Here is a 72,089-nt window from a genome sequence, read left to right as displayed (position 1 = left end):
GGAGCGACAGGAATGTTTGCCTTAATGTTCATGCCGCTCAGCACTGCCCCAGTCTCGCTGCGTACATGACAGTCTGATGTGCGGAGCTGGGAAGAGGTAATTCCCGTAGCCCCCCCTCACACCCAGGCGCAGCAGGGCGCCGGTGCACAGTCATTAGTAAACCAAAAGCACAGCTGGGAGATCCGTCCGCAATGTCATTAAGAGACATTAGAAACATGTTTTATCAAGCTGACCGAGAACACAAAATATTTATTAAGAAATAGACGAATAATAAAAGAAAATGAAAAAAAAAAAACAGTTAGTGCCTTTTTTGTTTCTTTTCCTGGCGACGTGGAACCATTCAAGGTATACAGTGCTGTATAAAATAGAAATGAATGCTAAATAAAAGCAAACATTCTGCCATCAGATTACGCAAAGAAGTAAACTCAAAGAAATGCACAGAATTGTATTTGCATTTATATACCGCTTACCACCCCTGACTACACTGTGATGCGCTTAACGCACTCGATGTAGATCTGTATGAAGAAAGGTGTTTGCGATGGTAAAATGGCTTACTTGGTTATGTCATTCGAGAGCAAACAAATAAAAGTGCATCATTTGTAGATGAAATCGTTACCTCAGGAGGAACTGAGGCTTCTTCCATCACTTAGCATAACCCCAGTCTGTTGAAGATGGCAGCCTTTAAGGAACCTTGCACCAGGAAGCAGTAACAGTCCACTTCCGGTCTCAGACACAGCTACCTCAGCATCTATTCTATGACTTCATCTGTGCCCTTGGCCCTGTGCAGCGCCTGGCTGCTCGGTTCGCGCTATAGAAATACCTCATAGAAAGGTACTTGCATACACGAGGTCTTGTTCATTTCCCTAAAAGGATTTAAGCATCTCAAGGTTTTGAATTCCAGTGGCCAAGTGCTTAGCCCCTTTAAAAAGGAGTACAAATAGTGATTTCTGACATGAAGTTGAAGATACCTGGAGGCTCAGGGGCAAAGGAAGGAAGCTGGAGGGTAGGAAGAGGTGGGCAGAGTCAGTGGCGTAATGAAACTAGAAGGCCCCCCCCCCTGCAAAGTACCTTGAGGAGGCCCCCTCTCTCCTGGACCCAGTCAGGGGCCTGCCGCCTTTCAACAGTGTACTTTGCTGAGGGGACCTTGGGGAGCTTGGCCCCTCCACCACAGGGCTGTGGGGGCCTTTGTTACACCACTGGGCAGAGTACCATTCACACCGCAGTTATGGTGTGGGTGACAGCGGCCTAGCAATGTTTCAGTGGGCACTAATGAAAGCGAGGATATGTGCCCCTCGAATCCCTCAACTGCTATCGATATTCCTGGACCTCCTTCCTAACAGTGCATCCTGTTCCTCATCACCCTGGCCCTCTCCCATGCACACAGCTTACAGCAGCCACCCTGCCTGCACAGTTGTGTGAGTCAAAGCCCTTACCCTCATCAATCCTCAAAAGAGATGGGGCTGTGAAGAGGCAAAACATCTCTTAACAGTATGGTTGGTGGAATAGTAGATGAATGACCGGACTTTACTGCACAAAAAAAGTCTTCATGTTTGCCCGTGAAAGCTCTTGCTAACGGGTGCAGGACGGTAGTGAGACCAGTGGGCTAGTGAAGACACAAACATTGAACACCACAGACAAAGCAATATTCCACTAAATGATGCAATCGAAGCCACCATTCTTGTGTTAGAGAATATTAAAATTCCTTGGCTTTAATTATTACACTTCATAAACACACCATCAAAATTTGACTGTTATTTTCTTTGAAAGTCATATTTACAGATTATACAAAATTAGTATGTGATCTCAATTTTTGTCTAATACCCACAAATCTCCTAACAACATATTCTCACATTCCATTAAGATTCATGGTTGACCACCCCTCAGCTCCTTCTGGCATCACAAAATTCTATTTACTTAGGCATGGTCAAAGTTTCCCTGCCCTTCCACAAATTGATGTTTACAAGGCAAACTCTCCACTCTCTCAATATAGAGAAAAACAACTATGCCAGAGCAACCCAATGAAGGGAATCCCCCGGCACCCAAACTGGGAATGGGCCTGGGCAATAGGCCACAGCGTGGTTCCCTGGCACAGCCACCATCCCCACACATCCTAAGGGCTGTTTTTAATGGAGTATACTTTTAGGGCTATGGACAACAGTGGTAGTGGATTTCACCAGCCCTTCACTAGTGACCGTGGTACCCCGGCCCTGGTTTATTCTAAAAACTTAAAGAACCAAATAGTGTCTTAAATCTGCCTGCACTTATATCTGTGATGCCAACGCTGTCAACCTGTTGTGTGGTCAAACATGACTCCTCAACCGCCACAGGAACGGTTTGTTCCCCGACCAACCATTAATCTCCCCAAGTGCCATCACCAAACAATGTGAGAAATGCTGCATAGCTAAGACCACTACGTTCTCCATGAAAAGCTTGTTACCTTGTGCAGACAAATAGGCTCCATCCTTCCATGCCTCCCACAGAGGCAAACATGGGAAATTCTCTTTATTCTCCCTGTGTTGAGCAAATGTTTGAACCTGCTGTTCTAACGCCTGATTGATTAATTCAAGCCCTTTACAGACTGTTCAAGCTTCCAGGCTCTCCTTGGGATGATATGAGACCATGCTATGATTGCATCTGGCCATTGCTTAGCCAACCATGCGATTTCCACTAGCAGAGTCTTGAATAGGGTCCTTCGTAGCTAGGTCATGAAGAATGATGAGTGTCGGTAGCCCCCAGGTTACAATCTCCTCGACAAGATGGCAAAGACCATCCAAATGAAGACTGCCCCTACTGGCCCAGTGAAACTGAAGACCGCGTCCGCTGCACGTCTGCACAAACTACTCCAGTTGAAAGTTGACTTTGCGCCGCACACAAAGGAGTGACCAAGGAGCCACACATTGGCGGTAGCCATGTGCCGTAATGCAGACAAAACAGAGAATACAAATATTATTATGAATTAACCAGCCCTTGTGAGAGCACATGTGCCTCTATCATATTTAGCCGCACATAGCGTTTGTAGCAGTCCGTCTTCCACCTGCCATTCCTCTTGCCGTATCTGCGTTAAGCTCTGCTCCTATTGCAGTTGTTGTTTCACCTACCCTAAAGGAATGTGTACTGAAAGTACCCTGGATATCTGCTGCCAGAGTTTTGCCCCGAACATGAGCAAACTGGTACTTTGTCAGTGGGACACCGATATCATGGACCAATAATGAAGTGACTATGGATTTGGTAAGTCGTGGAAACTCCCATCATAACTTTTGTATCTGGATTGCAAGGTTAGTGCACCTCAACATGCATCTGGCAGTTGTTCCTCATCCTGTCAAATTGCATGAATCTGAATCACTGCTTCATTTTATCCGGTGGTTGCCAGTTGGGGAGGGGATCAGGGCACTTATTTTTCGGGGCCAGCACCCAATTCTCCAAAATAGACATTTTCTGGGACCAACAGGGGGAAAACAAACAAAACGAAAAGACAGAGGAAAAGAAATACAGAAAATCAGTCACCAAGGGAGAAAGCAGAAATCTAAAAGAATTAGATAACAAGGAAGGGAGTGCCTGGCAGTGAATTAAAGAGGCCTGAGGTAAAGTGGGGACTGCACCCCCCTGCTATTCACACTCTGAAGTTTTATAGCGCCAGCCGCAGGTGTCTGAGTAGCGCTTTGTGCACCAGCACTTATCATTTTACAAATAAAGCACTGATCTGTGTCCAGTGGTATCGCTCTCCACAGACAGCTAACTTCACGCTCATCCTTAGAGACATTGGTTGAGAGGTAAGTAGTAGACGTAGCCTACTATTCACCCCCATGAAAATGCTTCCACCTCACAAACACAACCCAATATTGTCATTACAAATGCAGGAGTTAACAAACCCCTCCCAAAACCATTCCATGTCTGATATAAAGTGCAGTGGGTAGGGAGCACTTTCACAATGTCGCCTTCAGCGTGCATGGAGAAGCAGAGAAAACGTATTAACACTTTTTACTTCTGAAAACTTATGAACTTCAGTATTTGGGATGTTGTTGTTGATGATGATGTCAAAAGAGAGAAATTAATCATTGAATCATTTCTACCAACAAGAGCTTCCACAAATAGTGGCATGAAGCACAGCCTTTATCACTTTCTTTCAATAACTTTTGACTCTCTCGACCACAGATAATAATTTGTAAAAAAAAATCATAATAGCATGTGCCCAGGGCTGTTTTTTCAAAAGTAAGGAAAATGCGACGCAAAACTTTTGAAAATCTGAGTCAGAGTCTCCAGACATTTGCAGCCTGCATCTGCCTGACTGTCTAACCAGCAAACCGAGCAACCTGTGCTGGAAGGGCTGCTACCAAGGCCTGGCACGTGTACCTGCCTTCCTGCTCCCTGCCCACAGCATGGTTGTTTGATCCAGAGACACAAGGAAGAGAGATCACCAGACCAGTCCCATAGACCTGAGTAAGAGTATCGTGGATGCTAATTCGAAGCACAGCAGAGCAGATGTTCAGTACCCTATGAACTACGATGACCCTCCTCCACCAAGACCAACTCTAAAAGCAACGGGGAGTTGTGACTCTGGCAGGCAAGAACACTGCCTGATATCACCTAAAACCTGACCGTGGCTAGTGCTCTGCCAGAAATGTCCTAAAACCTTACCATTCCTAGTGCTCTACCCAAGTGCACAGCCTGATATGCCCTAAATCCTTACCATGTCTAGTGCTCTGCGTGGGTGCACTGCTTGATATGTCCTAAATCCTTACTATGCCAATGGCTCTGGGAAGGTGCGCTGCCTGATATGACATGAAATCTTAACATGCCTAGTTTTTGTTACCTATTGATTTGGGGTCAGAACTTTGAAATAGCATTAGAACCTTCACTTTTCTTCAATGCAGTTATTTTGAGTCTATTTTCCTTTTGTGGTGGGATATCCCCTTTTTAAAGTAAATATCATTGGCACTCAAATTTATTGACTTTGGTAATATATGTATTTTACTATATCTGATACACTAGCCATTTTCTAGACACCTTAGGCCTTGACATCTGAGCCACAGCTATTTGCTCGACCCAGATAGTTAATGAATCATTATATAATTTCCTGCATTCATCGTACCCATCATCAGGGCCAAGAAGGTGCATTCGCTAGGCTGCAGTTGGGTTTTCTAATGTACTTACTTTCTGGATATGGTTAGATGTGAAAAAGACCCAGACCTTATGGGAAGAGATGATAGTCAGTTCTTCAAGATTAGGGGGAGGGGGTTGTCTCTCAAAAACAAGAATGATCTCTGAGGGAGTCATAACAAAATGGTTGCACTCATTTTAGCCGAAAGTGCATCACATCATGTCAGGGATTTCTAAATTTGGTAGGTGACCTTCCTCCGGGGTGTGTAGTGGTTGACAGTCGTGGCTCGCAGGGGTTACAGAGGGCGGGGCAGCGCAAGGGGGGAGGGAATATTAATAACATTTTAAAAGAAATAAAAAACTTACCTGCATGCCGCGCTGCCGCTCCTCTGTCTCCTCAGCAGCAGTCAGGCACAATCTCCCAGCCTGCCCTGCGGCCAATCCTGACACTGCTCAGAGCAGAGTTAGGATTGGCTGGGAGCGCCAATAGATTGGGTGCTGCTCTCTCCAGCCCAGCAAAACAGTGCCGGGCTGGAGAGAGCACAGTGCATATGTGTGTTTGGCCGGCCCGAGATCCCCGTCATCCCCAATGCCCCGCCCCTTTACCAATGAAAGGATAATAAACTTAGTTTAGTATCCTTTCGTTGTTAAAGGATTTGCAGGGGTTGCTGCTGGTGGGGGGGCGATGTGGCAGAGGAGCAGCCACTAGTGGTAGAGTCTCTGCTAACCTAGCACATCCGGTAGGACTGTAAGTGGCAAACTGCTTACATTATAAGGTAGTGGGAGATAAATGGTGACTGAGTGATTAAGCCAGCAACAGTGCACTACAAATAATGTCGCAGCTCCTAAATTTAAATATCAATGTTAAAATACAGACAAGTTAAATAAAAGCAAAGAAGAACTAGAAGGTTAGATCAAATGATCAAGTTCGAGAATAATAGGGCAACCCCTCTCCAAAATAAAATACTGAGGGCCTGATTTAAGGAAAGTGGTGCCGCACCCATTGGAGCGCCACTTTCCTTGTGCCCCCTTAGCGCCCCCCTAATGTCACCATGTGTGCGCCGTATTTAATACATGGTGCACCATGGCGGAAGTTAGGGAAACTAAGGCCAACATTTTTGATGGTGGGGAACGCACCCTTTACATGCATTATGCCTGGCACAGGCATAATGTATTGCAAATAGTTATAAAGTGGCCCAATGCATGCATTGCACCACTTTGTAAATCTGGCGCAGCAATTTTGGCCTCGTTGGGCCACATTAGCATTAAAAAAATGACGCTAATGTGAGGCATGGAGGTGCAAGGGGCTCTTAAATCTGCCCCTGAGGGGGGTTCCAATGGAAGGTTGCAAGCTTTCAACAGACATTGATATTAAATTGTCAGCTGCCCTGGTCACTGCTACTACCATAAACTTGTCTAACTCTGTGACAAGCTGTCTTAAAGATTCAGATTCAGAGGCCTCGCTATATCTGCATCATAGTCAGAAACACCAAAAAGGCTTAGCATCTTCTCATTAAGCTGGAAAGTGTAACTGCAGCAAGGCTGGCGTACACCTCACTTCGAGGCTGTAGCCAGAAGTATGGTTGTAGGGGGGCAAGGCCCTCAGCTATGACCAAACATCAAAACTGTGTTCTATAGATGCATTCTTTCCCTAATACTGGTTGTATTAAATATCGCCCCTCCCCCCCAAACTGGCTATAGAGGGCAGAATATTGAGAGTTAAGTGCATATAGGGAAGTATAGATTTACTATTCCTAACTCCATATCTACATACCTTGAAGGGATATATATATATATAAATATATTTCTATATCAAATGGTACATGTATGTGGAGTATGGTGTAGAAAAACAATACTTACCTGTCTATCCTGTCCTCGATATTCTGTGCCATCAGTATTCTAGTTTTGATATTCTGGTTCACACTGTCTGATTTTCTGTGAAGCAACACTTCGCTCTTTAAAAAAGTATATATTGAAGCATTCTCAATCAACTTTTCACAATCCAACTTTAAATCCAATCAGTTAGATGGGATTCAAAGTAGAAGGGCGTAAAGTGTAAAGTAGACTGACATGCAACTTTGTGTATTTTCTACACTGTTCAAGCTTTCTGCAATACCAAACTTATCAAGTTATTTTATTAGAAAGTAAAGAGGCTTCAGAGCCCTCCATCCACATCTCTTACCTCAGGTGGTGGTGGGTGGTCCAGCCTCCACACTCATTTTATTTTGCCGGACGATGCCCTACCTGGGATATTCTTTATGAGACAAAATCACATAAACGTTAGAAATGTAATCTGCTTCATAAAGTGTGGAATTTTCTAATTCCGAGGAACTTCATAGGAGAAGTTTTAATTTAACATGCCACTAATTTAAAATAACTGCACACAGAGTTTGCAGCCTATTCATTAAGAACATTTTGGATTATTAGTGGTGAACAGTGTGTTTGAACAATTTGGGGCTGGAACAATGATGAAAGCTAAATATAATTCAAATGTCATTTTACAGGGGAAGTTGGGAAGGTCCCAAAATTAATTTCCCCATAAGGTTGAGACAAAAGATGGATAGTTCAATTATATTTGATCAAAATCACTAGGCAAACTGCATAGACTTTAAGCAGGCTCCGACATTAGCATATGCCCCTCATAGTTAAAGTCAGTTTCTGTGAAAAATGTGGTACAAAAGGAGACCTTCATTAGACATCAACCAACAAGACAAGTAGGCATGGTAGCAGTTAGCTGATTGCATAAGCCTTTGATGGGTCCATTTGAGACCTATGGCCTGTCTGAGTACACTAGTTCCATCTCTAGTTAGAGGAGCCATAGATGGGCAGGCTACAGCACTGCCTCTAAGGCCATGAGTTGTGGTTTTATGGTTTGCATCTAGGATCCTGCTGTTTGATAGCATCTCTGTTTGGTACTGCTTGCATGGAGCCTCCCACTTGGATACTACATTGTTCTCCACTTCCAGATTTATAGATATTCTCCACTCCTTTACATGTAATAGACTTCTTGCATAGAATCCTCAAGAAGCCACCCTGGAGATGGCTAACATTTCTTAGACAAGCACACACTTTTCTGAGTGGTGAATGTACTAAGCATGGAAGCCTGCCTTATGTAGTAGAAATTGAAAATATTTACTTGTAGAATTATTGTTTGCCATTACTACAGGTGCAGATAAAAATCAAGCTTCATATTATGAAACAGTTAAGAGACTGCCTAATTAAAAGTACACTAGAAAGCCAAATCACCTCCTTAATTGAACTTGGACTTCTCAGCAAGTAGTCTGTACTTTCCAGGGACTATACCAGCAAATGTAGGCATGGCTGCTATGAATTAAAAGAGAAGGTGTTAGCATTTCCAGCCAAGCCCATCTAGAAACAAATAACAAGGGGGTGCCCTTGCATTATGCAAAAAGCAATGTGGATTATGTAACAATGGTTAGACCATATTAGGATTCTAAAGACCACCATGCAACGTGATTTTTGAATCTTACACTAAAATCCCTTTCAGAAAATAAAATACCAAATTGTGCTTTGAAATCACATGGGGCCAGGCATATTTGCCAATTCATGAGAAGCTATAAATTCCATTAAAAATCTCCAATAACCATTTGCTATGTGTACCTCGCTCTGATTTTGCTCCTTAAGGCTATCTCTTATTTTCTCTTATTCCTCTTACTTTCTCTATTCTCTCCCAGTCTTCTAAATTCTGTCCTCATCATCTCTCTCAAACTTTTTGCTGCTATCCATTTCTCTTTGCTGCTGCATCCATCTTCTCATTCCTCTCTCCCCTTCTCTCGTCTTGCTTTTCTATTTACTCTCCTTTCTTTCTCTCAGTCCCCTTTTCTAGACCCTCTCCTTTCTATCTTCTCTTCTATCTTTTTTGTACTTACCTTTATTTTGTATTCTCTATTTCCTCTCCCTTTTCTCCTTAGACCATGTATGACAACTAAAACTTTCTTTTGTCCCTCAAGCCTACTATCGCAGGGGCCCCCTGGAACTGGAGAAGTCCCTTACAATGAAACAAAGAAACTAGTGCAATGTGGCGATCATATCACTGCACCTTGATGTTAATTCTTGTTGGACTGAACATCAGGCTGCACAGGTTTGGTGAGTGTTAATTGCCTTAGGGCAGACGAAGGCATGTGGACGTCCATCACACTAACTTCACTGTGCAGTGGACTTCAATGGGTCATCCACAGTGTTGGAAAAGAAAATGTTTTTAGTAAAAACCGAGAAACATTTTATTTTCCAAACTCAAAGCCAGCATTCAAGGGAAATGCTTTCCATGAGTCATGGGTTTGATTTTTTGTTTTGCTGTATTGTGTAGCATGCTGTGTGCACTGACGTTACATAGGAAAATAAAAGTGAAAGCAGCCAGAAATTATGAAATCTATGGGGATCCACACATTTTCAACCACACAATGTTTCTACACTTCCACCCAATAACAATAGTACCCCACCTGTGTGAGTGAGCTATCACCCGTAAAAAGAAAGACGTCCTAAGGCCCATAAGTCACAGGGAAACCTCAAGATTTTGTTTTGCATATTGACCAATTCTGAGTATTGTGGGTAGCTGTGATATTTAGGCCATGGTTCGGTCCGAACCAAGGGAAACCTGTCAGGCCTAGACATTTCTGAAAACAAGGTATCTAGGGTAGTCTGAGCTGGTGAGGCCTGCATAGCTCCCAATACCTTTTCTCACATAGAATGCCCTACAAACACCATACTATGGTTAACTCTCAGATTTTCCTTATACTTCTATGAAGGAAAATTCCAGAAGCTGAGAGGATCCATATAATTCCTACCATCCAGCATTCCTTCACTTCGCCCAATAAAATTGCCATTCAAATGTTCACCACATATCATGCATTTAGTACATTAATTACATGAGATCTCATAACACCAACTATTTTGCTGTGACCATAAATTAGATAAAGATAAAGCAGAATTTCCAAGGAGTCAATGCATTTCAAAAAGTAGATTCATACTACACAGATCTTAAATTACAATATACAAAACCCAGAAAATGTTAGTAGATGTTTTGTGGAAACGTCTAGAGAGGTCAAGTATTATAAAACAAATGTTTTCAGCCTCAGATGCCTTGATTATGTTTTCAACAATATTTGGTTCAAGGAGATGAAACCTCACAGTATTGAGTCTGGCAGGATTATATAGATATTAAACCACTTTTGAAATATAGCTTGCTACGTTTCAGGCTATATTGGGTTTAATATTGCAAATTTGGGTATGTGACGCCCTCTGCAGTAGGCGCATTAACCTAACAAACTATCTGGCTCCAACAAACAAAATAGTGACATCTATTTTACCTCAACAGGGCATATTTCACAATAGGCCAGAGTAGGCTGGAGAAATGTCAGCCAAGTGTAAGTCGTACCTGATTTGTGATAACGCTTCCCCAGCAAAATAGGCTAATCAAAGCGCCATGCCATATTGGAATCTGGAGTTTTCTGATTTAATTTTAATTCTGAATGAGTGCTAGGTTTAGATCGTGACAGTCACTTATGTATTAGGAAAAGGAGTTGCCATGAAAGATGCTGGCTTAAAACCAACAAGACTCGGTGTCCTGTACAGTTGAGCAATCTCTTTACATAGCAAATCCTTATTTGACATACCGTATGTGAAAGGAGAGAAGGGCGTTCAGCTAATGCCCATTGAATTATTGGCCTCTCATCTGTGACAGTGAACATGTGCTGGTACCACTTTTCAAATCAGCTCCTCTCACACAACACAGTGGCACCCCACAGGGGTCCATTATAATTCTACCTAATACCCTTACCAAACCTGATTAAATCCTTTAACCTCACCTGTTACAGCTATGTAGAAGACACACAAATACTTTTTTAAACTGGATGGTCTGGCAGACCTCTACAACTTGATGCCTGCATTTGGGCTTTTATATACATGGATGATGAATAACCATCTAAAGTTAAATACTACAAAGATAGAGTTTATCACCTGTGGACAATAAAAAAATACCAGCGTACTGACATGTGGTTTAAGGAACATGAGGACCCCCAACAATATCAAGAGAAGTCAGAACCCTAGGGATAACAATGGATTCAGACCTATGTTTGAAACCACATTTTTGGTGCTGAGATAGAATATAAGAAACAGAAATATCGTGGAACAAAATATCATGTCAAGGAAATCAAGGACAAAAATATTGTGAAGGTAACTTTCTAAAGGTAAGTAAAGTTTTGACATATATATATCTCCAAATACATTTACCTTGACGATACATATATCTTAAAGGTAGGCAGATGTGGAATTAAGAATAGTAAACCTATACTTACCTATTTGCACTTACCTTCTCGATATTTTGGTGCTTAATATTTTTGATACATTAATATGCCCACACAATCTTTCTGTTTCCGATATGATTACAGTGATCCCACATTTTTACAACATAAAACAGAGTGTGTTCTAAACAATGAAAGCACTATGTTGCACCCTCTCATACATTGGATTCCAACAGAAATCGCAAACTACCCTCACACTCGTATTCTCCAAAATAGACTATTCTAAAAGTTCATACCTTGACACAACCGTATTATCATATGCAAAATGCAACTCATCCAAAATGCTCCTGCAAGACTTCTCTGCCTTCACCCAAGAGAACATATGACTCCAGTCTTGCAGTCACCCTGCTGGCTACCTATAGCAAGAAAAGTAATGTTCACCGCACTTTGAATTGTTCACAAAGCCTCCAATGAAAAGGACTGCTACATCTACTAGCTAAATTCATTCAATACCAATAAATCAGGTTATTACGCTCCTGGCTTGCCTCACTTTTTACCATACCACCTTACCTTAAGAAATCTGGAGGCGGTACTAATTTATCCGTACAAGCTCCCAAGCTCTGTAACACACTACCAGCTAACATTTGAAACACCCAGGTGCATGTACACTTCAGATAACAATTGAAAATGTGGCTATTTCCACCACACATCCTGGCAACAGAATCTGGAATATCAGTTGCAACTTCAAGCTCAATCTTTAGTTTACAATCTACAGATTGGTAAGAGCCCAACCAGCAAACTACTTTTGACAAGCAGGTAAGTTAAGAAGGGCTGACCTATGCTTTGCTAGGAATTATATAGATACGTTATTTCATGTATAACAATTCTGGCCCACACTAATACTAATATCATGGGTGGTCCCATGGATCCACTCATGGATGTTGGTGCATTCCCAGATTTACTCAAGCTAGTAAATCTGGGAATTCATCAAAATGCTACACCTTCCCCATTGAGGCGTTATGAGGAGAAATACCTTTACTTGTCCTTGTTATTTCCTCTTTTTATTTGTGCTGCTCAGTGCAGCACCCATAGAAAGAGGAATATGCCTCTAAGGATTGTATCCCTTCCTGCACAAAAACGATCCTGCCCTTAATGCAGGTCACCCTTGCACCATTGTGCAAAGGTGTCTGCATTGGTGCTAGGCAGCGCAGCAGAGTGGGTGACGGTAGAAATGTAGCATATTTGGGAACAGGGCCATGCCAGCGACGAAGATGGCTGCTTGGTAGTGGAGCTCCGTCAGAGTCAGATTACAGTACTCCTGCATCAACCATAAAGCAGAATCCAAATCCATACTAACTCTGATGGTATGCAATAACTCTGCTGCGGCCCCATCTGCAAGCCTTTCTGACCCCTGCGCTGGCTCAAATGGCTCCTTCATGGGGACAGGTCCTGCGCGCACAGGCATAGTCCCTGAGGCCCTGCAGTGATAGGGGTCTGCCAAGGTTGCCAGGCCTTACTGGGGCCACCTTCCTTCTCCCCACATCTTACACTGGCATGGTAACCAGATCCAAAGATTACCTCCGGGTCGTGAGCGTACGGCCTAGATCCATTCTATGCAACCTGTGTTCCTGGGCCTGCCCATGCTGATGACAGCTTGGATCCCCTGCACTACAAGGAAAGTGGAATACAGGCTGGGGATAGGACTGCCTCCACTGGATTGCTGGCTGCTCCAGAAGATGGAACCCCAATACAACACTCCTCACCACCTACTCATGGGCTGCAACCCAGAGTGGAGAGACTTCCAGCGCCACAGAGAGCCAAAACTTATGAGGAGTTCCTTCTGAGCAGTTGCTTGAGCCCCAACTCAGGCGCTGATCCTACATCCCTGCATATGTCTGTGCACATGTGCTGCGGGCCTCTGTGGGCCTGGAGAATCACGGCTGGGAGCGCCAGAGAAGGGCTGGTGGTGGAATCCAACAGGCAAGTGTGCCCATTCCTACATAGTATCAACTCAGCATTTCCTCTCACCTTCTACATTAAAATCCCATGCATTACATCAGCGCATACAGTTGGACCAGTTGACCACCCTACCTTGTCGTAGGCCACATAACGTAATATCCCCCTGCAGCCCACTTCATTCTAATAGACCTTCCGCTATAGATGATGGGTGCAGCTTTGTGACGGCACACTCCTTGGCATTAACTGAACACATACTGGTGGCTATTCCTCTCCTTTTAAGGAACAATCCTGGCACATGGATCCTGGGCCCTTTGCGGCATAATGGCCTTGAAGTAGTATTCTGCCCTCGGGCAGCTCTGACCCTCATCACCTGGCCCCCGATCTTCTTTGTTTAGAGGGGAGCTTCGGGGGGGGCAGGACCACTTCAATACTTAACCAGTGTGCCGGTGGACTTTTGACCACCCCCCTCACATAGATCCAATGAGCCCAGACCAGTTGGCGCAACAGCACTATCACATGATTTTTAGTTTCACAGCCTGGGAACCCAGAGGGCTCCTTTGGACCGGCACATCCTGACCACACGTTCGAGTTGTGAGAGGCACCAAGTCAAGTGGACCCCACCTCCTTGTTAAGAAATTCAAAATGTGCCGAAACTGCATAGATTACAGTTTGACCAGTCCCATCCTATGCAACCACAGTATCACCAGTCAGGCGCAGATGACCACCTCGATGGAAAATCTGATGCTGCCCCCCTCAGCAGCACCATGGCAATAATGGCTGAGCTTTGTGTCAGTTTCCGCTCAATAGATGCTCGCTTTGATACTCTGGCAAGCCATCTGGGTGAGCGCTTACACCTCCAAAACACCAGGCTCAACAGTACTAAGGAATGAATCTCTGGAATGGAGGATGATGCAAAGGATATGGTGAACCAATTGGAAAAAATGGAACGTATTCTTAAAACAGTTGCCATTAAAAATAAAGACATGGAGGCCTGCTCCCGCAGGAACAATATTCATATCCTGAGCATCGCTGCATGCACGGATATGGGGTGACTGGACTCCTTTGTGGAACAATTGCTCGGTGAATTATTTGGCCAGGACTGCTTCACTACCACATTTGCGTGGAGTGGACCCACTGCTCCTTGGACTCCCTCCCACTCGCGGGTGCCCCTCCGCTGCCAATCATCGGCCGTCTTCTGAATTTCAGGGACAGAGACATTGCTCTTCTGCTTGCCCGCGAAAAGGACCTACTCCAATATCAGGGTTCCACCATCTCTCAATTTCCTGATTTCACTGTCGCGCTCTAGAAGGCCCACCGCATATACTCTGATGTCAAGAACTCTTTACACAAACTGTGCATTAAATATGCTATGCTCTATCCTGCACAACTGCGTGTTGAGGTCGATGGGCCGACACGGATCTTTGACACTCCATCTGACGTGACGGATTTCTGCAGACATCAAAATGCAAGTGGGTACTTCTCTGAACGACTGACCTCGGACCGCTCTCGGTCCTTGAGGCCTACTCCATTTGTTCACTCCGATTGAGAAGCCTACTGCCAACTTCACCGATGGACTGCCACAGACACCCCCACAGACATCTCCATAGATGCGCTCACAGTATATACCATTTGTTGATATTATTCTGTTGCATACAAGGTGTATTTACTGCTATAGCAATCCTCTGTTGGCTATCTAAGTGGCAATCTTGTCCCATTCCAAAGATGATTCTTCAGTGTGTAATCTGCACCGTACGTGGCGCTGCCTCACGTCTGAGGTGTACACCGCCTTACTGTTTTTCTCTTCTGGGGATACACTCAGTTGGGTAATTTCTTATTGAGATTCACTGGATGTTTTTGATTCCGGTATGGGTGTGGGGAGGGAAATTGATGTTCTTGTTGTTTAATACTGTTTGTTTAACAATGCCCGCACAAATCTTGCCATGTTACTCTTTGCCCGCACACACAACATTATCTTCTCTAATCCCAGATGCCTATGTATGATGGTCATCAGAGGGCAATTGAGATCACGCTCCTCACATGGAACATCCATGGCTTTAACAATCCCCGCAAGGGGAAACAAGTTCTTTTCAACCTTTAAGACATGGAATCCAAATAGCCCTACTTCAGGAAACTCATTTGCCTCCTCAAGACTCCTACTCATTTGCGTCCGTATAGGGCCCTCACCCCTACTTTGCTTGCTACAGTTCCTATTCAAGGGGGGCATGTATCCTAAAACACCAAAGTGTCCCCTTTTCACCCAGGGTCAGCCAAATTGACCTTAATGGTTGCAATATATGCCTAGCTAAAACTGTTGCAGACCAAGTTTTGATAGTAAATGTTTATGCTCCTAATCTTGACATGCCTGAGTTTTTTCAGGAAATATATGCACACTTACGCCAGGTTGAAGCAGACATCATTATTAGGGGTGAAGACTTCAGCATGACACTGAATATTCAGGCTGATTCCACAAGCACATCAACGCATAGCAGGACGCATGCATGGAAAGCTGTACACCATGTTATTGACACATATGCCTTCACTGACACCCGCCATTCCTCCTCATTCAACTACACCTTCTATTCAGCGCCTCATAATATTTGGACCCAACTAGATTACTGACTCATTACTGCCAACACCGCGATTTAGGCTGTGGATACGGTATATTTACTGTGCACGCTATCGGGCCATTGTCCAGTACGTCTGCTTCTACGTATTCTACTGGGGACCTGTCAGAGCAGCGCTGGCATTTCACCACTGAAGCGCTCATGATGCTGCATTTTTTCGATCTGAAGTGCAGGACTCCATCATAGATCACTTCACTCTCAGTTCAGGCACAGTACCAAGCCAAGCTATTCTTTGGAAGGCCTTTAAGGCCTACATAAGGGGAATCTGTATATCCAAATGCACTGGTATACTATGCGACAAATGCTCCAAACTTGAAACCGAGCCAGGGGCCATAGACCAGAAAAGCTCTCATCCGAAAGGTGCCCCTTCCTTACACCGCAGATCGGTACTCCTGATTGAATTTCAAGACTTAGCCACAGCCAGATGCTATGGGGAGGGGGAATGACCCGGACGTACCCTGACGAAGCTACTCTGATCTAATTATCTCAATGGTAACAATACTTGTCTCAAATCTCCCTTAGGAGATAACATTTTTTGGGGCTCCATGCATCATTGCTGAACTGCGTTGTTATTATACACAACTATACTTCTTCCAAACCCTAGAAACTGATGTGGATTTGTGGGATTACAGGTCAACTGGACCAAGTCTGAACCATTCTTCCTATCTGACTGCACCTGGCCAACCCACTTGGAATACCTCTTGATGTGGTGTACTGACACTAATAAATATTTAGGTATCCACTTGCATAAGGAAAAAGATCAAGTCATCTACCTCAACTGGGGCCCCACAGTCAATCAGCTATCAACGCAAGTGGAACAATGGCAGACCACATTGCAATAATTAAGATGGCTGTACTCCCCCACTTCGTTTACCTCTTCCTGAACATCTCTATACCATTGACACAATGTTTCTTCTCACCATTTGAGATCTCCGGTTGTATGATGGAACAACGCATGCGGGAACCACGCATGCCTTGACAATGAGGTCGGAACAACGACCGCTTTGTTTCCACGCATGCCTTTACCAAGCATGTCTTTACAACAGTTTTTCATTGTAAAAGCATGCCTACTAAAAGGCATGTGTGGGAACATCATGCGTGGTTCTATCATGCCACCCCCCACCTGCCCTAAGGCCCAAAAGTACCCCACCCCAATACTTAAACTACCCTGACTCTCCACCCGCCCTAAAAACAAAACTACCCGACTCCTCCACCCCTGCCACTAAAAACAAAATTACCCCAACTCCCCCCACCCTCTCCCCTAGCATAAAAATAGCCCAACCGCTCTACCCCACCCCAAGCTCTTTATCCACCCCAACCCTAAAATCTCCCCCAACCCTGCGCGACCCCACCACCCTACCCTTGAAAACAAATCCCAAACACCCCCCAACCCACCCCTAAAAAAAATTGCCCAACCCCCCACCGTCACCCTAAGTCCTTTATCCGTCCCCCACCCCTGAAAACTACCCCCAGCCCTGCCCCAACCCCACTTACGTGACCGCGTCCTCTCCCATTCCATTCTGCCTTTTTATGTGCCTTAACCATGCAGCTGCGTAGTTCAGCACATGCGTGGTAAAGGCAGAGAAAAAAGAAGTCCTTGTTCCGGCAAGTGTGGTTACGCTTGCGTGGGAAATGTCTGCATTGTTCCCAACATGTTGTTCAGAACATTTCCCGAGATCTCCTATTACCCCCCATTTGGGCAGGGTGCACCCTCTCCGCATATGCTGGGCACGCTAATACCTTATGAGAGTGGCGGTGTTGGGGCCCCAGACCCAGAGCTATACCACCTTGTTGCCCAATGGCAGTATGCTTACCATTGTTACCACCCAGATGCACGGTCCCCTATCTCAAGCCTGAGAAGTACTTCCTTGGTGACCTCCGACTTAAAGGCATCCCCCTGGACCCATTGACATATAAGCACTGTCCACCACATATTGGACATGGTGTAAACTTTGCCATATGCTGGGAAGGCCCTGCTGTACTCGTTTTCCTTACCGTACTGGATAACCCCTAACTCCCTTTCATTAGAGAGGAACTAGTGCAACGCACACTACGCCATCACAATTTACATACTATAGGGGATCCATTCCCGGATGGCCATGACCCAGTGCATTTCGACAATACCTCACACATGGACTGCTTTGTTCTTCGGCGGCTTCATAATGCTTTGAGGGCTTATTTGCCATCATACCCTGTGGCCTCTGATGACTTCCTACCACTGACATTGATTGCCACGGGCGCAGACAAGGGACACTTAGTCTTCCAACTGTATCATGGTAGTCTATCCATGAAACCTGATTCGACTCAACATGTCCAAAACACCTGGAGAAACAACCTTGGATGCTCCCCTCGCATAAAGTTTGGACATATTGCTGCTCCCAAACGAAACTTGTCTCAAATAATCATAAGCACGAACTGCTCATTTTAATTTTCTGCAAGAAGCATACACTACCCCCAAGCTCTTAGCACATCTAGATCCCACCCGTTCACCACAATGTCCCATATGTAACAACCCAGAGCCCGACATCATACATTTAACTTGGACCTGTCCCCATTTGGGACAATAGTGTACTGATGTCTTTACCCCACTCTCCACGATGATTGGGTTTACACACCTGCTCTCCTCTTTAATTGCATTACTGGGGTATATGCTTGACATTCCCCAGTTAGTATACCAATTCACCTCCATTGCGTTGTTACTTGCAAAATGGGAACTCGCACCTCCGATGTGGCAGTGGTCATCGGCCTGCTAAACAGGCATGGTTGAGGATCACGACACAGTGTGACAAGATTATCACAAATTCCACGCAGCTCCAGCCACTAACTTCCAAATCTAAGGATGTCTGACTCCCCTGCATGATTATCTGCTCACCCTGGAAGAGGATGACCCGGACTGATATGCATTCTTCTCATCCGTCCCCCTACATGCTTGTCTCGCCCCTCACATGCTATACATGACCCAATATTATTGAGGCCACCATTTTGTACTTTACCACTCTCTTCAAACACTATATTGATCTTTCCTTTAAAGTGTATTATCTTGTGTGCTGTACATATCGGGCTATGTAACTTGTAACATGGTGTTACTTTTTGAACGTTCAATAAAAACAGTTAAAAAAATAAGCATGACATATCTTGTAAATATGGCTCATTTCTGCTGTCTCCCTTTCACACAACTCAGTTGCCTTGCTGTGTTGTGTGAATGTAAGTAAATCTGCCGCAAATGTTCTGATTAGAGAACTCAGTGCAGTAACCAGCTAGGCAAACAATAATCATGAGAAATACCATAAAGGGGCCTGCGGAGCTGTTCAAAGCTGCCAGCGCACTGAAGTACCGCAAACAGCACATCTGTGTCTCTCACACCTCATCATCCACCACACTGCTATGAGCTGCATCCCATAACATGATAACCGCTCCTTGGTGGTCATCACGCATGACATGGAAACACTTCTCACATGGTATTGCAAAACAGAGAAAACACATTTCCAACCACACACCATCGCTTGCTGCACTTGTAGGTAAACGCTTTAGCGTCACACATAGGGGTAGTAAGCGCTATACAGATGTGCAATACAATACAATAGTCCTCATTTGTGCATCACCGATATTTGTTTGAGCCTATTAAAATGTTGTTTACATCACACTTCAGAATGATAAAACAAAAGTAGTGCTTTCAGAACTGCTGGTATATAGTGAAAATGTATACAATTCATTCACAGGTATTTAACTTGTTTGTGAGTTAGATACAAAGTGACATCCTACAGTATTTCTTTTTGCACTCCCTGCATGAAAGACAACTGAAATTATTCAATGCTCTGGCGTTTTCAACATAATTGTCAATGTCCTGTATTTGACACATAATCCATCATCTGCTGCATAATCTGCAGATTTTATCAAAAAATAAATTTTCTTTCTAGCTCTAACAGATGAAAAGTACTAAAAACAATGCAACACTTGCTTCCTCGCAGCGAAAGGTCCTTTGCAAAGGACTGGTCATCTTTCAGTTACTTATGGCTGTATTTGGGTGTTGAACTGGCACTAATGGGGTGAAACCTCTGCCCAGGCAGTGCTAAAATGCCTAAAAATTATAAACTAATCAAGCAATACTAAGCCGCCTAATTTGTGTTTTCTTGCCACATAATTTAGTCAACAGTACTGCCTATTTTAGGCCTTCCTGCGTATTTACAGTGGCCCTGTCGGAAACCCAGTGAGATTGTCACATAGGTCATTTTACCAAATCATCACATATTGCAGTCAAAGAAAGAAAAGTAACATACCATCATCTCCACTTTAAAAGAATAAGCAGCAATTTGTCAGAAGACAGTCAGCCTGTCTTTTTTTAAAGTTGTTTTTATTTTATATACACCTGTTTTTACTGTTGCTTACAGGTATGAGACAAGCGCAATTCTGCATTTGTAGCCAATATTTATCTGCACCTCCAAACGTGTCTATTCTATGCAACATGTATACTACGGAGTGCCATCAGGCCCACTGGTCATCGATGTATCCCAAGTACCACTTAATATCGTGCAAAAAGCAACAACTGTACAGCATTTGTCAAAAAACAAAAGCAGGGCAGAAGGTCATGGGCGCTTCAGTTAATCCCTATTGTCTATGATCCCCATGAATGTGTATCTGGTCAAATGAGGGATATGTGCAACTGGCTCCTGTGTAGTGGTGCACAGAACGTGTATCTGGTCAAATGAGGGATATGTGCAACTGGCTCCTGTGTAGTGGTGCACAGAACGTGTATCTGGTCAAATGAGGGATATGTGCAACTGGCTCCTGTGTAGTGGTGCACAGAACGTGTATCTGGTCAAATGAGGGATATGTGCAACTGGCTCCTGTGTAGTGGTGCACATCTGCAGACATAGGTGAACTAACTCTCCAATTAAGATTTATAAACTATCTGTCACAGCAGTCCAATAGTATTATGCAGAGTAGGTCATATTTGTAACACAAGCCAACTTGAAACTACAGCCTCTAGGGTGGAATGCTGCGATTCTATGACCCTACCCATGGAGGGGGGGTTATGGGGGTTGGCGAGGGATTGCCGTAAAGGAGGGAGGGAGGGCGGCATCTACCCAGTTAGCGGGAACCTCCAGTCCAGCTCCAGTGAGGGAGAAGACCAAGGCACCGCCAGGGTCAGCAGGCCCACTAGGAGTGGGTAGGGCCGACGCTCCCACCCAAGGCTTCCCGGTGTGCCACACTGGTATCTTAACGAAGGGGATGGTTTTCTGCTCCTTTTCTTCTTGGGGGCCACTGTGAGAAATCATTGCACCCCAGGGGTTTTCCGATTCTGGCATTTAACCTGTCTTTGAGCTCGGAGCAAATGTTACAAGATAACAGCACAATGTAAAGGCTCTTTTATAGCTCCTTCACATTCTAAACTCACCCACCTCTATACTGTGCCAGCTTCCTCGTTCATTAGGAGGTGGGCAAAGATTAATATGGGCTGGCCCGGTCCCCAAGTGCACCCCAGTCCTCCTGTGGCTACGACTCTGACTCTCTTGCCAACATAGGGACACAGCCTCAGTCCCAAGCCAATCTCTAGTGCTTTCTGACCAGTGGCTTTCTGTACTCCCTGAAGATTACACAGCTCTGCAGGGTTTCATGCATATCCCTAGGGGATATGCACAATCCAAGGTTACATGCACACCCCTCCTGGACACATACCAACAACGGAATGTGCACACACATCAAACGATGGGTTTGCATAAATTTCACGGGAGAGACGATATTGTATTTTCAGTCTCTTACAGACACGGCCTCAGTGCGTCCACGAGCCCTGGGCTGTATGGGGTCCAGTTTGCACACCCCAGTGTCAGGAATGCCCGCTGCATCCTTTCCCACGCTTGTGGTGGCGACAGGCACGTTGCAAGATGTCCGTGTGTGCTGAAGAGGAGACCTCTCTTGCACCCCTGGGTCAGAATGCAGCAGCGTGACCCCAGCTAGACTGACACCTTGGTGAGGAAGGACAACGCCTTGGTTCCCAGGAACCAGGGCCTGAAACTACAACCACACATTCATGTCTGGTGTAAACCTGCACGAGGAATGAGAATTGCAAGGAAGCCACAGAGGAACCTTTTGAGAGGGGAAGGAACGATAGGGCTTCATACTCAGAACTAGGGATCTGAAAGCATCCCTCAAGGGACAAAAGCAGCAGAGGGGCCCATGTATAACCCAGAGTGTATAACACAAGACTTTATGCGCACCGCTTAAGATTTAACAGTCCCAGATGGGTCAATGCACAATCCGAAGAAATGGTGGTTCCTAGGGGATTATCTGCATTTTTAAGACTAAAAAGCTATAGGGTGGTCTATGAATTTCTGGGCATCAAATAATATATAACAGAACCAAAGGGGTCCTTGGGTAATCCAGAGAGATAGCGGTCCTGAGGGCTTTATGTGCAGCACTTAAGATCAAGCAGTAACAGAGGGATCCAAGCGTTTTTTTCCGTATCACTTTCTAAAACTTCCTATGGGAAATTGCATGAAAAAAACAAGTTTTAGGACCCCCATTTTCTTAGCCCCTGCTTGACAGTTCACCCCGAATCTTTCCAGGAGGTGCTGAGCTGGATGAACTTTTTTTTTTTTTGGAAAGCTTTGTGAAGATTTCGTTTTATAGATTGCACCAGCAAGAAAAAAAGTCACTCCTGAGCCTCTCCTGAGTTTCATGTGCATCACTTGAGATGTGCGTCCCCGGGAAAAGTTGCCATCTAGGGTTCATCTTTTTCCTTTAAAATGAATGGACACCGTAGGTCATACTGTAAGTCACATGAGAAAAGAGTGTTCCCAGGGCTTCATGTGCACCCCAGGAGGGAAGTGGGCATTTAGGTTTTCATGCCCTTCCCAGGGGAAGCGACGACAACTTATCTTCATGTGTATCCTTCAATCGGGAAGAGCAAACTAAGGCCCAGATTTACAAACAATGCATGTAATACAGCGCAACAGGCAAAAAGGCTGAGCTGCATTGCGTGACAGGGAGGGAGCAGGACAGTTTCATATCTACAGAGATATGGCACTCTCCTTCCCTCGCACTAGCGCCCTACTTTGTATGAGTGCTGCACGCCTGTAAAGTCAGAAAAGAAAGGAGAAATAAAAAATGTCTCCTTTTAATGCCTGCTTTCAAATGCCGTTAACTTTTGGATCAAAACCCTGTCTACTATTGTTTGTAGATATGGTCTTGTGCCAAAAGGCATGGATGGTTGCACGGGAATGCCCATATACCACCCATGTAATGCCCCCTTGGTGCTAAGTAAGGCAAAGCAGTGCTTTGCACTGCTTTTAGAGTATTTTCTAGCACAAAATAAGTTTGCGCTGGAAAGTAAATGAGGAAAAAAATATTTTGTGCTGTTAGCGTCAGCTTTGTGGCACTAACCCAGCGCAAAATGTTTGTAATTCTCCCCCCAGAATGTCACATGCATCCTGTGAAATAAGAGAGCACCTAGATCTTTGTGCCTATCCCTCTCGACTGGAGAGTGCACAGAGCTTCATGTGCATCCTGTGAGATGAGAGAGCACCTAGGGCTTTGTGTCCGCACAGAGCTTGATGTGCATCCTGTGAGATGAGGGAGCACCTAGGGCTTTGTGCCCATCCATCTTGAGAGGGGAGCACACAGAGATTGATGTGCATCCTATGAGAATAGAGAGCACCTAGGGTTTTGTACCCATCCCTCTCGAGTAGCGAGCACACAGAGCTTTATGTGCATCCTGCGAGACGAGAGAGCACCTAGGGCTATGTGCCCTTCCCCCTGAAGTGGAGAGCACACAGAGCTTCATGCGCATCCTGTGAGACGAGAGAGCACCTAGGGCTTTGTGCACATCCATCTCGAGTAGAGAGGACACAGAGCTTCACGTGCATCCTGTGAGACGAGAGAGCGCCTAGGGCTTTGTGCCCATCCATCTTGACTGGAGAGTGCACAGAGCTTCATGTGCATCTTGTGAGATGAGAGAGCACCTAGGGCTTTGCACCCATCCCTCTCGAGTGGAGAGCGCACAGAGCTTCGTGTGCATCTTGTGAGATGAGAGAACACCTAGGGCTTTGTGTCCACACAGAGCTTCATGTGCATCCTGTGAGACGAGAGAGCATCTAGGGCTTTGTGCCCATCCATATCGAGTGGAGAGCACACAGAGCTTCATGTTCATCCTGTGAAACGAGAGAGCATCTAGGGCTTTGTGCCCATCCATACCGAGTGGAGAGCACACAGAGCTTCATGTTCATCCTGTGAGACGAGAGAGCACCTAGGGCTTTGTACCCATCCCTCTCGAGTAGAGAGCACACAGAGCTTCATGTGCATCCTGTGAAACGAGAGAGCACCTAGGGCTTTGTACCCATCCCTCTCGAGTAGAGAGCACACAGAGCTTCATGTTCATCCTGTGAGACGAGAGAGCACCAAGGGCTTTGTGCCCTTCCCCCTGGAGTGGAGAGCACACAGAGCTTCATGTGCATCCTTTGAGACGAGAGAGCATCTAGGGCTTTGCGCCCATCCATACAGAGTGGAGAGCACACAGAGCTTCATGTTCATCCTGTGAGACGAGAGAGCACCTAGGGCTTTGTACCCATCTCTCTCGAGTAGAGAGCACACAGAGCTTCATGTGCATCCTGTGAAACGAGAGAGCGCCTAGGGCTTTGTGCCCATCCATATCAAGTGGAGAGCACACAGAGCTTCATGTGCATCCTTTGAGACGAGAGAGCATCTAGGGCTTTGCGCCCATCCATACAGAGTGGAGAGCACACAGAGCTTCATGTTCATCCTGTGAGACGAGAGAGCACCTAGGGCTTTGTACCCATCTCTCTCGAGTAGAGAGCACACAGAGCTTCATGTGCATCCTGTGAAACGAGAGAGCGCCTAGGGCTTTGTGCCCATCCATATCAAGTGGAGAGCACACAGAGCTTCATGTGCATCGTTTGAGACGAGAGAGCACCTAGGGCTTTGTGCACATCCATCTCGAGTAGAGAGTACACAGAGCTTCATGTGCAGAACTTTGTGCCCATCCCTCCCGAGTAGAGAGCACACAGAGCTTTATGTGCATCCTGTGAGACGGGAGATCACCTAGGGCTTTGTGCCCATCCATCTCGAGTGGAGAGCACACCGAGCTTCATGTGCATCGTGTGAGACGAGAGGGCACCTAGGGCTTTGTGCCCATCCATCTCGAGTGGAGAGAACACAGAGCTTCATGTGCATCGTGTGAGACGAGAGAGCACCTAGGGCATTGTAAGCATACCTCTCGAGTAGAGAGCACACAGAGCTTTATGTGCATCCTGTGAGAGTATAGAGCACCTAGGGCTTTGTGCCCTTCCCCCTGGAGTGAAGAGCACACAGAGCTTTATGTGCATCCTGTGAAACGAGAGAGCACCTAGGGCTTTGTGTCCATCCCTCTCGAGTGGAGAGCGCACAGAGCTTCATGTGCATCTTGTGAGAGTATAGAGCACATAGGGCTTTGTGGCTTTCCCTCTAGAGTGGAGAGCACACCGAGGTTTAAGTGCATCCCAATGAGCCTCCTTGCACGTCTGTATTCCTCGAGAATAGGACACGCCCTAAGATTTCATATGCAGTGTTTGAAAGTAAATGGCTCCTCCGAGCCTTCATATGCGCCCTCCATGAACTGCACCCTATAGTATCATGTGCTTCTCACAAGGGTAAAGACATGTATCCTTTGGCTCCCTACGGGTTCATGTCAAAGATTTTATGCCTTACCACTGAGAGGGGCAAATTCACCGGAGGCCTTCATATGTATCAGTAGAGCGCAAAAGGGATCAAGTGGCCTCATGTGCACTCCCAGACACGAAATTGCAACCTTCTATCTATTGCTGCACTCACCTTGTGCAATTCCCATCCTGTGGCTCGGCCACCAACTTGGCCACGTTATTTCTCAATCACATTATATTCACCCATTCTGTGGCTAGCCCATTGTGGAGTGCTCTCATTCTGGGCCTTGCCCTCCTATGTGATTTGCACCCTTATGTCTGGACGCCTCTGAACTTGTCCACCCTATATCTTACACATATTAATTCTTTTCTATCCTTGGCCTTTAATTAGCCTGTAATTTTACCACCCGGTGTCACGCCCCTAATTGATGTGCCCCCTTGGGCCTCGATAAACAGCAGCCTGTGGCCTGTGCCACGGTATGCTTTGTTTCACTCAGCCTATACCTCAACTACTCTGTGCCTCATCCTACCTGTACCTCGCCCTCCCTATGCTTCGACCGCACGGAGACTTCATTTGTGAAAGCAAAATGAGACCTTTGACCAAATAGAGCCAGTGCTGCCCCTAGCCGGGGGGGGCTGCCTAACTAGTCACCTAAATGCAGCCCCCTCAGTGGCAAGGGGATGAAAAAGTACCACAATAGTGAATGAACATCACATCTGACACAGCTCTAGGCTGGCGTTACTTCTACTGTGTACAGGCCAGGGGTCTACTGTCATCCCTAGCGCCTACGACCGAGTAAGCACAGCAGTTAGTATTCTAACATGGGCGCCAGGCCCAGGCACATTTAGTCAGGACTTCTCTGCTTTAGTGAGATGGAGACGGTACTTCAGATCACGAAAGCTGTACTTTAATTAGAAAGTACTGGAACTTCTAAGCACTACAAGAATGTTGTACTGGGACACTACCAGCCTTTCCCAGCAATGTCCTGTACTTTAGAGGGAGGGCACTGCCACCTCGGCTTAAGGTGGGCCAATATTAGTGCTGGTAGTTGGAAGAAGAGCTCCATGAGTGTCAGACATGGGTCCGGGATAAACACACATGTTTACCGACGTGCAGTATTAACACAGCTCTTATTATGGGTGAAGTCTTGACTTCAGTTTAGAAATAAACTCAGGACCGGGACCTTGCCAGCTCCCTTCCCGCCCCTGGGCAGAAGCTGCACTATAAGGCGCTTGTTCAGGAATCCAGCTGTTACACTTTAGAATTTCTCACTGATTAAATGTTTGTCTAACACCGAAGAGAGTCTGGCCCTGCCTTGCATAACCCACTGTGCTTCTGCCAGTGAGTATGAGAATAAGCAGGGCCGCTGAAATTATGCGGCAGGGGAGGGTCAAATTATGTGACAGGGTTGAGTAAATTATGCACAAAGAAAAGGCTAGTAATGTGGCATAATGCAGCACATTTAGTGATGGTATTACTTCATTATTTCGTCAGTTTTGCACTTGGTAACATTGGCGGGGCATTGGTTGTTCTTCCTGAGTATCAGTTTAACACCCAAATATAGCAATAAGCAACAGAAAGGTCGCCAGTCAACCTTTGCAAAGAGCCTTACACTACACAGCAACACGTGTTGCTGTGTTTTTCGTAACTTTTGAACTGTTTGAGCTAGAATTTTTTGGGGGGTAAAATCTGCAGATTATACAGCAGATGAGGGATTATGGAGCAAATGCGCAAATCTATAATCCTGCAAAAAACTCCATGGCTGTACAATTGCATAATTCCAGTGGCCCGGAGTATGAGGTACTGTCAACAATAGACAGAAAGAAATGTGTTAAAAAAGAATAGTGCCTTCTGTGCAAGGGACAAAGTGCTCCATGATGTTTCCACCATCAATACACAATAGCCACTGATAAACCCCAGTATGAACTGCACTGGTGCAATGATCATTGATAACATGACCTCCATCACAAATTCCCTGTAATCTCTGTGGGGTGGGTTCCTAGGCCGGAATTATCGATTCCAGGGATCACAAGTTGAAGTCCCGGAAAGCAGACTAACCTCCTGTACCTGGAATTACCGGTCTCTTTTGCATAGGTTTCTCCAACTCTTGGGAGTTTAACCCAGGCATTTATCGCCTACTCTAGAGCAAGTGATACATTTCTGTGGTGCCAATAGGGGACAGGGGTTGTGGGGGTGGATAGTGGGGAGAGATTCTGTGGGATGGCAGGCTGTAGGCTCTCAGGGAGGAGCATTATCTGCACCCTCCTTAGTTCTCAAAAGGGCAGCATAAACCCCTACTCTTCAGCTCTTGCTTTATTTTTGCTGGGTCTGGATGAGCACCCAGTAAAACCTGTCCAGTGTTTTTGGACCTGAAAATTTCAGGTCTGGACTCAGGAAACACTGGACTACTTGGAGTTGCTCGGAGTGATAACCCCCTGGGGATAACTTTTAAAGAAACTCTCATTGGAGGTGTAAGAGGCCAAACAGACTGATGGCCAGAGATGTTGATTCAGGGAGCTTTCTGCCCTGCTAGGCTATAGGTGATTTTAGAAAAAGAGAAAAGGATTACCGTATTACAATTACAATATATTCTATGGAGATCGTAATACAGCAGACAGAATATCTGTCGCGTTTGGACAGAGTATTCCATCCCCCAAGGTCACAATCAAGCCCTTAGTCTCAAATATGCTGCAAATCAATAGAAAAATGGGCAGCATCCTGTCTAGGCTCCTAAATGTCTCTGTCTCTCATTCAAATTAAGAGGTTTAACTAAGTAAATTCTGCATTGAAAATGATGGAAACTGCAAAGTCAGCTTCGGTGAGCAAAAATCCTTATAATTTCAACATATCATACAATATTATTCTTATATGTCATAAAACCACTAAATGAATATTAATTCGCCCCTTCTGACCTAATGCCACCCACAGGTATTAGAAAAACGACCTAAACTACATAAGTGACAGGAAATAATCCCGAATTAAGATAATACAGTGTGCTAGCAGAAAGAGTCTAGGAAACTAGCATAAAAACATCCTTCAGCGAGTTCTGGGAAAACAGCATGTCATACAAATTAACCAGTGCTCATCTTACTGTGTGCAGTGTCAAGCCAGAAATCTAAACACACAATGAACATCATGATATGGGAGCCGTTTTTAACAAAGATGGAGTTGAGCCTAACTGTGGCCTAGTTTAGTTTAAATCAGAAGGACACATTAAAACACATCACAACAATTTTGTTTCAATTGCAATAGCTCTGCGTTAAATCCACATATTAATTCAAATGTGGAATGACTAATGCACATATTCTTAGAATGTGGAATAACTTCCACACCCATATCTCACAAATATTAAAATACCTCAGGTTGGATACAGCCCCCTAAATGGTGGGGACCCACTGCGCTGTAGGCGCTGCAAGGGTCTGCATTAAGCTTGTCACAAAGGGATCTCTGCCATCACAGGGGATCTCTGTCCATCTGTGACGAAGAAATTCAAACTGGATATTGTCCAGCAGGTGTATTGACTCAAAAAAATACACTTAGATCTGCTTGGAACCATTATCTAGCAGACCTTAATGGGGCCGTCTGACAAATTATGTCAATATATCTCTCTCAGCCAAAGCAGAGATTATTAAACAATGCACATTCTAGAAAGTCTATTGTTGGTGATTGTTAGTGATGCAGGACTGGCTATAGAGAACAGTTTTTTTTCTTTTCACTGGATGGTCATTTTGAGATGATGTAAATTTCATGTCTGAGCTAATGAAAATCTGTGAAATATTTGGTATCTCGTCTCCATAATATGAGACACTGACAGCCACTCTAAACCACTAATCATGTGCTGTTGACAATTGTAATGTTTTCTTTGAACCTTTAAAAACCCATCAAAGTTAACAGATCATAGTGCTCTAGTTACACTAGGCCTGACTCACAAAACATTTTTCTGTGAGGTGTGCCTGACTCCACGTTTAACTGTGAGTTAAACTAAATATCCAGGCTTAAGTCACAAAGCATTGTATACAAGTAGGTAGGTCTTACTACTGGCATATGACTGAGCTGCACCTGAATATTTAGTCTTGAGTCACAGAGCATTTCTGCAAGTAGTTTCTAGGAGCATGACGTGCCGACTTGTGGCACCCTGCAGCCAATTCTAATGCTGCTCTCATGCTGCTGTCAGGATTGGCCTGAGCGCCCTCCATTTGTGCTCCCAGGCAGACTGGGAGCCTGTGCTTGTTGTCTCTAAACCAGCAACGCAGCTCGGGTTGGAGACAGCTCAGTGCGCATGTCGGTTTGGCTGCCCTAAAAATATTTCTCCTGGTTATGCCTTCCCTTGGAAGGCATGCCATTTTGATGCATTCTCAGGTTTACTAGCTTAGTAAATCTGGGAATTCTTCACAAAACATGGGTAGATGCGTGGGAACATCCATTTTCCTCCCATTGAACAACCTTCCAAAGGAAGAGTAAAGCAAAGCAGTGACTTGTGCGTCCTTGAGTTACTCCTAATTTGCTATGCCATGCAGTGTTGCACAGTGCCTCTGCATGACATAGTAAATACCCCTTAACGGCTTGTGTTGCCTTTGCATCACCTTATGTGATGCCAGGGCAACACAAGCCCTTGATAAATCTGCCCATTAGTGACATGACCCAACCCTAGATCACATATGCAGAATTCACAAACATGTTACATAGACACATACAAGAGGTGCTGGTGAAGGTTACCCTGGCCCACTCATCTCATCTTGCAACCTTACAAGAGAAAATGCTGGATATCATGAAAAAGGAAAGCCTAAAAAGAAGTGAAAGGGCTGGCGTAGACATGGATAAGAAAATGTGCACACATATGGCATAGTAGCGTATTTACTGCATGCCACATTATGCATCCATGAACATCACACAGACACAAACATGTGGATCTTACAGTGGACAGTGGGTTTAAAAGGGAACAAAACGCATTCAGTGTAGATGGGTGAAAAGAGAGCCAACCACACAAGCATGTGTTGAATCTGCAATAAATCCTTGCAACAACAAACCTAAAATATGGCAGCTTGAACATACAAATGCACAATGAAAATCAAATTCCAACCACCATTCTGATCCAAGAACATAACCATCCAGCACACATGACTTAGAAACATACCCTATCCTCCTGCTCATTGTAAATGCCATGAACACCACAACTACTATAGACGGACATATGCAAATGTAACATGCACATCTAAAAAAATGTAAAGTCGGAGATAAATCTTCAAGAATACCCACAATCACAGCAACCAAGCGCTATTATAATTAACAAGGATATCACACACCATACAAAATTATTGCTTATTTGACCCATCAACCAGTGAGGCCAACAGAACACAGGATGGTGAACAAGCAAGAGTCAGGAAGGTTTCCACAAATAATGCAACACCTCAGCTACCACCGAGAAGTGGTAAGTGGTGTTTCAACACACATTATCAGAAAGAAAATCAAGAAACCAGTCATCCTGATGCTATATGATGACATCAACCAACATGCTCATCAGTGGGCACCTGGATACAATGGAGACAACAGGTGAAGAGGCAAAGAGGCAGGTCACACATGATGATATTCTATAACATGAGGGAAAACCCACGAATGAAGGAATTTGGCATGCCACACCAACTTCACAACAGACACCAGAGGCCTCGCAGCAGTCAGTCTCTTTCCTGCTTATCCTATACCACATGACTGCCAATAGGAAGATGCAACAAGACTTATTGTCAAGTGCAAAAGAAAAGGTTAGTGGTGCACAGCTAGACCCAATATTACCAGTCTAGGTCAGCAATGAAGAAGACTGGTAGATACCAGACAAAGTTGACAAATGCGGCACTGCGGATGACACTAACCATAGGTGGGGTTTAATCAACCAGAGGTATAGGAACTATAGGGGTAAGTAACTTGTGTAATTGCCTCTAGCATAATTATGTGTAAATAGAGCAAAAGTATTTATGATTATGCAAGGAGCATAACCCAGCATTTAGCACTAACTGCAACAGGACACGAACAGTAGCAGCAGTTCGTGCACTCTAAGTTTGTTATTCATGTCCTCCTTAAGTAGGATTTTTGGCCCAAATTACTTTTAATACGTCGAGTGGGCCTATTCACATCATTTTGGTAATTGTGCATGACAAGAGTAATGCAGGATAGAAACAGATTGGAAATAGTGCAGGTGGTGATTGTTACAGAAGGATATGATTAGGGACTGCAGCATATTTTCATGTAGTTGCATGGAAATCAAAGCTTCAGTCTGGGGTCCTTGATGACCACAAAGTGTTTCATTGAGACAACCCAAACTTGCATGCCTCACAGTTGAAGATCTGCAATGAAAGACACAGATGTCACAGTAACTGGCAAATGTGTGAATCTATGTGCCAGTATTCTCAATGCAAATTATGTAACTGGGCATACTTGGCTATGCAAGTGCAGATGAAGCAAAACTTGGATTGACACTACATCTGCACCTTTAAGGCTGTATCTGTGCACAATGAGGTTGTACTGATATAGGGGACTACCTCTACACATATGAGGTCACACTGAGCATTTGAAACCCTGCATGGCCATCTAATGGCTGTGCCTGGGTGTATGGATGTGGTACTTGACCGTTTGAGACAGTGCTTGGGTATTTGAGGCAGTGTTTGTGAATTTGATGATGTAATTTGCCATGTGAGCCAAACAATTTTACGGTTCTGGTCACTTGATACTACTTTCACTATGAGTGACATTTCTGTTGATTGGCGTTGTTTATACCTGCATATACGGCTGCGTCACCTTGCTAGCAGAGCCCTATAATGATGGAACAGCCCTGTTTGCAATCAGTGGCCATCGTTATTTTTGTATAATTAAGAATTTGCTGCATTTGCAACATAATCCATCTTTGATGCATAATCTGCAGATTTTAACAAAAAAATATGTCTAGCTCAAACAGATAAAAAGTTACAAAAAATTGCCAACATTGTGTTTGTGCGCAGTGGATAGCCCTCAGCAACGCTTAACTGGTCATCTTTCATTTGCATATTCCTGTATTTAGTCGTTAAATTGCTACTATCGATTTGAAATATTTGCCCGACAGTACTACCATGTATAAAACTGGCAAAATAATAAAGTAATACTACCAAAAATGTACTACATTATGCAGCATAATCTGCCCTTTCTTTCAGCATAATTTATTCAACCTTGCCACATAATTTGGTGCTCCCCTACCCCTTAATTCCAATGACCCTACTTATACTCAATAACATAACCTTGTACTCTGTCAAAGGGCCATGCACATAATAACAAAACACTATGGTCCAGAGTTATGAAAAAGTGGTGCATCAGCTCCCCCCACCGGCACCTAACGACACCATGGTTGTGCTGTATTTAACATAAGACGCACCATGGCGGTAGTTAGAACAATAGCATCAACATTTTTACACTATTGTGGCGCTTTGCTACACTAGCGTCAAACATTTTGACACCAGTGTAGCAAAGTGCAAGGTGGCCTATTGGTTTAAATGGGTGCGCCATCAGAGCAGGCATTAAAAAAAACTGACAGAAAAAATGGCGCAGTGAAATCTGTTAAATTTCACTGCGTCATTTTTTCAGGCCTCCTAGCGCTAAAACGTCCCCTTGCATACATTATGCCTGGCGCACGGGGTTACAAAGTGGGGCAATGCATGCATTGCGCCACTTTGTAAATATGGCGGGGGAAATACCACCTTAACACCACATTTACGTTAAAAAAAAAGACGCAAATGTGGCACATGATGGCGCTGGAGACTTCTTAAATCTGGCACTACATTTGATGACCCAGCCATCTTCTGGGTAACAAATCACCACCCTTGCAAACAGAGCCCAACAATAGGCAGTAATGCCCTGGCTCAATGACAGAACCATATAGTATGCGAAAGAACCCTACAATCTCTGAGCAAGCCTGAGAGTAAACTTTTCCCATTAGCTGCAAGAAAGCCTTAATACATTTTTCTTCCCCCCAATTGCACTTAACATTCCAAAGCAGTGTATTAAAGACCGAGCGCCGAAGACATGTTATTAACAGCAGTGCAGCACACAGGCACTATTTAAGCTGTCAGCGAGCCCGTTGATTTATTCACGGGGTCCCAGAATGGAGAGATCGCTCTCAAAGAAAGGCGAAGAAAAGGCGCTCGCTGAGATATGACAAAACTTCACGCTAATGACTTCTTAAAATGCTCTAATTTGCTAAATTGACCGGCTTGTTCGGTGATAAATGCTGGCATGTGACAGGCAACTGACGTGAAGAAGGAAAAAAAAACAGAAAAGCGCTGGACAGGGAGAGAACCGGTGCAGAACATCCGCTGGTGAAGGAGAGGAGTGGGCTGAGAACAGGCGGATCCCCAGCAACGCCCGGCTGTGCCCAGGGCAGCCCTCGCCTCTTCTGACTTGGCAGGGCCAACAGATCAGCATAAAGTGGGTGTGCAGAGGCCACGCCCCCTGCTTCAAAGGGTCAGGGACAAAACATGGGGCTGAAGTGGGGAGGCTTCAGAATGCCATCTACTCTCGAGGGACCACAGGGGGGCAAAGAAAACCCGTTGAACTGGAACCCCAATGTCGTCCTGAACTTTTCCACATGAAAAATAGTACATATTATCACAACACAGTCCTTTGTATATGTTTATTTTTTAACAATTCATTTGGACAAATTGCTTTATTCGTTGCTTGATCTTGCAGTGTTGATTAGTTCTATGCGCACATACCCCTTTGGACACGGCACAATTTTAGGTAGCGCCAGACGAGCTCCGAATATCCGGGTTCACATGTTTGGCAACACAAAAGGATGATAGACGGAGTGCTGACAATGCAAACACTCACCCCCAGTCACAGATCTGGGTTTAATCCATGTTCTTTAGCTCACCATGCCACCCCAGTTTGGACCCAGCCATATGCAAATCAGTCTTGACCCTGTTCCTCATGGGAACAGTCCAGCCCGAACTGCCAGGCCAGGTCCTCCCTGGACCGGAAACAAGCATCCTGGGACCGGTTTCGGGGTTTCACCCCTCATCAGCCAGGCTAGCTTGATTCCAGTGGCACAGTGAGCAAGGGACCCACGTCTGGGCATACCCTTCCCACTTAGGGCAACTTTGGCAACACAAAAGGATGATGGACGGAGTGCTGACAATGCAAACACTCACCCCCAGTCACAGATCTGGGTTTAATCCATCGACAATGCAAACACTCACCCCCAGTCACAGATCTGGGTTTAATCCATCGTTCTTTAGCTCACCATGCCACCCCAGTTTGGACCCAGCCATATGCAAATCAGTCTTGACCCTGTTCCTCATGGGAACAGTCCAGCCCGAACTGCCAGGCCAGGTCCTCCCTGGACCGGAAACAAGCATCCTGGGACCGGTTTCGGGGTTTCACCCCTCATCAGCCAGGCTAGCTTGATTCCAGTGGCACAGTGAGCAAGGGACCCACGTCTGGGCATACCCTTCCCACTTATGGCAACTTTGGCAACACAAAAGGATGATGGACGGAGTGCTGACAATGCAAACACTCACCCCCAGTCACAGATCTGGGTTTAATCCATCGTTCTTTAGCTCACCATGCCACCCCAGTTTGGACCCAGCCATGTGCAAATCAGTCTTGACCCTGTTCCTCATGGGAACAGTCCAGCCCGAACTGCCAGGCCAGGTCCTCCCTGGACCGGAAACAAGCATCCTGGGACCGGTTTCGGGGTTTCACCCCTCATCAGCCAGGCTAGCTTGATTCCAGTGGCACAGTGAGCAAGGGACCCACGTGACAGAGGGTTGACCTGTTTTGCTACAGACCTTGGCAATGCCAGTCACCAGCACAACTTGGCAGGGCCACTAGATGGATGAAGGGCCATGGATGTGCCAGTTTTCAGTACAAACGTGCCGCAGGGATTTAATTCACCACCACCTGTTCCTGGCTCTGGTGGGCCATCTGAGGGCACCTCCAAGCACCTATCTATGTAGGATCTTTAGAGAAGTGTGGCAGTGCCACTCATCTGCACCACCTGTGTAGGATCTTTAGAGAGGTCAGGCAGTGCCACTTATTTGCACCAACTTTGTAGAGTCCTTAGAGGCGTCATGGCAGTGCAACTCACCAGCACCACCTGTGCAGGGTTGGTAGATAGGCCACGAGAGTGCACTTTCAAGCACCACCTTTTCAGGATCCACACTGAAGCTGGGCTGACAGGAGTTCCACTGACCAGGGCAATAATGCAGGACAAATTGATAGGCCATGGTTGTACCAATCCCAGCTCCATCTATGCTTAGATGGGACATGGGGGTGCTGCTTCTGGCACTGCTTGTGCAAGATGTTTAAAAAGGGCAATAGCAGTACTACTCACCAGCATTGTTGGTGAAGTACCTGTAGAGGAGCAGTAGCTATAATGCATATGGCTGGGTTAAAACTGGAATGGCATGGCAAGCAAAAAAAAATTATGGATTAAACCCAGGTCTTTGACTAGGGGTGAATGTTTGATTTGTTCTGCATTCCGTCCATCGTCTGTTGTTTTAGCATTTGTCGCTCCAATCCAGAACAATCTGCCCACTCTGATCCAAAATAATATGCCCCACTCCAATCTGCCCCACTCCAATTAAAAACAATCTGCCCCACACCAATCTAAAATAATTAGCCCATTGCAATTTAAAACAATCTACCCCACTCCAATATGCCCTGTTTCAATCCCAAAAAAATCTGCCCCACTCCAATCCAAAACAATCCTCGCCACTCAAATCCAAAACAATCTGCCCCACTCCAATCTGTCTCACACCAATCTGCCCCACTTCAACCCAAAACATTCTGTCCCACTCCAATCCAAAAAATCTTTCCCACTACAATCCGAAAAAAAATCCTCGCCACTCAAATCCAAAACAATCTGCCCCACTCCAATCTGTCTCACACCAATCTGCCCCACTTCAACCCAAAGCATTCTGTCCCACTCCAGTCCAAACAATTCTTCCCCAATTCTTCCCCACTACAATCCAAAACTGTCTGACCCACTCCAATAAAAACATTCTGCACCACACCCATTTAAAGCAACCTGACCTGCTCCAATTCAAGACAATCGGTCCCACTCCAATCTGCCCCACTCCAATCCATAATAATCTGCCCCACTCTAATCTAAAACAATCTACCCCACTCAAATCCAAAACAATTGGCCCCACTCCTATCCGCCCCACTCCAATCCAAAACAATCTGCCCCATTCCAGTCTGTCCCATTCCAATCTGCCCCACTCCAATCCAAAACAATCTTCCCTACTCTTGTCGGCCCCACTCCAATCCAAAACACTCTGCCCGATCCACTCTGCCTCACTCCAATCCAAAACTTTCCACCTCACTCCAATACATCCTAGTCCAGTCTGCCCCAGTCCAATCCAAACCAGTCTGCCCAACTCCAATCTGCTCAAGTATGTGCCTGGTGGAAAAATATTCATGGCGGATTGCTTGTCTTGTATGCCACTGGAAAATGATCATTGTGATGCTGCATTGGAGGATACCGCCTTTAAGCTGTGAGTGAATGTAAAGGTAAATTGACTGAACAACAATGGAAGTCCACTTATGCAGAAGATGCAAACTTGTGTGAGGCTATGAAGTACATTAAGAATGGGTGGCCCAAAGAGCACTGTTTGAGGGTGTGAGCTGAAAACCTTTGCACGAGGTTCAAGTTAACTTTCAACTATCAATGATATAGTCAACAGACATTATCTTTTTATTCCCCAGAATCTTTAAAAAATACATGATTATATCAGCTTATGAAGAACATCTGGGCATAACGAAAACTTGTACATTTTTAGACATTATTGGTGGCCTTGTGTAGAAGCACAGGTTGCAAAAGTTATTAATAATAGCAGAGACTGTTTGTTATCGGAAAAGCTTTGGAAAACTTCAGAAAAACCATTACGTCAAGTGCCACTTCTTGGTTCCCCTTGGGAAAAAATTACAGCAGACATTTCTTGTTCTTACAATATTTTGTCATCTAAGATGACGGACCTAATTTTACTAAGAGATAACCACTCCAGATGGGCATACTATTCCTTTGTTTAGTCAGCTAACATGGATTCACCTGTAGCATTTTGAACAAAACATTCTGTTTTGAAGGGTCTCCAAAAGAAATTGTGACTGACAACGGGACACACTTTGTGGTGGAACACATTTGTGAATTGTTGTCATCACATGATATACGGCAGTTGCAAGTCACTTTGTGTAGCTGAGAGAGTGAGAACCCATCTCAAATAATAATCACAATCATTGTCAACGTGAACCACAAAAGTAACTAAATAAACCTGTGTTTAACCCTCTATTAGGTTGGCACAAAAAGGTCAGACTTAATTTAGAGGCAATGTGTAAAGTATTTATGCAGTACTTCAACAGTGAAAATGTGAAAACTCAAAACAAGAAAAATCTAAAACAATATTGAAAAATAGAGTAACTTTTAATAAATAAAATTACACTAAAGCAACAAAAATCAAATAAGTAGAACCTGAGGTATACATTTTTATAATTTAAGGCTCAAAATAGAGCCAAAGCATGTTAAGCTCCAACCTCAGTCATCTAGTCATGCTAGATGGGATGGATAAAGGGACCTGGTTCGTCCCGGTGAAAAATTCTCTCTTAGGTATGGAAGTTCAAAAATCCTCAGCAGGGCAAGCCAGGAGGCTGTGGCCAAAGAGAACTCCAAGTCATCGGATAGCTGCTGGCAAGGTCACAGTGAAGCCATAGACAGTTGGCGGGAAAGCTTTGAGCAGAAGAAATATTAATTTCACACCCAGAGAAGGTCCTTCACTGGCCAGATAGTTTTGTGTCTTTACCTGTGAAGATTTCAACCACCGGACATACTCAGGTTTTTATAGGCTTCACGAGGTTGGACATCTTTCTGCAAAGTTCCCTTGGTTTGAATTTGCTCCTGTGGAGAAAAATGTAGCAGAAGCAACCTGAATATTTGTCCCAGCCGTGATGTTCGTTTATCAGCTTGTCTTAGCAGGTTTGTCCAGGTCCCCTGTGGATTCTCAGAGCAAAAATTGGTAACAAGTTTCTGAGTCCCTGTTAACAGGAAACTTTAGGAGAAGCACACTTTGACATCAGCCAAGCTTCCAGGACCTTGAGGACAGCACTTGGAAGTCATGCCTAATTCCAGCAGAAGTCAGCAGCAAGGGCCAGAGCAGTTAGCACTGGTCAGCTGGGAAGTTGTAGACAGGGAAACTAGAAGATTGTTGTGTCACTGTAGCTCAAATAAGAAGTAGGCTAACTGGCCTGTGGAGACCCTTCTTGGGTCCTGTATTCAACTCAAGCAGGTCTATTCTTCCTTCAGGGTCTTCAGACAGCATGGGGAAACACCCGGAAGAACAAGTCCGGAACCACGAGGTTGTGAAAAACGAAAGCGAAACAACGCTTTAGTTTTCCACGACTCCCTGGTTTCAGTACCTTAACCACGCATGTCTGAACAACGTACATGCGTGGTTAAGGTACAGAAGGGAGTCGGAGTGGACGTGGTGAAGGAGGAGGTAAGTTGGGCTGGGACTGGGGCTGATTTGGGGGTGGAGGGGTAGGGGGGTGGGGAGGCTGGGGGTGATTAGGGTTTGGGGGGCAGGGTTTAGGTTTTAGTGCCGGGGGTGGGGACTCAGGGTATTTTTAGTTTTTGGGGTGGGGCGGGGGGGCTGGGGGTGATTAGAGTTTAGGGGGGGTCAGGGTTTAAGTCAAAGGGGTGGGGTGGGGGGCTGGGGTGGAAGCATGCTGGGTCATGCATGCTGATTGGTAATGCCTTTACCAGGAATGCGTTTACAATGGTAAAATCGTTGTAAACGCATTCGCTCTAAAGGCATTAGTGTTTAGAACGAGGTCGTTGTTCCGACCTCATTGTTGAGCCACGGGTGGTTTAGGCACCCGTGGTTCCGACATCTAACCGACAGCATGGCCGTCCTTCTTCTAATTCTTCACAAGTACAGGAGTGTCCTGAGGAAGGTACTAAGGGTGCCATATTTATGCTCACTTCCAGCTTGTGGGTGGGGGGAACTACTGGCCACTCCCTAATAGTTGGGATAAAAGTTCATAGGGATGACCTTACCCACTTTTTCAGCTCTTACTGTGTGCTTTACTGTAAGCTATTTCATAGTACCCTGCACATCCCAAATCCAACATGGCAGAACCCTCTTATTCCTGGTCAGAGCTCCCTATGCCTACAAAGAGGTGTGGCTATGATAATGGGCAAACCATCCCTTGTGGCCACTCAGAACCCCTTCTGGGGCATCTTCTACCACCTATGGGATTTGGAGCCAAGCTGATTAGGAAGACAAAGAGAGGCAGGGCTATGTGTGAGATAGATCTGCCAGTGACTAGGTAGGCACCCTTTGAAGCTCAGAAAGGGGCTGGGCACAAACACCCATGCCACCCGACTCAAAGAAGAAAAACACCTCTCCACACCCAAGCCTTTTATCCACTGTCTGGGAGAAATCCACATCTCACCACATGCAAGCCATCACCAGTCAGGCGAAACTGGACACTGGCAGAAAGGCATACTTGACTTAAGCAGGAAAATGACAACTTTCTAAATAGCACTATCAAATCTGACTTTACCTTTAATTAGAATTTTAAATTACTATCAAAGTAAGACCTTGAATAATTTTTCTAGTTTCTCACAAACAGACATTAAGGGGGTTATTCCAACTTTGGAGGAGGTGGTAATCCGTCCCAAATGTGACGGATTTACCACCAGCCGTATTACGAGTTCCATAGGATATAATGGACTCGTAATACGGCTGGTGGTATATCCGTCACTTTAGCGTCACTTTTGGGACGGATTACCACTTCCTCCAAAGTTGGAATAACCCCCTAAATATTATAAGGTGATATAATGTAACCGAATGTTTCCCTACGGCAAAGCCAGCCTTGCTACAGTGAAAAAAAACTTCTGAGGTATTTCACTATGAGGGCATGTCCTACTTTTTAAATACCATGCAATCTGCCCTCTCGCCATTTAGAGTCTACCTTAGAGGCGACATATAAGTAGAAGAAAGCAAGGTTTAGGCCTGGCAAAAGTTTATTTAGCCAGGCCGAAATCGCAGTTCAAAACTGTCCACCAAGTCTGCAACAGCAGGACAGTAGACATGTTTCACAGTGCTACTTTAGTTTTTGGCACAATGAGTGTTGCAGTTCACTAGTTGCATTTAATTTACAGGATCTGGGTACATTGTGTGCCACATGCTAGGGACTTACAAGTAATTTGAATGTGCTAGTCAAGGATATGACAATTGTATCATGTTTAAAACTGAGAGCACAATCAATTTACCGCTGGTTGACAGGAGTAATGTGTGCAGAGTACTATGGCCAAACAAAACAGGTTCAGCTACAGAAGGTGGACATCTGGGATAATACCACACAAAGGATGGTAATTTCCAACATCTAGTGTAGTCCAAGATTCAGTGGTTTAGAGAGAGGCAATAGATTAATTAAGAAAGTCTCCCTGCAAGCTCTTGCATATGATTCAAATGTAGAACTATTCTGATGAAAAAAGTCTTGAGTAATAACACATCACTACACAGTACCACTGGACTTTCATCATTCAAACTAATCAGATGTCATGAACCAAGAAATAAACTATGTCCAGAATGGTTGAAATTAAACACTACTGGACATATAGGTAAGGAAGTAAGAAGGGAAGAATGCTACATGACAAAGTTGTTGGGAGACAAAGTTAAAAAAATACTTTGAAAAGAAAAACAATGTTAAAAAATTAATTTCACAGCAGTTGAATGTGTTCTAATAAAAACAACTTTTAGAGTAGTTAAAAAGGATTTTAAAGTTTTGAAAATTGTTATTGTTATAATTGTGATGGCTTCTAAAGGTTCTCAAAGGCTGCAATTCTGCTTGAAGGCAAGGTGGATGATGGAATAGAAGAACTCTTGTTTGTCTCACTGAAAAGCAAGCAGGGGTTATTAATGATGCTAACAAGTCATCTTCACTGCAATCAGGGTTTGATTAGTCTACAGCTTTTGATATAACATACCAATGATGTGGTGGAGACTTGTATGCTTAACAGAGAATCAATAGATTAATCTTATGCTTTTCATGCTGACCAAAATGAGCAAGGTGGTTCTAACACAAGTTCTCCAACTCTAATTCTTCATTGGGCTGTGTTTCTGAGGGGAGTATCTCAAATGCCACTTTTGGTCATGAGTCTATAGTCATGCTCCTTCTCAAAACATTTTAAAGAGAGCAGGTGGTCGTATTTGTGTAACCCCAAATAAATATTATGAATACTACAAGTATTGATGTTATTATTTGTTATTTGTTTTACATTTTAATAGATCTTAATGCATTGATATTATTTGTCATGTTTTAATTTTAAGGTTTTAACAAAAAGAGAAATGAATGTTGCCCATGATGTTTCACATCCTGATGTTTATTTAATTTACCACTTTTCTATTGTTTGTATTGCTTTAAAACGCATCCACATTCTTCGGATGTAAATGCCTTACCCCTATTATGGAGTGAGAAGTGCTCTCCTCTGGAGGTTCTTTGTTCCTGCTGAGGCATTTTCTGGGACTTTCAAATGTGGGTGATTGTCTCTGGCGGTAGACTTAATTTTTTGGAATAATTCCACACTAAAAAACCTACTTGACCTCTTGTTGTCAATACCACTGCATTGCAGTTTTAAGCGTTTTAGCACTACTTCAAACTCACTATATTGACCCTATAACTACTTTGACTATTTTGTTTAATTCATTGTTAATTATTGTACATTATATGTTTTTTAATTGATTTACTATCCTCACTTTAACATTATGACCTTAGTCTTACTCTGACATGTTTTAATTATTTTTTTGCAACTATATATCCTTACCTAGCCACAAATCTAACTCTTACACTTACAACATGACCCTTAAATATTTAATTTAAAATGTATTTGAATTAAATTATTTTTTAGAAAAACTATATTTATAATTTTTAAGAATATACAGCAATGAAAACAGCTAATGGAGTGTCATTTGGAGAGGAGTGAGCACTGTAATGGAGCTAGGATACAATGTACAAAAAAAAATGAAAACACAACGGGCATATTCCTCGTGAAGGTATTTTAATAAAGAGACGGACAACAGATAACAACCTAGAATGCAGGCACAATAGAGAATACATAATCTCGATAATACATCAGATGAGTATGATGGGTGGAGAAGTCGGACCAGCGTTCCGCTTGGATGTTTGCCCTCACCATATCTACGGGCCACAGCATATTTCCCCAAATGAAATGTCTCTCTTTCCACCAGATCATGGAACTCATCTAACAGTAATTTACATTGGTGGAGGTGGAAGTCAACATCCGACTCCAAGGGCACGCCATCAATCACCGTGAGCTGCAGTTCCACCTGCGCAAGACCGCACCTGATGTCACGCCGCACCCCTGAATGCTTAGAGATGCAAATTCTCCTAGTATATGCTTTGAATGCATCCCATAAGGTCGCATGTGTATCCACAGAGCCATCATTGAGCTGAAAATATTTTACCATGGACTCTCTCAGCTCAGATCAGAAAATCGCGTTGTGCAACGCCATGCCTGGGAAATGCCATGATCTCATGGCACCCCCTTTAACAGGAATGCTAAGGGTGAGCAACACCAGGGAATGATCAGATTACATTCAGGGAAGGTGCTTAATGGAGGTGACCAATTGGGTAGTCGGGCTCGTTAGGAGCTAGCAATCTATGCGCGTCCAGGTGCCGTGGGTGCCGAATGAAACGTGTAGAGCCTTGTGTCAGTGTTGTAAAGGCGCCACGCATCATGCAATTAATATGTTTCACAGATAGTTTGCAAGATCTGGAGAGAGCGAGGTTTAGTGGTTGGGACTTTGGCAGTGGTGTCCAACAATGGGTTTAATACCATATTAAAGTCGCCCCCCAAGATTAAGTAATCAGCCTCAAAGTGGTCCCTGTGGGCTTGTAAAGCCTGAAGGAATTTAGGTGAGTCAATATTAGGTGCATAAACATTAATGAGCAGTACCCTGAGACCCGCAAATGTACCTGCGATTATAAGAAATCTGCCCTCCCAATCCGGTTGGGAGGAGGAGCACACAAAGGGAATGCTCTTGTGTATCAGGATGCATACACCCGAGAGTATGTACCATCATTGGCAAAGTAGCGATGCAGTCCCCATGTGGATGCAAAGGAGTGTGTGGTGCCTGCAGGTAAATGATTTCTTGTATTTTGTGCCTAGTCAGATATTGCATCACTTGCTTACCCTTACGAGGGTTATTGAGGCAGCATATGTTCCAAGACATGAAGGTCACCTCTGCCGCCCATTGTCTCGCACATGCGGTGCCCTTCATTGATATAGTATTGTGTAACATGTTAGCTGGCACGTCAATGATAATAGTAAACAGTGCAGTAATATGTATTCATTCGAGTTATCAATCCCATGAAAAGAAAAAAAACTCCCACCACTCAAGGTGAATCCCATAACCTCCAACAGAAGAACATCCCCAACAGAGTAGTAATAATTTTGGTATCAACCATGTGGAAATGACAGCACAAGGGTGACGTATCCCCGCAAAACAAGAAGAATTTGTTTGACAGGATAGTGGAATGGAAATGAGCGAACAACAGTATTAGGCGGCCCAGATATAAATAGCCCAGTCAGCAGTCAAAGATAGGACTTTTGTGATTCAGTGGGACCATATTAAAAAACCATAGAATGCAGTCCTGCAGGCAGAGGCAGTAATGCCAGTCTGGAGGGAAGAGGTCCATACTGGTAGAAGGGTCTGTGTTAGAAGCTTTGCTTCCCGGGGTAGTGATTTGGGACTGTAGGAGGCTGGCCTGGCTTGTAGTGGGTACCAGAGGTACTTACACCTTGTGCCAGGTCCACTTATCCCTTATTAGTGTAGAAGAGGTGTTTCTAGCAGCTTAGACTGATAGAAGGTAGCTATGGCAAAGCAGCTTAGGCTGAACTACGAGACATGTAAAGCTCCTACTATACCGCTTATATCATATGCACAATATCATAAAAAAACACAATACACAGAGTTACTAAAAATAAAGGTACTTTATTTTTATGACAATATGCCAAAAGTATGTCAGTGAGTACCCTCAGTAAGAAGGTAATATATATATATATATATATATATACACAAGTTATATGTACACAAACCAAAATTAGGTAAGTAATAGCAAGAAAAGTGATGCAAACAGTGTAGAATCACAATAGGTTGCAATGGGAGCACATAGGTATAGGGGAAACACAAACCATATACTCCAAAAGTGGATTGCAAACCACGAATGGACCCCAGACCTATGTGAGCTTGTAGAGGGTCGCTGGGACTGTAAGAAAACAGTGAGGGTTAGAAAAATACCCCACCCCAAGACCCTGAAAAGTAGGAGTAAAGTTCACCTACTACCCCCAGAGAGCACAGAAGTCATGATAGGGGGATTCTGCAGGAAGAACACACACCAGCAGTGCACTGACAATGGATTTCCGGACTTGAGTACCTGTAAGACAAGGGGACCAAGTCCAATAGTCGCAACAGTGTCGAGAGGGGGCAGGAGCCCAGGAAATGCCACCTGAAGGTACAGGGAAGCTGCCACTGGTTGGAAGTAGCTTGGAGTTCTGCAAGAAAAAAGAGGACTAGGAACCTCTCCTTTGGAAGACGGATGTTCCACGTCGTGATGAAGCTTGCAGAGGTGTTCTGACGCAGAAAGACCGCAAACAAGCCTTGCTAGCTTCAAGGGTCGCAGTTGAGGTTTTTGGGTGCTGCAGGGGCCCAGGAGGGACCAGGATGTCACCACTTGGAGGAGGAGACAGAGGGGGCACTCAGCAACTCAGAGAGCCCTCACAGACTCAGGAAGCACCTGCAGAAGTACCCCAACAGGCACTTAAAAGTAAAGTGAACCGGAGTCCACACAAAGTCACAAAAGGGAGTCCCACAAAGCCGGAGGACAACTCAGAAGGTTGTGCACTGCAGGACAGAGTGCTGGGGACCCAGGCTTGGCTGTGCATGAAGGAAATCCTGGAAGAGTGCACAGGAGCCGGAGCAGCTGCAAATCACGAGGTACACAGCTTTGCAGTCCAGCGTGGAGAGGCAAGGACTTACCTCACACCAAACTTGGACTGAAGAGTCACTGGACTACGGGAGTCACTTGGACAGAGTTGCTGTGTTCCAGGGACCACGCTTGTCAGGATGAGAGGGGACCCAGAGGACCAGTGTTGCAGTCTTTTGGTGCCTGCGTTAGCAGGGGGAAGATTCCGTCGACCCACTGGAGATTTCTTTGGTGTTTCTGGTGCAGGGTGAAGGCAGGCTACCCCCAGAGCATGCACCACCTGGAAACACTTGAGAAAGACGGCAGGATTAGGTGCTACAATGTTGCTAGTAGTTGTCTTGCTACTTTGTTGTGGTTTTGCAGGCATCCTGGAGCAGTCAGTGGTAGATCTTTTGGTAGAAGGTGAAGAGGGAGATGCAGAGGAACTCTGGTGAGCTCTTGCATTCGTTATCTAAAGAATTCTCCAAAGCAGAGACCCTAAATAGCCAGAAAAGGAGGTTTGGCTACCAAGGAAGGAGGATTGGCTACCAAGAGAGGTAAGAGCCTATCAGAAGGAGCCTCTGACGTCACCTGCTGGCACTGACCACTCAGAGCAGTCCAGTGTGCCCCCAACACCTCTGTTTCCAAGATGGCAGAGGTCTGGGACACACTGGAGGAGCTCTGGGCACCTCCCCTGGGAGGTACTGGTCAGGGGAGTGGTCACTCCCCTTTCCTTTGTCCAGTTTTGCGCCAGAGCAGGGCTGGGGGATCCCTGAACCGGTGTAGACAGGCTTATGCAGAGATGGGCACCATGTGTGCCCATCAAAGCATTTCCAGAGGCTGGGGGAGGCTACTCCTCCCCAGCCCTTCACACCTATTTCCAAAGGGAGAGGGTGTAACACCATCTCTCAGAGGAAATCCTTTGTTCTGCCTTCCTGGGCCAGGGCTGTCTGGACCCCAGGAGGGCAGAAACCTGTCTGAGGGGTTGGCAGCAGCAGCAGCTGCAGTGGAGAACCCGGAAAGGCAGTTTGGCAGTACCCGGGTTCAGTGCTAGAGAATGGTATTGGGGTGACAATTCCATGATCTTAGACATGTTACATGGCCATGTTCGGAGTTACCATTGTGACGCTGTACATAGGTAGTGACCTATGTATAGTGCACGCGTGTAATGGTGTCCCCGCACTCACAAAGTCCGGGGAATTTGCCCTGAACGATGTGGGGGCACCTTGGCTACTGCCAGGGTGCCCACACACTAAGTAACTTTGCACCCAACCTTCACCAGGTGAAGGTTAAACATATAGGTGACTTATAAGTTACTTAAGTGCAGTGGTAAATGGCTGTGAAATAACGTGGACGTTATTTCACGCAGGCTGCAGTGGCAGGCCTGTGTAAGAATTGTCAGAGCTCCCTATGGGTGGCAAAAGAAATGCTGCACCCCATAGGGATCGCCTGGAACCCCAATACCCTGGGTACCTCAGTACCATATATAAGGGAATTATATGGGTGTACCAGTATGCCAATGTGAATTGGTAAATTTAGTCACTAGCCTGTTAGTGACAAATTTGGAAAGCAGAGAGAGCATAACCACTGAGGTTCTGGTTAGCAGAACACAGGGAACACATACAGGGCACATACTTATGAGCACTGGGGCCCTGCCTGGCAGGGTCCCAGTGACACATAGACTAAAACAACATATATATCCAATGAAATATGGGGGGTCACATGATAGGCAAGATGGTACTTTCCTACAGGGACACTGTTAGACTTTTCATCCTTGGCATGGTCTCCCTTAACTTTTTGCCTCTGTTCCCCAGGTTGTTGATGTGTGCTGGACTCTGATTTTACTGTTTTTGTTACTCTGGGCACTTTACCACTGCTAACCAGTGCTAAAGTGCAAGAACTCCTTTACAAAATGTGTATGTAATTGGCTTATCCATGATTGGCATATTTGATTTATTAGTATGTCCCTAGTACAGTGCACTAAAGGTGCCCAGGGCCTGTAAATCAAATGCTACTAGTGGGCCTGCAGCACTGGCTGTGCCACCCACATAAGTAGCTCTGTAATCATGTCTCAGACCTGCCACTGCAGTGTCTGTGGGTGCAGTTTTGACTGTAAATTCGACTTGGCAAGTGTACCCACTTGCCAGGCCTAAACCTTCCCTTTTCTTACATGTCAGACACCCCTAAGGTAGGCCCTAGGTAGCCCCAAGGGCAGGGTGCAGTGTATGGTTAAGGTAGGACATATAGTAATGTGTTTTATATGTCCTGACATTGAAATATTGCTAAATTTGTTTTTCACTGTTGCAAGGCCTGTCCCTCTCATAGGTTAACATGGGGGTAGTGTAGATTCCCTTTGGGAGCGGATGGACATGTGGAGTTTGGGGTCTCTGAGCTCACAATTTAAAAATACATATTTTAGTAAAGTTGATTTTAAGATTGTATGTTTGAAAATGCCACTTTTAGAAAGTGAGCATTTTCTTGCTTATACCATTTCTGTGACTCTGCCTGTTTGTGGATTCCCTGTCTGGGTCAGTTTGACAGTTGGGCTGGTTGCACCTCACACTAGACAGTGACACAAAGGGAGCCTGGGTGTAGCCTGCATATCTTGATGAGCCATCTGTGCTAGGAGGGAGGGGAGGAGTGGTCATTCACACCTGAAAGGGCTGTGCTGCCCTCACAGAATGCAGTCTCCAACCCCCTGGTGAGTGTCTGGGGCCTGGCCTGGGCAAGGCAGGATTTCACATTCCAAAGAGACTTTACTTTGAAGTAGGCCTACTTCAAAGGAGAAATTGGGTATAAGAAGGGCACCCAAAACCACAGACTTTAAGAACACTTCTGGAAACAAGAAGGAACCTCTGCCTGGAGAAGAGCTGAAGAGCTGAGAAGTGCTGCCCTGCCTGTGACTGTGTTTTGTGAAGCTACCCTGCAGTTGCTGCTTCTGCCAGAGTAAGAGGGCAAAGACTGGACTTTGTGTGCCTTCCATCTTGTGAAGAAATCTCCAAGGGCTTGATTTAGAGCTTGCCTCCTGTTGTTTGAAGTCTCAGGGACAGCAAAGACTTCTCTCTGCCAGCACCTGGAGTATCTGGAGAGGCTCCTGCTCTGACAAGTGGTGCCCTATCCAGTCCCTGGGCCCTTGAAAGGAAAGCTGGTGGAAATCCAAGGAAACCGACTTCGGACGACTCCGGACCAACCCCGCTGCTGAATCCGGGGACGCCGCCTGCATCTGATGCCGTGACCTTCACTGGAACGCAACACTCTTTGCAGGCCCGACGCCGCTGCAGCCCCGCTGAAGTCCGCGACTCCGTGGAAGTTGCCGCACCACGTCGTGACCGACGCCGCTCGAAGTGCACGGATTCAACACTTCGCACAGACGCTGCGATCCCCGACTTCACGCATCGGCTTGTTTTCACTCTTCACCAAAGGTACTGTACTTGGGGGTCTACGCGACTCCATGTCTGGCGACGCTGGTGTCGGCTTGTTGGGAACAACTCCGTCACGACGCTGTGTTAACACTTCATCGAAGCATTTTTGTTTCTAAGCGCTATTTTTGAGTCTAATCTTTAAAAATTCATAACTTGACTTGTGTATGTTGGGATTTTGTCATTTCGGTCTTGTTTTGTTTAGATAAATATTTCCTATTTTTCTAAACTTGTGTCATTTTGTAGTGTTTTCATTAAGTTACTGTGTGTGTTGGTACCAATACTTTACACCTAGCACTCTGAAGTTAAGCCTACTGCTCTGCCAAGCTACCAAGAGGGTAAGCAGGGGTTAGCTGAGGGTGATTCTCTTTTACCCTGACTAGAGTGAGGGTCCTTGCTTGAACAGGGGGTAACCTGACTGTCAACCAAAGACCCCATTTCTAACATTGGTGATCAGCGGTTGGGATTTGGACTTGTATTTGTACTTGACATACAGTGATTAAGTGTACACTACTGTTTGAGTTCAGACGACTACGTGACCACATACTACTTGTTTGGTGATCTTTTGATTTTTTTTCTCTTTGGGACTGTTTTTGTTCTACTTCCATTTTTTTCGCTGATTCCTTGATTGACTTTCTTTGGAACTTCATTTGGGAACTTGTGTTTCTGCCTTTGGAACTTTGAACTTGTTTTTGAATTCTCATCATGTCCCATGCTGGAGATGCATCAGTTGGAGCTGACTTTGACCTTGAGAAATTAGAGAGTTATACCAAAGCTCAGTTGAAGCAGTTCTGTAAAAGTTTTGACTGTCCCATTAGGAGCTCATCCAGGAAGGAGGAGCTGCAAAAGGCGCTGAGGGCCTGGGTGACTGCCAAGAGCACTGAAGGGCACACAGAGGATGAGGGAGATGAGGAGGATGAGGAAGAGTGTTCAGTACACAATGGTATTGTGGGTGGGCCTGTTATGTCCAGGGAGTAGGTCTCCAGGGCAGGTAGCAGTGTCTCATCGAAGGGTCTGACACCTGAGGATTTACAGGACAGACAGGCAGAAAGGGAGTTTCAATTGGAGCAGAGGAGGCTAGCCTTTGAGGTGAGGAAGTTAGCAATGGCTCATGAGCTTAGCTTGAAAGAGATGGATCATAGAAGCCAGTCCAGTGAGATGGTGGAAGCAACCCTACAGTGCAGCCTGAGAGGAGGGTGCACATTCCTAAAGACCTTGTGAAAGATTACAAGAGGGAGGATGACATATACTTGTGGTTCAAGGGGTATGAGTCTGCTCTCCACGTGAATCTGGTCCCTGAAGCTCATTGGGGGGCAGGTCTGTGGAACCACTTTGAGGTAGAAGGGATGGATACACTGACTGCCTTAGGGGATGTTCAGAGTCTCACCTACTCTAACATGAAGGATGCCTTGCGTACAAGGTATGGTCTTACCCCTGAGCAGTACAAGGATATGTTTAGGTCCTACAAGAAGAAGGAATCACAAACATGGTTGGAATGTGTTGATTCTTATTGCAGGTCACTGGATGGTTGGGTGAAGGGCAGTAAAGTAACTACGTATGAGGGGCTTTACAATCTGATTGTTTGGGAGCACTTGTACAGTTTATGTTTTCCAGGGCTGCGCCAACACCTGATTGACAGCAAGCTGACTGACCCCAGGAAGCTTGCGCAGAAAGCGGACCGCTGGGAGAGCACCAGGGTCCAAAAGAGGTATGGGGGAGACCACGCCAAGGGTGGGCAGGGTCTCTCGCAGAAGAAAGGGGGGGTAAGGGAAAACAGAGGGAGTTCTCTAAAGGGCCCCAAACTGATTCCCAGGATAAGGATTCCCAACCCCCCAGTGAAAAGAAGCCATGGTTCTCCAAAGGAAAGCCAGCAGTGGTTCCCCACGTAAGTGTTATGCATGTGACCAAGTGGGTCATGTGAGGGGGGACCCCAAATGCCCCAAAAGTACACCAGCACCCACTGGTGCACCATCCCAGGGTTTGGCCAGTGTAGCGCTTGGGTAGGAGCTGGTTTCAGGTGGGTGGGAACCAGCTGAGATGACCCTTGTCTCACCAGGGGACAGTGAGATGGTCCAGAGAACCCTAGTGCCTGAAAACACTAAGAAGTACAGGCAGTGGGTGACCATTATTGGACAGAGGTTGGGTGCTCTGAGAGACACAGGAGCCAGTGTGACTACAGTGAGGAGTTAGCTGGTGTCCGAAGAGCAGATTGATCCCCGGGTACTTAACCAAGTAGTTGCAGTGGACAACTCAGAGCGCCTGTGCAGAGTGGTGCAGGTTCCCTTTGAATGGGGGGGGTCTCAGGTTCCTTGAAGGTAGCTGTGAGTCCAACCATGCCTGTTGATTGTTTGCTAGGCAATGACCTGGTGGATTCCCCTTGGAAGGAGGTGGAACACAGGTCTCACTTGGAGATGTTGGGTCTGCCTGGGTGGGTGTGCATATCCACCCGGTCAATGGCAGCCCGTCAGGGTAATCAAGAGCCCCTGGAGCCTGAAACAGTGGCCCAGGGGACCGCCAAGAAGAGGAAGGGCAGGGGGCGTGGGAAACCAGCCCCAGAAGTTCCCACGGTCCGGGAGGAGGCGGAGCCTGAGGGTGACGTCCCAGAGCCTGCAGGGGAACAGGTGGCTGAACTGGGGGAGGTCCCTGAGCTGTCGCAGTGGCAGCAGGAAGGGGGGCCCACCAGGGAAGCATTCTGTGCAGCACAGAAGACATGCCCTACTTTGGAGGGTTTGCGGCAGCAGGCTGCAGACCAGGCGGCTGGCAAGGAGCCAGGATCACACCTGATTTATTGGGAGGATGACCTCCTGTATTGCGGGCCTAAGGTTCCTGAGCCTGGGTCAGCCCGTGTGCTGGTGGTACCCCAGTGCTCCAGGGCCTTCCTACTGGGGTTGGCTCATGATGTGCCTTTAGCTGGACATCTGGGGCAGGACAAGACCTTTGAGAGGCTTGTCACCCACTTTTACTGGCCCCTAATGCGCAGGCACTCAGATGCACATTGCAGGTCTTGTCAGACTTGTCAAGCAAGTGGCAAGAGTGGGAGGAAACGTAAGGCTCCCCTCCAACCTTTGCCTGTTGTCAGTACTCCCTCTGAGAGGGTTGGCATTGACATTGTGGGGCCTCTGGATCCCAAGACAGCCATGGGCAACAGGTTTATCCTGGTCTTGGTGGACCATGCCACCCGGTACCCAGAAGCCATTCCTTTGAGATCAATCACTTCCCCTGTGGTGGGTTGTGCTTTGATGGGGGTTTTTACCCGCATGGGGTTCCCTAAGGAAGCGGTATCTGATAGGGGTACCAACTTCCTATCCACGTATATGAAGTCTCTGTGGAAGGAGTTTGGGGTAACCTACAAGTTCACCACCCCTTACCACCCCCAAAGTGATGGGCTGGTTGAGAGATTCAACTGCACCTTAAAAGGCATGATCATGGGCCTGTCAGAGCCCTTGAGGCGGAAGGGGGACGCCCTCTTGCCATGCCTTCTGTTTGCCTACAGGGAGGTGTCTCAAAAGGGACTTGGGTTTAGCCCCTTTGAGCTGATTTATAGCCACCCTGTGAGGGGACCTTTGAGTCTGGTTAAGGAAGCTTTGGAGAAAGCTCCTAGTAAACCCCTCCAGGATGTATTCAGTTACACGCTGGCTTTGAGAAACCAGACTGCCAGCCTCAGGAGTCTCGCTCAGGAGAACCTGGAAGCAAGCCTGGAGGATATGAAACGGTGGTATGATCAGAATGCCACTCTGGTCGAGTTTCAACCTGGTCAAAAAGTGTGGGTGATGGCACCAGTGGAGCCTAGGGCGCTCCAGGATAAGTGGAGTGGGCCATTTGAGGTGGTGGAGCGCAAGAGTGAAGTCACCTACCTGGTGGACTTGCGGTCTCCAAGGAACCCTTTAAGGGTCCTGCATGTCAACCGCCTCAAACCTCACTTTGAGCGGACTGAATTGGCCATGCTCCTTGCGACAGATGATGGGGTAGAGGAGGAGAGTGAGCCTCTTCCTACCCTCCTGTCTGCAGGAGAAAAAGATGGCTCAGTGGAGGGAGTGATCCTCTCCCCCTCCCGGACTGAGGAGCAGCAAGGTGACTATCGCCACGTGTTGGGACAGTTTTCCTCAGTGTTTTCCCTAATCCCAGGAGTCACACACTTGTGCACACATGATGTGGACACTGGGGACAGTACACCTATTAAACAGAAGGTTTACAGGGTGACTGACAGGGTCAGGGCATGCATTAAGGATGATGTATCCAAAATGCTTACCCTAGGGGTTATTGAGCACTCCAGCCGTCCTTGGGGAAGCCCAGTGGTATTGGTCCCAAAGGCTGCTGCACCTGGTGCCGCCCCAGAACTCAGGTTCTGTGTGGACTACTGGGGACTCAATGTGGTCAGCAAGACTGACGCACACCCCATCCCCTGAGCTGATGAGCTCATTGACCGGTTGGGAGCTGCCAAGTACCTCAGTGCGTTTGATTTAACATCTGGGTACTGGCAGATTGCCTTAACTGAGGGAGCCAAGGAGAGGTCAGCATTCTCTACACCAGATGAAGACTTTCAATTTAAAGTGATGCCATTTGGGATGAAGAATGCCCCTGCCACCTTTCAGAGGTTGGTCAACCAGGTGTTGGCAGGACTGGATGAGTTCAGTGCCGCCTACCTGGATGGCATTGCTGTGTTTAGTTCCACATGGGAGGAACACTTGCAACACCTCTGGAGAGTGTTAGAGGCCTCGCAGAAGGCAGGCCTCATTATTAAGGCGAGCAGGTGCCAAATAGGGCAGGGTTCTGTGGTGTACTCAGGACACCAGGTGGGGAGTGGCCAGGTGGCACCCCTACAGCCTAAGATGGACACGATTCTGGCTTGGGAGCCTCCCAAGACCCAGACTGAAGTGAGAGCCTTTTTAGGTCTCACAGGATATTACAGGAGGTTTGTTAAGGGATATGGTACCATTGTTACCCCCTTAACCGAGGTGAGTTCTAAGAAGCAACCCTGGAAAGTGATCTGGACAGAGGCTTGCCAGAACGCTTTTGATGCCCTGAAGGCTGCCATGTGCACAGCACCTGTGCTGTAGGCACCTGACTACTCCAAGGAGTTTGTTGTGCAAACAGACGCCTCAGAGCATGGTATTGGAGCAGTACTCTCACAGCTTAATGAAGAGGGCCTAGATCAACCCCTAGCCTTCATTAGCAGGAGGTTACTACCCAGGGAACGTAGGTGGAGTGCCATAGAACGTGAAGCGTTTGCTGTGGTCTGGGCACTGAAGAAGCTGAGTTCAGACCGACCACAGGCCCCTCAGATGGTTAATGCAGATGAGGGGTGAGAATCCAAAACTGTTGAGGTGGTCCATTTCCCTACAGGGGATGGACTTTACGGCGGAACACTGTCCTGGTACAGAGCATGCCAATACTGATGGTCTGTCCAGGTTCTTCCGCCTTAGTGATGAGAACTCCCATGAGGTTGGGTAGTTGCTCCCCACTTTCAGCTGGGGGGGACACGTGTTAGACTTTTCATCCTTGGCATGGTCTCCCTTAACTTTTTGCCTCTGTTCCCCAGGTTGTTGATGTGTGCTGGACTCTGATGTTACTGTTTTTGTTACTCTGGGCACTTTACCACTGCTAACCAGTGCTAAAGTGCAAGTGCTCTTTTACAAAATGTGTATGTAATTGGCTTATCCATGATTGGCATATTTGATTTATTAGTAAGTCCCTAGTACAGTGCACTAGAGGTGCCCAGAGCCTGTAAATCAAATGCTACTAGTGGGCCTGCAACACTGGTTGTGCCACCCACATAAGTAGCTCTGTAATCATGTCTCAGACCTGCCACTGCAGTGTCTGTGGGTGCAGTTTTAATTGTAAATTCGACTTGGCAAGTGTACCCACTTGCCAGGCCTAAACCTTCCCTTTTCTTACATGTCAGACACCCCTAAGGTAGGCCCTAGGTAGCCCCAAGGGCAGGGTGCAGTGTATGGTTAAGGTAGGACATATAGTAATGTGTTTTATATGTCCTGACAGTGAAATATTGCTAAATTCGTTTTCACTGTTGCAAGGCCTGTCCCTCTCATAGGTTAACATGGGGGTAGTGTAGATTCCCTTTGGGAGCGGATGGACATGTGGAGTTTGGGGTCTCTGAGCTCACAATTTAAAAATACATCTTTTAGTAAAGTTGATTTTAAGATTGTGTGTTTGAAAATGGCACTATTAGAAAGTGAGCATTTTCTTGCTTATACCATTTCTGTGACTCTGCCTGTTTGTGGATTCCCTGTCTGGGTCAGTTTGACAGTTGGGCTGGTTGCACCTCACACTAGACAGTGACACAAAGGGAGCTGGGGTGTAGCCTGCATATCCCGATGAGCCAGCTGTGCTAGGATGGAGGGGAGGAGTGGTCATTCACACCTGAAAGGGCTGTGCCTGCCCTCACAGAATGCAGTCTCCAACCCCCTGGTGAGTGTCTGGGGCCTGGCCTGGGCAAGGCAGGATTTCACATTCCAAAGAGACTTTACTTTGAAGTAGGCCTACTTCAAAGGAGAAATTGGGTATAAGAAGGGCACCCAAAACCACAGACTTTAAGAACACTTCTAGAAACAAGAAGGAACCTCTGCCTGGAGAAGAGCTGAAGAGCTGAGGAGAAGTGCTGCCCTGCCTGTGACTGTGCTTTGTGGAGCTACCCTGCAGTTGCTGCTTCTGCCAGAGTAAGAGGGCAAAGACTGCACTTTGTGTGCCTTCAATCTTGTGAAGAAATCTCCATGGGCTTGATTTAGAGCTTGCCTCCTGTTGTTTGAAGTCTCAGGGACAGCAAAGACTTCTCTCTGCCAGCACCTGGAGTCTCTGGAGAGACTCCTGCTCTGATAAGCGGTGCCCTATCCAGTCCCTGGGTCCCTGAAAGGAAAGCTGGTGGAAATCGAAGGAAACCGACTTCGGACGACTCCGGACCAGCGCCGCTGCTGAATCCGGGGACGTCGCCTGCACCCGACGCCGTGACCTTCACTGGAACGTGACGCTCTTAGCAGGCCCGACGCTGCACCAGCCCCGCTGAAGCCCGCGACTCTGTGGAAGTTGCCGCACCACGTCGTGACCGACGCCGCTCGAAGTGCACGGATTCAACGTTTCGCACAGACGCTGCGATCCCCGACTTCGTGCATCGGCTTGTTTTCACTCTTCACCAAAGCTACTGTACTTGGGGGTCTATGCGACTCCGTGTCCAGCGATGCTGGTGTCAGCTTGTTCGGAACAACTCCGTCACGACGCCGTGTTAACACCTCATCGAAGCATTTTTGTTTCTAAGCGCTATTTTTGATTCTAATCTTTAAAAATTCATAACTTGACTTGTGTATGTTGGAATTTTGTCGTTTTGGTCTTGTTTTGTTTAGATAAATATTTCCTATTTTTCTAAACTGGTGTTGTGTCATTTTGTAGTGTTTTCATTAAGTTACTGTGTGTGTGTTGGTACAAATACTTTACACCTAGCACTCTGAAGTTAAGCCTACTGCTCTGCCAAGCTACCAAGGGGGTAAGCAGGGGTTAGCTGAGGGTGATTCTCTTTTACCCTGACTAGAGTGAGGGTCTTTGCTTGAACAGGGGGTAACCTGACTGTAAACCAAAGACCCCATTGCTAACAGACACATTGCCATGTTTGATGTGTTGCTTAGAGAAAGTTATGGCATCAGCTGGATTGTCGAAGTACTGTGGCTTGCCGTTCACATCAACCCGCATCTGTGAATTTCCTCCTGGCTTCTAGGACAGCAGGGGTATAGTCTGTGAAGAGGGAGATGACCATGCCTTGATAATTGAGAGGCCTCTTCTCCCTGGCGGGGCGGAGCGCAGTGTTGCAGTCTCTGTGGTTGAGCAATGTCACTGTGATGAATCGCACCGGGGCCTCTGCGAACTGTATGCTCTTTCAACCACAAAATTTATGGTGACATTTTGGCAGCCTAAAAGGTCCGCAAGCAGGCCGTCTACAAATAGGTCCATTCTGCCGGTGTTCGTGGTTTCCGTGACATCGGCAATCCGTAAATTGTTCCTGCGGCCTCCAAGTCCTCATTCTTAATGGCCACTGACCGCAGCCTGGCCTCTACCTTTTCCAGCCTCTTCACAGTTTTTATGGCCTCATCTTCGAGTCCTGATGTGCATTTTTCAACATCTTCCAGTCTAGTTTGGTGTTGATCAAGGCGTTCTCCCATGCCATCCAGCCTGGCGGCTAGGGTGTCAAATCGGGTGTCAATGGTGCAGAAGCCCACCTGGAGCTCCGCATGATGTCCTGCATGCCCGCCATCACTGGTCGCGCTGAACCTCCAGCGGTACTCCTCTCAGGCAGCGGAGCCGTGGCAGTCGCTTCCAATGAAGTAGGTTTCTCAAAGGGAAGTTTTTGTTTTTTGGGGTCTCCATGCACCATTTCCGTAACGGGGCACTGCGCACAGCCCCCCTCCCCAACCCCTAAAATCACAGACCAGGCGGTGTCACTACAGATTAAGGCAAGTGGTCAGAGAGCAATACGCCACTTTTGTACTAAAAGGGATATAACTCAGCAGTGCCAAAAAATACCAGGGTTAGTGACAGCCTCCAAATATGATGTGGTGAATGGCCAATCAGCACAGAAGTGGAGGACTAGAACTGTCCAGTGTAGATGTCCCATGGAATGGGCAACAGCACAGTGAGTCTCCTATATCATGGGCCACAAAGATTAATGACAGCCAGGCCGGAGTGGCAAACAGTCTCGTCCAGCATCGCTGGAAATGTGGTCCATATTGTCCTCAATAATAGAGACGGCGAGAGGAGCAGCACCCAGTGTCCAAAGGGCACGCTAGGTCAACATGCATATAGAACTCCCCCGGACCGGCTGACACGTAGTTTAAAAATGTAATGCCCTCTGCTCCAAAGGCCCCCTCAATGTCAGCCCAGAGCCGCACGCAGGTGTGGGAGCCTGGTCACTCGACTGGGAATCCAGAATCCCCACAACTGCCCGAGTGGCTGTGAGCCTCAGGCACACTCGCAGCCCTTGTAACTTCGGGGCCTCCGAGGCATGTAGGCCGAACGTGGGCAGACCGCCAGACATCATGGCACCCACAACTGCAAAATCGGATCATTGCGGCCCTCCCCCTACTTCACTAGCTTCAGGCGTTGTCGGGCCCTGTTTTCCGCCGAGCATGCTGGCTTGATCTGCCCATTCACTGTTTTTCGGTGGGAGTCACCAATGGAGCTTCGCAGCCAAGCGGCCATTACGGTCGCCGGCTTGGCCACTCCCCCTCGAATTAATTTCTAATTCTAAACCTACGCCTTATTCTAACCCTGACCCTTAATACACTTTAGTATTCATATTATTATAGTTATTAAATATACATATATGTAATTTAACCTTTTACTATTAAAAAAAAAAAAACACTTATTAGAAAATATAATAAGTAAATAAATAATATAATTAACAATCATTTACAATAAATGCAATTACAATACAATTATAAATACATTAATTATGGAACCACCAGACCTCTACCTTTATTTAATATGTATCTATTTAAATATCTAGCTCTTATTAGTAATAATAATATATATTAGCTATAAGAATATAGCCGTTGTTATGTTTTGGAGATAACCTCAATCTCCACCCATTTTTTTGTTACACTAAGTAAGTTACACTTTTTTTTAATTACTTTTAATGTTTACCCTAATTTTAATTAAATTAACTTAACTCAACTTTCCTATTATATATCTATCTGGATTTTGTGGCAGAAATGTAGTGGTCACTTCGATTTACTATCCGCAGTGTAATGTACAGAAAATGTGATGTGGCGATGTAGTTGCACATGCGAGAAACAATTAAATGCAAAGTGTATGCTGGCAAGAAAAGGCTAGCAGAAACCATCAGGAACATTGTCTCAACGATCAATACGATAACCAGGTAGGTCATCCAAGTGAAGTGAAGCACGGCTTCCTCTCCCTCTCCTAAAGTTACAAATGTGTTCTAACTTTAGAACATTCTTTTAAATGAAAAAATCAAAAGATGTAGGCAGCGCATCTAAGTTACAATAGCCCAGGTGCCCCTAATCCTAACTGTAAACTGGCCAAGATACAGGTATCCCTTGAGAAATAAACACACATTTACAAGAAGAAGCAGAAGCCAAGATAGGGCGCTCTTTTATTGACTATTACATAATTATCAGGGGACTCCATGAGCTCATTAAAATCCTGAGACCGTGTGGCTATGCAATATTGTACCTTTTTCTTACATGCTGACAAGTGTGGTCATGTGCACCTCACCAGGAGATAAGGAAGATACAGAAACCTAGCTGCATTTTTGCTAATCCTCAGGCACCCATAGGTGCCAGAAAAAGCAGAATGTGATAAAAAGAAATCGAATTAATATAATTTTTTTTATTAAAAACGTGAGCTGGCACCAAAAAGCACAAAACTGGTCCACAGTTGTCATGACAACTCTACCAAAAAGGAGGCAACTTTACACAACCACATGAACCCTCATGTTCTTCCATTGTACAAACATCAGTGCAAGGGACAGCTTTTGAGTGTTCATGTTGTTAGGATAACATTGGCCTATAGGACACGAGCTGTAGGTTAGTTTCTTGGTATGTGCTAGGTAGAGGGACTGTGAATACATCGTGGAAATCAACAATGGTTTGTAGGATGACACTGGGGGGCATATTTATGAGCCTCTAGCGCCACATTGTGCCACATTTGCGGCATTTATTTTGATGCAAATGTGGCGTTAAGGTGGCATTTCCCATGTGTCATATTTACAAGGTGGTGGAATGCTTGCATTGCGCCATTTTGTAAACACTTGCGCCACATTATGGCTGCGCCAGGCATAATGTATACAAGGGGGGCTGAAAAAATGGCACAAGGAAATATATGAGATTTCCTTGCGCCATTTTTTTCAGCACTTTTTACGCCTGCTCAGAGCAGGCGTTAAAAAGGGGCTTCTATTATTTTGAATGGGCTCCTATGTACTCTGCAGGAGCAGCGCCAACAGTTTGGCGCAACTCCTGTAGAGTACATCAATAGCGTCACATAGAATGATGCGATAGCCCCCTACCCTACGCCATGGTGTGCCATATTTTAAATACGTGCACACATGGTGGCGGTAGGGGGGTGCTAAAGGGCGCAGGGAAAGTGGCGCTGCACTCTGTGCTGCACAACTTTCCATAAAATTGCCCCTTGATTTAGGTATCGTGTACACTCCGTTGGGTAATATTGCCTCAGGCATTTCAGTGGAAATGGAAGATCCAGATAGTTTTGGTGACTTATACTCATAACTGTTTGGCAAGGGAAAGGTTAGCTTTTACAGTAGTTCAGCATTGTATCACGTAAGTGAGATAAACAAATAGTGATGGGTAAATGCTTGAATTATTTTTCAGAAGTTGGTAATTATTTTGTGCTGCATTCAGTACATCATTGTTTGCGCAATATGTCTCATCAGACAGGGAGTAACCATATGCAAAACAGGTTTGGTACTGCACCAATAGGTAATTGCCAGGCCACTTCACTTCTGAAGTAGCAACCGAAGATATTTTATCCTTGTTGGGCTTCCCCATTGAGGTGTGCTGTCTAAGTGCATCTTCCTACGTATGATGGGGAAGCACAGGCATGGGTCTCAAGTTTGCTGTAGCATGCGGCTTAAGCTGCACCTCACTGATTAGGCCCAACAAGGCTAAAACTTGTCTGGGGTTGTGTTCCCAATGACTGGGGGTCTGCCTTGCCAGTTCAGTCTCAACTGCTCCTCTTGGAGGAGGTAAGAGTAATTTGTATATGGCTACCCTTTGTCTGTGTGGAAATAAATGAGCAAAATTCAATGAATTGGAATGCAGCTCAGCAGTGACTAAGGCTAATTCATACTTTCCACTCATCACTTTTTGTGCTGTATAAATCAGTCTCCTTATGCGCTGTGGATTCTAAGTTTGCTGTGCCTTAGGACTCCTGCTTCACCTAACTGGGGAAGCCAAACAGGTTGCAAAATAGTATGAGGTTGCTTGCAATCCCACACAGAGATGGTCTAACTTGCAAATTTGGGATGGGCTATTCCTTGAAGGACGGGGCAAGACTGGTTTGCATATGGATAGTCCTGTTTGTAAATGGCACAGATGAGCTTAAACAGTTGGCTTGGATTGGACCCAGAGGATTTACTAGTGACTGGGATTAATTAATGCATCCCATCCATAACCTTTTGCACTTTCTAAGTCAAGGTTTGGACTGGGACGGAAAATAGGCCCAGGAACCAAAATAAAGGCGGCCCCATTAGTGAATTAGAAAGCTAAAAAAGTGGCCCATGGTTGCAAATTGGAGCAGGTTTTACCTTGTAAGGACACACTGTTTAATTACTTTGTAAGCTGTGGAGTACTGCCTGGATTTTACCTTGCCGAAGGCAAAGTTTGTTGAAATATAAGGGAAATTAACAGTAAGAACCAGCCCAAAAGACTATAAAACAGGCCCACAAATAGCCAGATAACCGGCCCATACACCGACCTGTCAGACCAGCCCATTGTGCACTGCCTGATTGCCCAGCAGGACAGTCTGACCCCGGTTTAAGCCAGTATCCCCAAGTAGAAGAGGGTTGTCTTAATTGTAATTGTATACATATAGCGCTTACTACCCCTGGTGAGGCACCAAAGTGCTTTTCGGTGAATAGCACACTACTCCGGGACCCAAAAGGAATAGTAGTGGATTACTATAGGGAAATGCGAGTGTAGTATTAGTATTAGGAGGTATGAGTTAATTTGAGTGGAGGACATGTGAGTCTATTAGTTGGATTGAATATAATAATGGAGGGATAGATGAAGGAAGAATCCAGAAAGTTTTAATTGGGAGATCATGGTAGAAGGATGAGGTTTGGGATGAGTAAAGGAGAGATGGAAGAGGGAAGAATCTGTAGTAAGGAATTAGGGAGTTCATAGTAGTAAAATTGGGTTTAAGATGAGTCAAATGATAGATAAATGTGGGAGAATTTAGTAGGGTTGTTTGGGAGATCATAGTAGTAACCGTAGGTTCGGGTGAGCCTGGAGGGGTAGAGGAGGGGAGAGTCTAGGAATGTTTGTTTTTGGAGATCGTAGTAGAATGGGTTTGGGATGAGTCAGATAATGGGGAGAGAGGATAGATTGATAGAGGTATAGGGTGATGGTGAGAAAGAGTAAAGCTTTTGAGAGAGTAATTCTTTTTCTCTTGTACAGTAGGACTAAAGTAATAAATATATAGAAACATGATTACATAGTAAGGGAATATATCTGTAAGGAATATAATATATTGCGATTTAAAGTTGTATAGTCTAAACAGCCTTTCAAGAGTTGCAGTATTTAAAGTTAATTTATTTGTGTACTTTGATAACATTATTTTATTTTTCCTCCATTTTCAATAGTGAAATACTTATAGATGAATATTTACCTATTGTGATAGATAGAATAAAACAGAGACTCAGAAGAATCAAATCAAACAACTTACATAGAAACTATGCAATGACCTATGAACATTTTAAGCGTCAATTGATATATATACATATATATACATACATACTCATATACATAAAATAAATATTTGCACATGCATACACATACATACATACATACATTTAACCATAAGTAAAATTAACATTTGTTAAACAGCACTAAAGAGTACCTATATTTTTTAACATAAAATTGTTACTATACATATTTGTATAAAGAAATAAACATATTTAGATATATACATATAATAAAATTATAATTGTTTACATACACAGAGTCATGCAGTCCACTGCTGCTTCAGTATGGTGGTTATGTAGGAAAGAGTCAAATCTTGAGCAGTCTTCTGAAGATAAGCTATTTATCCATGGAGCTTATATTTGGGGGTAGTGAATTCCATAGTTTGGCCACTTGAGCAGAGAAAGATGTACCATCTTTTGTCTTTTTCCCGTATGGTGGTGTTTTGAGAAGGGGTGCCAATCTTGAGCAACGTTTTCTTTGTTGAATGTATTTGGTGACTTTATTCCTGAAGAAAAGTGATCTTGTTTCATTATTGCTTTGTGGGTGATACAAAGAAGAATGAAAGTGGATCTTCTGACAATCGGTAACCAATGTAGGGCCCTCAAGGCAGGGGAGATGTGGGCTTGTGGCTTTACATGTAGAAGTAGTCTGGCAGCTGAGTTCTGAATGCATTGTAATTTTTTTTTATAGTAGATAGAGATGATCAATGGTAGAGGCCATTGGCATAATCCAGTTTAGATAGTACAAGAGAGATAGTAGCCTGTACCTTGTGTGGAACTTCGAGGTGGGCATTGATGCATTGCAGAGTTTTCATGATGATGAAGCTTGATCTTGCTAAATTGTCCAGTTGGGCATTCATTATTAACTTGGAGTCCATGCTAATTTCAAGGTTTCTAACTTCCTTCGATACTTTAGGAGGTGGCCCCAGATAATCAGGCCAGGCGCAGAGTGAGTCATAATTATTTCAGTCGCGACATGCAAGTATTTCTGTTTTAGAAGCATTCAGTTTGAGATGGTTCCATGTCATCCACTGATTAACAGCTTTGAGACAGCTGAAGACTTGTGAGTTTCCAATCTCTGTGGGGCATTCCAGTTTAAGGAGTATTTTTGTGTAATCTTCATAGTTGTAGCATGCAAGTTGAAAATCATTGATCATTGCGAGTATAGACATCATGTAGATGTTGAAAAACAAGGGCGAGGTGATTGTGCCTTGAGGAACCCTTACTTTTGTGAAGTAGGGTTTGGACAAGAGAGGGGGAGTATGGATGACATCTGTATTGTTTTGAAGGTAGGATGTGATCCAGTCGAGTGCAGACCATTCTATGCCTGCTTTGTAGACTCTTTGTATTGGGGTGTCATAGTCAAAGGCAGCTGAGTGGTCCAAAAGAAGTAGTGCAGCAACTCCATTGTGGTCTATTGTATTTTTAAGATCATCCCCGATGGCGATGAGGTCAGATTCAGTGCCTCTTCCTGGGTGGAATCCAGTTTGGTAGTCTAAAAGTATGGAGTTATCTTCAATGAACTGTGACATCTGGGTGAATGCTGCCCTTTCAATCAGTTTACCTAGGTAAGGTCTATTTGTAATTGGTCTCTAATTGTTGGGTTCAAATCAAATCAAACTGGATGTCTATAGTGCATTGCTACCCAACTGGGCCTCCCAGCGCTCATTGAAAGCCAACTTCCGATCCTTGAGTTCAATCATCCTTACTTTATAGTTCAAAAAGGTCAATTTTGCAGGATTTTCTGAACACCTGTATGGACTGTTGTTTCCGAATGTGAGAGGGAAGGTTCTTCCATATCCTGGGGGCTAGAAAAGCAAACAAACTCCCCCCACATCTCACTCTTTTTACCTTGAGCATCACTAACAATCCCACACAGCTTAATGGTAGGGATCTTCCTGGCACATAATTAGCCAATAAGCTTTGAATGATAGCTGGACCTTTTCCTGGAATGGCTCAGTGGGTCATGCACATTGTCCTAAATCTTATCCTTTTTCCACTGGTAGGCAATGGAGCACTTTTAGGGCTGGTTGAGCAGATTGGTGCTTCCGAATCTTATAAAGCGTTCTTGCAGCTGTGTTCTGAATTACTTGTAACTGATTTATCCCATACTTTGGGCTTCCCAGATATAGAGAATTCCCATAGTCTAAGCATGAATCGATCAGGCTTTGCATCACAATTCTCTTTGATGTGGGCAGAAGCATGTGGAGAAATTTGCTCAAGGATCTCAGGATCCCAAAACAAGAGCTCACCGGTTTTTGGCTTGTATTTCCATTGCTAATTTGTCATCTAACCAAAACCTTAAGTTTTTGATCACTGGGGCTGGAATTGGGGGAACTCCCCTTTGGTCAGGCCATCCTACTTGCAATCCACTCAAATTATTGTTTCCAAATACCATGAGGTCCTTTTTACTACATTGAGTTTAAGACAGCTCCTTGACATCCACTCAATGACATCGTTAAGGCAGGAATTGAGCTATGAAGTAGCACCCCTGATCTCTGGGGTAAGCACCATGATGATCTGAGTGTCACATGCATATGACACTAGGGCTAGGCCATGGGACTGTATAATTTCTGCTAGTGGCCGAACATATAGAGTAAATAATGTAGGGCTCAACGATGCTCCAGGCTGTAGTGGATAAATAGAGAAGTGGGGGCCTCTGCTCACCTGAAAATTTCTGTCTCCTAGAAATAATTTTAGCCACCTGAGTGCACCCCCTGAAATTCCTGAGTCCTCCATTCTTTGCAGGAGGAAAGGGCAAGATATTGTATCAAAGATGGCACTGAGATCCAGCATTATCAGAGCAGCAGCAGCTCCTCGATCTAAAATTGCCTGAACTTCCTCTGTTGCTGCTAGTAATGCAGTCTCAGTACTACTGCTCGCCCTAAAACCTGTCTGGGAAGGGTGCAAAATGCTACGGTCTTCTATGGAAGAGGATAGATTTTTATTTACATGCTTTTGTAAGATCTTACTTATAAACGGTAGCATGGAGATGGATCTGTAGTTTTTTTTGTTGTTAAACTTTCTTTATTAAAGTTTTAGTGGTGCAAATACAAGTATCATTTGAGAGTTTCATGATTTATCATTTCCAGTCATAAGCAACAATTTGTATAGTCAGCAACAGTACATGGCCCAAAGGGAAGAAAAGGCAAAGTTAGTAGATGAACGTCTCCCCACCAGCCCATACTGTATCATACTGACCTGAGTACCACATTAATGATTCATAGGAAAAAAAAATCAACAAAATATAACCAAACTAGGCTAGCGTAGCAAGTGGGATATTGGACGTAGAGATAGCAGGGACATATTGCTTCACTGGGCTAGAGTAGCACGTGGGATATTGGACGTAGAGATAGCAGGGACTTATTGCTTCACTTCGGAAGGGCCGACAGTCAGATGGCACTCCTCTTCTCAGAGGGGGAGCCCTCTTATACATGGAATATATGCAATGCTCTAAGACGCTGGCGGCAGGACACCAGTGCAAGACCCCCTGAGAGGAACTGCACTAGAGGATCCCAGATATACTCAAATCCCCTTCTTGAGTCTGTCAATTTGTCCCCCAACCGCTCTATGGAGAGGAACTGCCTCAGTCTAGCATGCCACAGTGCTGTGGGTGGGGTTTCAGGTTTCTTCCAATATGAAGCCAAAGTCATCTTGGAAGCACCGAGAGCCAACCACATAATGGCTCAGTCTTCCATTGTTTGGTGTCTCTGGGTTGGGTCCCGCACACCTAGTAGGGCATGTGTTGAGGTGTGGGGGATAGGGTAGCCCAACATTTCTTTGATTTGCGACAAGATTTCTTCCCAGTAGGGTCGGATATTTGGGCAGTCCCACCATATATGCCAAAATTCCCCCAGGAGGCCATAGCCTCTCCAGCATCTATCGGACGTATGAGGAATTTAAAAAATGTTTTTTTCTGGGTACAGGTACCAGTTGTAGAGTAATTTATAGTGTGCTTCTCTCACTCCCATTGAGTAGTTGTATTTAGAGATGTCTCGAAAGAGAACATTCCACTGCTTCTTCTCCAGTGTTGAGTCCAGAACCTGTTCCCAAAACGTGATATGGGGGGGAGTGTTGATGTGGTGTGCAGATATCAGCAATTTATACAGAGTGGAGATGCCTTCCCTCGCCACCCCCTCCCCAATCATACAAATTGTTCGATCGGGAGCAGGTCCCTGGAGGCCGCCAAAAGTATATAAGGCTGAGTTACCCAGTGCATTACTTGCATGTAATGGAAGCATTCTGATGGAGGCACTTGAAAGTCTCTGCAGCAGTTCTCAAATGTTAGGATGTTGTCTCTGTGGTATAAGTCTGAAATCAGTAGATACCCTCCCTCCTGCTACTTGTCAAATGGTCCTGGTCTCAAGGCCGGGGGGGAAGTCCGCGTTATAGTGAATTGGAGTGTATGGGGAGGGGAAGATCGTCACTCCATAGGTCTTTGTCACTGTGTCCCAAACTTTGATTGTGGTGGCGTGCTCAGGTAGGCCTTCCTCGGCCAGTTGTTACGAGGTTTCCAGATTATATCCCATATGGTCCGTCCCACCACGGCATGGTCCATATAGAGCCAATGCTTTGTCTGATGCCCACAGAGACCACTCGCCGATGATGCAAAGCTGGGTCAATTTATAGTAGCGTTGAAGGTCTGGGAGAGCCGGGCCCCCTGTTGCCTTCAGTCGGGTGAGCAGTTTATTCACTAGTCTGGCCCTACCTCCCTGCCATATGGGAACCTTGTAATCATTGTACAGGCTTCCGTAAAGAAGTCTTTGGGGACATCGATGGGTAGGCCCTGGAATAGATATAATATCCGGGGAAGCACTGTCATCTTGATTGCGTTAATACGTCCCAACCAGAGGAAAAAGACAGGGGACATTGCTTAAAGGCCTTTTGTAGGCTTTTGAGGATGGGGAAAAGTTTGCTTTGTATAAATCAGTGACTTTAGGGGTAATTTTGATGCCTAGATAGGTGATTTCTTCCTTAGCCCATAGGAAGAATGCTTCAGCAGCTATCTCTACCATCTCGGTTGGTGGTATTGTCACATTAAGCATATAAGATTTCCCCTTGTTGACCTTGAGACCCGCTACTCGTTCGTATACCACAAGTTCATTTTGGATTGCAGGCAGGGTCGTTTGGGTAACAGTAACAAAGGGAAGGATGTCATCTGCAAACAGTGATATCTTGTGTTGCTCATGGCCGAATTGCATACCTTGAGTCTCTGGCTGTGCCCGTATTCTGGCTGCTAGGGGCTCCACACTAAGAGCGAATAACAAGGGGGAGAGAGAGCATCCCTGCCTCATTCCCCTTGTCAGGTTAAAATATGCTGATGCCACCCCATTCACCATAATTCGCAATTGGGGGCAAGTATAGTTGCTCATTATCATAGCCATGAATTGGTCACTAAATCTGAATCGCCATACGGTAGCCACCAAGAAAGACACCTTTTCAGCCTACAGCGCCAATAGCATCGCAGGTATCTTTTTCTTAGTTGCCTTTTCTATCAGGTGGACTACTCGGCGTAGGTTATCATGTGTTTGGCAACCTTTAATAAATCCCGACTGGTCGGGATGTATCAGGTCAGGCATTACATCCTCTAATCGTTTAGCCAGAATTTTAGAGAACAGTTTTACGTTGAGATTTAGGAGGGCGATCAATCAATCAATCAATCAAATAATTTCTTAAGCTCACTATTCACCCGTTAGGGCGATAGGCCGGTAGGATGCACACGACTGAGGATCCTTTCCAGTCTTGGGAATAAGTGTGATTAGAGCTTCGCCCATGGGTGGGGACCTATTGTGTCCTATCCCGACCTGGTTTAACAGCTCCATGAGATGTGGTGTCAGCTCTGCACCAAATGTTCTGTAGAAGTGGGCATTAAACCCATCTGGACCTGGTGATTTGTTTAGCGGGAGGGAGTCAATGGCTGTCTGTATCTCCTCCTGCGTAAAGGAAGCTATGAGGATGTCATTGGTTTATTGGGATATCTGTGAGAGGGCCACGTGTTGTAGATAAGCGTCTTGTGCGGGGGCTTCAGGTTGTTCCGACGTGTTTAGTCGAGTCTAAAAGTCCAGAAAGGCTCAGGTTTTTTCCTCCTCTGCATGATGCTCACCGGTCTTGTCCCGTATTAGGCTATATAGTCTCTTGCTTGTTTGGCGTGTAATTGTCGGGCCAGCATCTGGCCTGTTTTGTTCCCCATTTTATAGGAAGTTTTCTTAAGACGCACCAGTGAGATTTCTGCTATGTTTGTGTATATGGATTGCAATTTACCTTTTAATGAGGTCACCTTCTTCTGTGAGAGCCAAGTAGAGGAGCGTTTGTGTGCCTGTTCTGCTACCTTAATTCGTTTTCCAAGTCTAGTTGTTCCTTAGCCTTTAGTTGGTGTAGGGAAGTAGCTAACGAGATTCATTTACCCCGTATAACTGCTTTGAATGCATTCCAAGTGGTGAGGTGTGATGTGTCGGTGGGGATATTATGCTGAAAGTAGTCCCTGATGGCTTTCTGTATTTTGGCTCAAAATACTTAGTATGGGTTAAGATGTTAGGGAAATACCATCTACTGAATCCAGAACGTGTTTTGGGCCAATCAACTCCAATCCCCAGAGGGGCATGGTCAGAGATGATGATTGGGCGTATCGTCGCCGATCTGAGCGATTGTTGTAGCGGTTGACTAAGGAATATATGATTGATTCTCTAATATGATCTATGCGAGTGAGAGAAAAATGTGTAGTCTTTAATCATAGAGTGAAGCGATCGCCATGCATCCAAAAGACCTAGCCTATTAAGGGCTGCCTTGACAAATTTTTCAAAGATGCTCGTTTGGGTTCTGTGGAGGTGGGTAGTGTCCTGGGAGCTGTACCATATCAGGTTGAAATTGCCCTCTGCGAAGCCCTCCAACATAGACAGAAAGGCTAAGAGGAATTGAGTTTGTCCACTGTTAGGTGCATATACAATGGCTACGGTACATACTTTTCCTCTGATACTATCTTTGGTTACTAAATATCTGCACTCTTTGTCCTCTTTCATACTCTGCAACTGAAAGTGCGTGGAATTATGGATCATCAAAGCCACCCGCATTGTTTTGTGGGTGCTGAGGCCGTGTACAAATGTGTATAGTGTTTGTAATGCAGCTGGTATCCTTCCCCCTTCTGAGATGGGTTTCTTGTAGGGCTATTATATCAAAATGACGACCCCCAAAATATTACCAGAGTTGTGACCTTTTGTTGGGGGAGTTCAATCCCTTAACCCTCCATGATAGGAATTCAAGCATCCCGTTTTTCTAAGAGTTTATGCTAAGGTTTTCATTGCCCGTCGTAGTGAGTACCCGATGGCCCACTTCTTCCTTTCCTCGCCCCATACCTCATAATCCCTTCCAAACCCGCTCATACCAGCTCTAAACATAGAAAAAAAACCATAAAAACAACATTGTAACTGTTACCAAGTAGAAATGTTGATGCTTCATGTCTACCAATTGTAAGGTTGTCGTGGTGGGGAGTGAATGCTGAGCCACACTTGTCCCTTGCAGAGACTGCCTATTGAAACCTCATAAGTGTAATCTGTTTCAAAAATGTTTGTTGGGTCTCCAAATTCATGTTGGAGTAAATCTACAGTATTCAAGTGTCGCACGTCGTCCGTTTCCACTTGTCACAATGGTTGTGGGCCTTTAATTCCGTGGCTCCTTTTCCCCTTTCTCTGTTGCTTCCAAGAGGCTGTGGAGGTGGCTGTCTCCCCACAACTTTGTGGTCCATCTGAGTGACCTTCAGTCTCTTTAGTACTCTTCTCCTGCAGGTCCATGAGGGCCGAAGCTCCCTCAAAGTCTGCAAGGTGATGTGGTTTGTTATCGAAATCACAGGCAATGCCAAAGGGGTATGTTCATATGTACCTTGTATTTCTAGCCCTCAACGCTTCTGTGATTGGTCGGAATTGCAGTCTGCGGGCTTACTTCACTGGTGCTACATCCTGATACAATGCGCATTCTGCACCTTGAAAGGAGATGGTGTCTCGCTTTCTCGCCTGCTGAAGAATCAGTTCCTTCACCTTGAAGGAGCTCACCTTCGCTAGGACGTCTCTGGGTCTCCTCGCTTCATTTGCGATGCGGATCCCTACCCTGTGCACTCGCTGTAGTTGGACGTCTGGGTGTTTGTCACCAAGATGGTAGAGAAGAGGCCCACCACAAATACTTAAAGATCTTGGCCTTCGCTGCCTTCTTCTAACCCCTTGACTCGGATATTGTCTCTATGTGAGCGGTTTTCTAAACCTTTGCATTTAAGGAGAGTTAGATGCAGTTTTGTCTTCAGTTGGGTGAGATCGCTTTCTATAGGAGCTATTTGTTGTTCTGTCTCTTGGACCATCATCCCAAGGTCCAGGGCATGGCTCCCCACTGAGTCCACATCGAACTGAAGAGAGGTCAGGTGGGAGTTAATGTCCAGTTTGAATGATTCAAGCGTGGACTTGAAATCTGCTGTCAGTTCTTTGCGTACTTCTGATTTGAAGTCACAGAGCGATGTCAGGAGGTCTTCCTTTGTCAGCGCCATGTTGTCTGCTTGCTTGGGTCTGTCCAACCTGTGCACGGCAGGCCAAAAGTAGGTAGAGACCCTTTTGATAGCGGCTTCCTTCGGGTATAAATGCTGCTCCCAAATCAGTAACCTCCCTACCGCCACCTGGGGCAGGGGCCGCCAGACGCCTCCCAGATCTGTAGTTTTTAACCAATTGTGGATTAGCATCTTTTTTTTAATAAAGGTTTTATAATTGCAAGTTTCCAAGCTTGCGGAATGCAACTGGTTAGTATGGAATGATAAAGGATATCTCTAAGCACATTTGACAGGAGGTTCCAGCCTCTCATTAGAACATTGGGAGATGCGGGTCCAATGGAGAGCCTGATTTAACCAATTTTGTTATATTTTCTACCTCACCAATAGTCATCAATGAAAGTTCTGAAAGAACAGTTTCCTGGCAATTTTTTTTACTAAAAATATAACCTCCTTTTGAGGCTGTTGGTGCGATGGGAGGTAGTTGACTTAGTATTTTGTTCACTTAGTTAGAAAAAAAGGAGGCTAGCCAATCACATTGTTTCACCGATGGCTTTGGACCTCTGGCGCTACTGGGGAGGCACATCAGATTTTTCACTATTACAGTATATTTTTAAAAGTTCCCCTGAGGGATTTGAGCCTTGTTTATTTTCTCCTCAAACTGAGTAATTCTTGCTGCTTGTATTGCTCTTGTATATATTTTCAAGGCTATTCTATATTTGGTTTTACTCTGGCCATTGTAGTCTTTCCTCCATTCTCTGTTTCCCTTTTTAGCAGGGTCAAATCTTGTGTATACCATGCGGCTTGTCCTATTTGATTTTATTGTTTGGAGGGGATTCTTGTTATTGATGAGTTGGATAACCAATTTTCAAAGGTCCTGTATCTTTCCTCTAACTCACCCTCAAATGTTGGCAATGTCTCGAAGAGTGCGACTTGCCACTCCTTCTTACCTAATTTGTACCAGAGGCGCTTGATCCTTGAATTAAACAAGTTTTCTTTCTGCCACCTCTGGAATAGACAGCCAAAAAGGGACTAGGGGCCAGATGTAGCAAACGTTTGCGACTCGCAAACGGGCCGATTCGCAATTTGCGACAGTGCAAAATCGGAAATGGGATGCAA

Source organism: Pleurodeles waltl, chromosome 6 (genome assembly GCF_031143425.1).
Source record: "Pleurodeles waltl isolate 20211129_DDA chromosome 6, aPleWal1.hap1.20221129, whole genome shotgun sequence".
Lineage (NCBI taxonomy): Eukaryota > Metazoa > Chordata > Amphibia > Caudata > Salamandridae > Pleurodeles > Pleurodeles waltl.
This window is presented reverse-complemented; position numbering follows the sequence as displayed.